The 72,089-nt window shown below is 32.4% G+C and overlaps 6 protein-coding genes across 8 annotated transcripts; 2 read left to right on the top strand and 4 right to left on the bottom strand.

Annotated features, from left to right (window-relative positions):
• Positions 1-4,312: 4,312 nt before the first annotated feature.
• LOC120260876 (low-temperature-induced cysteine proteinase-like) lies at positions 4,313-7,209 on the top strand. The gene is made up of 5 exons (XM_039268450.1): positions 4,313-4,838; positions 5,359-5,591; positions 5,780-5,917; positions 6,073-6,555; positions 6,857-7,209. The coding sequence occupies exons 1-5, from the start codon at positions 4,370-4,372 to the stop codon at positions 6,932-6,934; spliced, it is 1,401 nt and encodes a 466-aa protein (XP_039124384.1). The 5' UTR covers positions 4,313-4,369; the 3' UTR covers positions 6,935-7,209.
• Positions 7,210-7,915: 706 nt separating this feature from the next.
• LOC120260875 (peptide-N4-(N-acetyl-beta-glucosaminyl)asparagine amidase A) lies at positions 7,916-9,981 on the bottom strand. Its single transcript, XM_039268449.1, has one exon. The coding sequence runs from the start codon at positions 9,951-9,953 to the stop codon at positions 8,124-8,126; it is 1,830 nt and encodes a 609-aa protein (XP_039124383.1). The 5' UTR covers positions 9,954-9,981; the 3' UTR covers positions 7,916-8,123.
• Positions 9,982-22,752: 12,771 nt separating this feature from the next.
• On the bottom strand, positions 22,753-25,358 carry LOC120261919. 2 transcript variants are annotated; one of them, XM_039269938.1, is made up of 7 exons: positions 25,276-25,358; positions 24,568-25,055; positions 24,365-24,441; positions 24,158-24,218; positions 23,860-24,058; positions 23,362-23,746; positions 22,753-23,266 (listed from the first exon to the last, which is right to left on the bottom strand). In XM_039269938.1, coding segments are annotated over exons 1-7 (1,494 nt in total). In that variant the 5' UTR covers positions 25,278-25,358; the 3' UTR covers positions 22,753-22,984. The 2 variants fall into 2 exon arrangements, with proteins under 2 accessions (XP_039125872.1, XP_039125873.1); XM_039269939.1 differs by having other exon boundaries at positions 23,362-23,743.
• A 14,799-nt stretch (positions 25,359-40,157) lies between these two features.
• LOC120261984 (plant cysteine oxidase 5-like) lies at positions 40,158-49,605 on the bottom strand. 2 transcript variants are annotated; one of them, XM_039270013.1, is made up of 6 exons: positions 49,514-49,605; positions 47,307-47,579; positions 44,156-44,319; positions 43,824-43,971; positions 40,727-40,930; positions 40,158-40,640 (listed from the first exon to the last, which is right to left on the bottom strand). In XM_039270013.1, the coding sequence occupies exons 2-6, from the start codon at positions 47,404-47,406 to the stop codon at positions 40,510-40,512; spliced, it is 747 nt and encodes a 248-aa protein (XP_039125947.1). In that variant the 5' UTR covers positions 47,407-47,579; positions 49,514-49,605; the 3' UTR covers positions 40,158-40,509. The 2 variants fall into 2 exon arrangements, with proteins under 2 accessions (XP_039125947.1, XP_039125948.1); XM_039270014.1 differs by lacking the exon at positions 49,514-49,605 and adding an exon at positions 48,872-48,891.
• A 1,972-nt stretch (positions 49,606-51,577) lies between these two features.
• Positions 51,578-58,743, top strand: LOC120262411 (protein MALE DISCOVERER 2-like). Its single transcript, XM_039270512.1, has 14 exons — positions 51,578-52,163; positions 52,255-52,611; positions 52,704-52,839; positions 53,492-53,563; positions 53,748-53,891; positions 53,975-54,115; positions 55,133-55,228; positions 55,339-55,400; positions 55,490-55,972; positions 56,649-56,839; positions 56,949-57,081; positions 57,164-57,321; positions 57,386-57,574; positions 58,225-58,743. The coding sequence occupies exons 2-14, from the start codon at positions 52,503-52,505 to the stop codon at positions 58,483-58,485; spliced, it is 2,175 nt and encodes a 724-aa protein (XP_039126446.1). The 5' UTR covers positions 51,578-52,163; positions 52,255-52,502; the 3' UTR covers positions 58,486-58,743.
• Positions 58,744-64,445: 5,702 nt separating this feature from the next.
• Positions 64,446-66,089, bottom strand: LOC120261569 (CBL-interacting serine/threonine-protein kinase 12). The gene has a single exon (XM_039269507.1). It carries the CDS (start codon positions 66,061-66,063, stop codon positions 64,657-64,659), a length of 1,407 nt encoding a protein of 468 aa, XP_039125441.1. The 5' UTR covers positions 66,064-66,089; the 3' UTR covers positions 64,446-64,656.
• Positions 66,090-72,089: the final 6,000 nt, after the last annotated feature.

Below are 72,089 nucleotides of genomic sequence, written 5' to 3'. Positions count from 1 at the left end.
ATAAATTCAAGATTTAATAAAAAATAAATCCCAAACAATTCCAAAACAAGATGGCTCTGGTACCACTTGATGTATCTAATGGGTATAAACCCTAATTCAAACCCTGGATCTTCTTGCTTGGAGATTGCTTAGGAACAAAGAAAGTGGCGGAAGCGTACCTGCACTTGAATCCATTAATTATGACGAAAGTGATTGGGTCTTGTAGTTCTTCTCACTGATCACACGCAGAGAGAGGAGATCGGAACATTAATTCAGAAAACCTAATTCTGAATCTTAGATCGTTGCATGCTCAGTCAGGAACCACACCCTATTTATAAGAAAACTTTATGGGGCTAATTACAAGTCTGCCCATCATAGATTTGACAATTTTGCCCCCAAGAATTCTACACAACATATGATTAATATGTATATCCACACATTTAAAATTAGATAATTAGGACCAAATTCAAACTTGAATCAGATCACAATTTGGGCCCATTTAAAACTTTAATATAATAAAATATACACACTTATAAACATTAGTTGTGTACGTCTACACAACTTATGCACATAGGTCTTTATATCCCTACATAATGTGTGGTCCACAACCCAACACTTTAATGTTAGAATTTTGTAAAATACCCAGAGACATTACGAGTGTTGCTCAATCCATGTTGTAGGGCATGATAATAGTACAAGAAGCAATAATGTATCGTTTTAAAATAGAAGAGGCAAATCTAATGTAGCAGATGGCACAAAAATAACACTACACTTAAAGGCCCCCCTTCTCTTAACAAAGACTCCTTGTCTTTTTAAAAATTTTTGTAAAAGTCACTTCATTCATTGAATTTCTTAATTGATAAAGTAAAATTAATAGTTACTATTTCTTTTATAAATAGTTACTCTTTTGAATCTTTACATTTGAAAAGCATCACTTATTGGCAATTTATTTTAATTTTTTCCTCATGTTTATTTTTTGCCTGTGCCTTAAAATGTTGATCATCTTTTTAATAAAAAAAATACTTATCAAAAAATTATTTAATTCAGAAATCACCATTCTCACTCGTAATAATTCCATTAAAACTTCGTATATTCCAAAACTTGCAATTACTTGTTTAATGTCCCGTCACAATTTAGTAGCCACCCTTGCACAAGAGGTCTATACTTACATTATGTTAATTGTGTGTTATTTTTATATTTTAAATATTAATTATTCTATAGTTGGATCTTTTAGGATTATTTGTAAGTTTAGAATTATTTGAAAATTTCTTATTATTTGTCATTATAATTTTGATTAAACTTGGGAGACAAAACGTATTCTATTATGTTTTGGAGCCAAACTTGACCCAGCTCAGATTGGTCAAAAGTTCGGCTTAATTACACTCATAGACTTTCTATTAAATAGTTATTCTTTATATTATATATTCTAATATTGTGCGCATGCATTATTTTTTTATTTTATTTTATTTTTTTAAAAGATATATAAATCACTAATTTATTAAAAATAAATAAGCACATGCATTATATATTTGATAGGTAATATAATAAATATAAAATATATATAGACTTTTAGAATAATCATATTTAACAAATTCAAATATGAAAGACATGGATGCCTATTGAACAATAAAAATTATTATAAATAAGATTTAAAATTGAGAGTTTTTAATTAAAAAAAATACATAAAAATTAGAAATACTGGTATTTTGGTCATTTTAATGTATTCATGACAACATATGTAAAGAAATATTCTTTTCAAAACATTTACAAATAAATGTTCTTTTCTATGATGTTGTCATTTTAATGTACTGATTTTTTGGTCATTTTAATGTATTATGTAGAAATATGAGGACGTAGAAAAGGATCCATTTGGTGAACAAGATAAGATAAAGACAGACAGAATATGAGAACGTAGTAAAGGATATGAACATGATAAGCTAACATCCTACCCTGTAATTTGCACCAAAAAAGTTATCGAATAACATTTGGTTATTCTATTTTACGTTTGAAGTGGACAAGATAATGGTAAGATGTGATATGAATTATATGTAAATAGACATAAATACCCTTTACATAGAAGAGATTTAGAAGTTCAATAAAAAAAAAAAAACCCTTTAACCGTTTCAAATGTGAGAAACCTTGTGAAATTGATGTCCTATTAGTTGTTGACAAATTTCTTGCCCCAAGCCTTGGTTCGACAATCAAAAGAAAGGGATACAATGAAATCAGAGAGGGAGATAAACCAAGTAAAGACAAAAAAAATAAATTTAATTTTTTATTCTATCCTACTCATTTCTACCCTGACTCCATAACTTATTGGCTCGCCAAACAAAAGATAATGTGAGGATATGATAAGCTATCATATCCTATCGTCCTTATCCTGTCCACACACCCGTTAGAAAAAATATATGTTTTTTGCTATGATGTTGTATCTAACTATGAAATTTGAGTGATAATAAAGATTATAAAATATTTTTGATATTTAATAATATTTTTTATAATCTTAGTAAACCCAAGAGTTAGGATGAAAAGTGAAAAGTAAAACATTTGAATTTAGTCCCATTGATGAAAGTTAAATAATAAAAAAAGGGTAAACTGCCCAGATAGTCCCTAAACTATGGGGTTGTTCCTATTTTGGTCACTGAAGTTCAAAAAATTTCAATTGCGTCCCTAAACTATGTATTTTCTTCCAATCAAGTTCTTCTGGCTAACAACGTTATTAACAAGCTGACGTTGCTGGTCACGTCATTGGCAACTTTCCACGTCAGCTTGCCTAGTTGATTGATGAGGTTACTAATTCTAAAAATATTCTGATAAGTATAAAATCTTTCTAATAATAGCATCTTAAACGCATATTAGCCTAGCATAGCTTAAAATAATTTTTGTTTAATGAAGAGAGTCACAAATGTTGCATTAATCTATCTGGAATTCTATGCAACTCATTCACTGAGAGCTATCTATCATTCAATGCCATCCACCAAGCAATTACTATATTCCCAGTAATATTGAGAACACATAGGAAATATAGACAACTAGATATCTATCATAGAAATTTCTTTCCCTAATAGAAACTGTCGCTGAATTTGACTGCAGGACTCTCACAAAAATAACTAGATTTCTATTCCATCACCTATAGAACCAATAGAAAAAAAGGCAGGTAATGGTCACCTCCAAACTTGATTTCATGAGACAAAAATCAACACTGAAATCACCTTGTTCTTCAGGTTTTCAAAACAACTTGACAGAAATCAAGACCAAAATCAGACACCAAGGTTATTCTTGGGCGGGGAAAGAGAAGAGAATAGGCTTCGGGAAAGGGCGCCTACCTCAATATTATTCTCCTCCATGACACCACTTCAGCGATTGCTCAGTCTCTTGCCCGACTTCATGGATGAATAAAAGGGAAAGTGAGAAGTTTAGGAAAGTAAAAATGTTCACTGTAGAGGTAAAAAGAAATGAAGCCATTTGGAATTAGAAGACAAGCTGACGTGGAAAGTAGCCAATAACGCGGTGAGCCACGTCAGCTTGCCGTTAACGCCATTCACCAGAAGGACTTGATTGAAAGAAAATACATAATTTAGGGACGCAATTGAAATTTTTCTATCAATGGTCAAAATAGGAACAACCCATAGTTTAGGGACTATCTAAGTAGTTTACCTAAAAAAACAAAGAAACAACTTGAGATCTACTGTGGTTTTGTTTCTGAATCAACTATTAAAATTTTGTACCATTATGGTTATGGTTCAATTTTAATTGGTTTAGTTTCAATTAATCAAAATATATATAAAAAATAATATATTTATATTAAATAATTTTATTTAATTAAAAATAAAAGTTCTTGTAAAAGTAGTTTTGATTGGTTCAAACAGTACTCTATCTTTATTTATGATATATAAAATAAATAAATAAATAAATAATAATAATAATAATAATAATAGGGAGGCAATTATAAATTTTGCAATTCATATATATACAAAATACATACAAGATCCACAAACAAACACATGATGAATATAAATAATCTTGTACTTCTATGTATGAAAAGTCATCAGAAAGAACATTTCATTATTTCTAATTCTTATCAGAGAAGTAACATGCCCTAAGAAAAATAACCCACCAAAAACTTTTCTAACCAAACAGTCCATAATGACTGATAGCTACAAGCAAAACATCATACCAACCAAAATCAAGGAAACTTAGCTCATTAACTTCATGATTTTTCCATGTAAACAACAATATATGTGAACATTTTGACAAAAACAAACTTGTTATCCAAACCACCATTCAACAATCCTTATTCACAATCAAACATATATATTACATAAAAATATATATATATATATATAACCATTGCTACTGAACACCATCTTCAGCAAAACTGATACAAGAAATGGGTGGCTTTCATAGGATATATTCTTGCATTCTTCTCCTCCTCTGTCTCTTAAAAACTGCCCCTGTAGGCTCAGTTCCTAGTGAAAAATTCTCCATCATAGAGTACGACAATGTTGCGGAGAATGCATTCGAGCTTTTTGAGATGTGGAGCTCAAAGCATGGCAAGGTTTATCATCATCCATCAGAGAAAGCCATGAGGTTTGAGAATTTTCAGAAGAACCTTGCTTATGTGCTTGAAAGGAATGCACAGAAGGAGCTGATGCCGCTCGGTCACACAGTCGGGCTCAACGTATTTGCTGACTTGAGCAATGAGGAGTTCAGAGTGAAGTATCTGAGCAAAATGAAGCTTGCTGGGAAGAGAAAGATGGCAGGAATGGAGGGGAAGAAGGAAGAATGTGACGCGCCATACTCACTTGATTGGAGGAAGAAAGGGGTAGTCACTGGAGTTAAAGATCAGGGGCAGTGCGGTGAGTTTTTCTTTCTTTTCCTTTTGATTTCTTCTGGTTTTGTTTCTGAACTCCATTGCCGATCATGCTGCCTCCTTCACTGTTTTAGAAGAGAACAATAAAATACAAGTGTTATAGATGAATCTTGAAGCAGTCATGGCTAAAATAAGGGTCTGAATGACGATGAAAAGCTCAAACTAGAGAAATTGGTTTGCAGTAAAAAGATTCATTTCTCCAAAGAAAAATTTCATCATGTAGAGATACTAGTGAATTTTCATAAATGTCTGGAGATACATAGCTCCATGTAATTTTCAACAACAAATGATAGTTTCCTTCAAGGTGGATGTACATACAGGGTGTGAGGGTGAAGATAAATCGATGTTCTGCACCACACAAGTAATTGTTGTGTAGAGATTACTTGGACATTCTAGCAAAATATCATCCGAACTATAGGATGCATTTGGTTGCACACATAGATAAGCAAATGAAACAAAATTCATAGATAAAGATTTTTAAAGTCCTTTTGTCATTACCATTGCAGGGAGCTGTTGGGCGTTCTCTTCAACAGGGGCAATGGAAGGCATAAATGCCATAGCCACAGGGGACCTTCTCAGTCTTTCTGAGCAAGAGCTTGTGGACTGTGACACAACCAATGACGGATGTGATGGCGGTTATATGGATTATGCATTTGAATGGGTCATAAAGAATGGAGGCATTGACACAGAGCATGACTACCCTTACACAGGCCAAGATGGTTCTTGCAACACTGAGAAGGTATGTCCCCAGGGGTGTTAGAGATAATCTGGCACTAGAGTAGAATATGAAGAGTATTTCATGTCAATTATGCTACACAAACTGATTTTAGAAAAAGAAGAGGCACAATTCTCATGCACAACACTAAAGAAGCATCCTCTTATTATTTAACTTATCGAAATCTGATATAAGCTATAAATTTTCTTTAGGAAAACATCAAAGCAGTAACGATTGATGGTTACCAAGATGTTGCTCAGAATGAAAATGCCCTCCTGTGTGCAGTCGCCAAGCAGCCCATCAGCGTGGGGATTGATGCGTCATCGATGGATTTTCAGCTATACACAGGAGTAAGTTGAGTATATTCAGTATCAAAATACTACTGCATGAGTCTGACAACTGCCCTTGTAATAACTTTATCGACAAATGAATGTAAGTAAATAAGAACTCTAATTTCTCACACACAATGATCAAGTAACACATGCACATGTACTGATTGATACAGGGGATTTATGATGGAGAATGCTCAAGTGATCCGGATGATATTGATCATGCAGTTTTGATAGTCGGGTATGGTTCAGAAAAAAATATCGGTTACTGGATTGTCAAGAATTCATGGGGTACTAGCTGGGGCATGCAAGGGTACTTCTACATTAGAAGAAATACTGGACTACCTTATGGTGCATGTGGAATTAATGCGATGGCTTCATACCCGATGAAGGAATCCACCTCTCCATCACCTTTTCCATCTCCGGCAATACCACCACCACCACCACCTCCTCCTCCTCCGAGCCCTATGCCAATCAAATGTGGTGGACTATCATACTGCTCGGCAGGAGAGACTTGCTGTTGCATTTATCAATGGATGGACTTCTGCTTGCTATATGGTTGCTGTGCTTATGAGAATGCAGTCTGCTGTGCTGGGTCTATTTACTGCTGTCCTCAAGATTATCCCATTTGTGACATTGAAGATGGACTTTGCCTCCAGGTTTGAATCTATAACATCTTACTTTAGGAATAAGTTCGAGTACAGAGCATACAGATACTTGATATTTCACACCAAGTGAATAGCTGGATAACAAATCACTAGAATATATTAAGAGTGCATTATATTACTGCATCATGGAAAGCCTTATACAATAGCATTAACATGACTTGAAAGACCAATAATATTGAGAGAAAGAAAAAGTATTAACTGAAAAGGAAAGGGATCATTCATTTTCATCTTCATGTAAGTTCATTTGCAGATGCCAATGATACCTAAGTTCCAACATTGTTATTTCTTGCAGAAAAATAGAGATTTCATAGGCATCAAACCAAAGAAGGTAAAGCTAGCTAAGCACAAGCTACCATGGGAAGCAATTTGAAGCAGCCCAGCATGCCAACCTCATGTGGAAGAGCGATGGACTTGAAGCCTTATGCTGAACATCAAATTTCAGAAAGTCTACAAATAACTTCTTATTACTTTAAAAAATTATGTTATATAATATTTCAGACCAAGCTTTATTACACAATGTCAATCACTTAGAATCAGTATTTATGCAGTTTATATCAATTAAAAGGCTTGAGAGTTTGGCACTTCTCCTGGTAGTCTCTGTAATAGTTTCAAATGTAGTTTACTTCTAGTTTATTCAGAGCTCAATGAGTGAACAGAAATCTGAGAGAAACATAGCATTTTCAGGTATGAAAAGTCTTTGCTTCCTAAGAGTAAGGTATATCAGTGAGCTCTTAATCAACATCCGAAGGGACCTTGTATCTTACCATTTGATTCATTGTGGGGTGCCCTGCTAGACAAAATAAAATACGTATTATTGTGCAATGCATGCATGATCATCATTCTGAAATAGTTTGGAAATTGGAAAGCTACCTGAAACCTTTTGTTTATGGATCACATTCCCACTGGCACAACCCTTGTTGACAATGGCTTCAATATTCGGATATTTTGCGATTTCTAAGCGTGTATTTCAGTTTACATGAAAACATTGATACTTTTTTATGAATAACAATGCATAAAACATGGATTTATCAAAAGGAAAAAAAAAAAAAAGTGTTCTGTGGTACACAAGATGCCCTGTTTGTGGAAAAGGAGGAAAACCTGTAAGCAACAGATATTTTTTTTAAGTCCACCTATTTTGGTTGGTCATGAGCTGAATTAAGGAATAGAAGAAGAAAGAAGGAAAGTACAGGGGTGAAAACAAAATAAAAGAGTTGAACTTACCTTACTATCTTTTCCTTGCCAGTTATTCCTCAATCCAAACATGGTCTATAAGTAAATGAGCGCAGGATTTGAAACACAATCAGCTTCCAATCAATACAATGGAAAAAAATACAGGCTATAGACATGAAAGTATTGAATATAATAAGGATACTGAATGACGAAAATTTTAATCATGAACAACTAAATGGGGAGTCAACAGAAAAACTAGCTTCCATGATGAACTCCACAAGTTTACAATTGAACTCGTACACAAGCCAATTCTAACTAATTAGATAATAATTTCCAGAACCTTCGTTTATTAACTAATAACCATTTGAAGGATACACCAAATTCATCACTTAATCTCCCTTCTCTGCATCACCCAACTCTAAAGACAAGGATGCCCTCCTCGTTGGATATGGCAGAAATTTAGTGAATAAATTCTCCGAGCCAAACAGGGAGCTCGCAGCACAAGAAGCCCCTGATTCATCATTCAGCAAGGTGTAATTATAACTGCTCACATTCCTGAAGTAGCAACCACCAGTACTCTCATACCTATACACTTGCTTACTGCCTCCAACACCACTAGTTACCAAGTTCCCCTTCACACGCATCTCACCCTGAGAATCCTGCAAGTTCCACAATGAGCTAAACACTAACCCATCCCGCTCCCCCAACAACTTCTTCTCATTGAATCCTCGCGATAAATTCGCAAGCAGGGAGTAACTATCATTAACTTGATCAGTAGTTGCCGTGTAAACATAGAGAGGAAAGGCCTGAAAAACTTGCTCTGAATAAAGACCAGAAGATGGGTGCCTGACATAAGTTCCAAAATGGGAACCTGTAGTCTGGTTGATCACCTGCACACTCCCATTGCCATCAAACACCATCAAATTCTCGTACTCAAGTTTCTGAAAGAAATGTGTAGAGATCTTCCCATAAGATGAATTAACCCACCCAGTAGCCGACAACTCCCTCCTCGCATTCCTCCTGAAACTCCCATCAAGTCCCTTGAACTTGTAAACAGAGGACTGCTCCAATGCCGGAGCTTTATACTCAACAACCTCCCCATGAACATGGTCATTCTTCCCATCCAACCAAAGATGCAAATTTGCATCCACAAACCAAACATCAAGAGCATCAGTGACTCGGAACCCAAATTCATGCAGTTTTCCATCTAAAATCTTTCCCAGAAAAGGGGTAACCTCTATATCATAAGATGGAAGATCAAAAGAGCCAATACCAGTGATAGGCCTCCAAAGAAGAGGATTAATCCCACCAGTATAGATCACTGGGAATGGCCACACAGCACCAATAACACTATCATCAAGAAAAACCACAACTTCACGAAATGCTCCATTCCCAGGCATACCAGTGATGTTATTTTCAGTTATATAATCATTAGGCGGATTAGTATACCAGAACTCATCATTAGAATGGAAGGAGACGAAAACCTCAAGCACTGCTCGGTAGGTGTTGGTTGGAATGCGTACCTGCTTAGATTGAGCATCAGTCGAGTTCTGGATGGGAAGCCACAAGCCATCATTCAACGGGAGGCTTCTCGAGATGGGGAGAATGAGATCAGCGGGGGAGTTGAAACCAGGTGTGGCGGAGGAGTGATCGCTGCCGTCGTAGTAGAAGTGGAGGGAGATGTTCACGTGGTAAACGCCGGTGTAGGTGGAATCAACGAGGTTTCCGAGGTAGACGGCGAGAGTGGAGGAACGAGCAAAGATGGAGGAGTACCGCGTGACGTCCTTGCGCACAGTCCATATGATACCATTAAGGCGAGGCTCGGCAGTGCAGCTACGGAGAAGCTCGACGCCGGAGAGCCAAACGCCAAAGATGCGATCGAACTGACGGCCGCGAGAGGTGGCGGTCCACTCGAGGACGATCTTGGAGGGAGGGTTTTGGGGACAGTGGGAGGGGAAGGAGTAAGGAGCGGTGACAGGGGGCTTTCCGTAGGTGAAGGCGAAGTCGTGCTGGAGAAGAAGAGTGGAGCAGGGAGTGGAATCGGGGATGGAGATGGGCTTCGTGACTTCGAAGAAGGTGGACGGGGGGATGGTGGAGGGTTCGATCATGGAGTTTTCGAAGACTCTGTGGATCGATCGGTGGAGGTGGGCGGTGGAGACGGAGACGAAGAAGAGGAGGAGGAGAAGGAGGAGAGGAGGAGAAGACGCCATTGCCGGCATCGGAGAGAGACGACAGAGGTTTGGCTTTGGTTGTGTGGAAATACACTCGTTGGTAGGAGGGGTATTGTTGAAATAATTAAGAAAATTTAATTATAGGATTAGTTTAAACTAATCAGCTGTCAAGCGGATATTCGGATGCTTTGTTTTTACGTTTTACTTTTTAGGGTGGATTTGTTTGGTATTTTGGGATTAGTGCCGTTTACTTTTTGTTTTTAGTCAAAGGGTTTTCTGCTGTTTGACTTGTTTCTTGTGCGTGATTAACATTGGGTTATTTATGTATGTGCGTGAATATAAGTATAAATGGGATAAGAATATGAAAATTTACATGAACTTAAATTATATATTTGGCATCTCCTCTTTTTAAGTTTATAAAAGTTTTTGAAGAGTTTTGAAACAATATTATAATTAAACAACTCATATCATAAAAATTATTTTATATTTTATATTTTAAAAATTTATTAATATTTATTACATAAATAATTATGTGTAATTAATGTTTTTAATTATTAATATTATAAATAATATAAATAAAAATTTAAATATTATTAAAAAAATTAAAATTATTCTTTAAAACGCTGATTTTACATCTACTATGTATAGATTATTTAAACTTATAATAATATTTTTTTTAGAAGAATTGGGTTTATAGATGTAAAAATAATATTCAGACTGTCAAGGGGTGATAAATTTTTGATCATAAAAACAATTTAAAATAAATGTAAATGGTAAATATTTGAATGAGGAATGAATTTTTTATGATTAATTTAGTCTAAGTTTTATTGATATTTTTCAGCTAATGGATCAAGTAGAGTGAGATCAACCATTACTCATAAGTAGGCCCCACAAAATATCACAGTAAACATGTGATGCGTTTAGTAATATTAATTTTTAAAAAATCTAATTATTATTATTACTTTTAAATAATTAAATATTGTTTAAGAAAAAAATTGTGTTGCTGTTGTACGTTTTTTTTCCTTTACTGTTGTTTCTGATTCCCTCAACTGTTCAATAGGCAGGTTAAAATTAAATGTAAATTGGTTGAGTTGTTTATTGATCCACAAAATTCACTGCAAATCATATGGCGTTTATATATATATATATATATATATATATATAGGGGCGAAGCTCAGGGTGGGCGAAGGGGCCATGGCCCCTGATTTTTGTTTTTTGTTTTAACTATATATTGTTTTAATTATATATTATTTATTTATTGTTAATTATAATACAAATAAAAAGCCACACTTATATATTGCTTAAAAATTTGTTTCATTAAAGATTTAATAATTTTAAAAGTTAAAATTTTAAATTTTCTGTTTTCATATTCAAATATATTCTTTAAAATTAATTTTTTTAATAAATTAAAAAAATACATATTTTTTTAAAATAAAATTTGGGTTAAATAATCAAAGGGAAAATATAATTTGTTAATTATAAAAGAAATAAGGGATTTAAATTAAAAAAACACACTTATATATTTTTAAAAAAATTATTTAAAAGTTTAATAAATTTTAAAAGTTTAATAAATTTTTTTTTAAAAAAAAATTTGGTCAAAAAAACCCAAGAATAAGCCAACTTATTGATTAGAAAACAATTCAAGGGTTAAAATGAAAAAAATCAGGATTTTTTATTTAAAAATGCCACGTCAGCAGCCCAGTCAGTATATCACATCACCCATGTGGGTGATGTGATGGTCCTAGGGCCATTTTGACAATTAAAATAGCCTTAGGGCCATTTGGTTTAATTAAAAAAATGGAGGGTCATTTTATTAAATGGCCCAATTATATAATATATCAAGACAAACATAGAACAAACATAAAGTAAAGGAAGTTCTCTTTGTTGTTGTTATCATTTTCATTCTTTTGGTACACACACACACACATATATATATATATAGGGTTTAAATTTGAAACCGAATAAACTTTTGGCAAATGAAACGCCAAGAGTCAGAGGAGTTTGTAAGAAACATAATGGGCATTCATTTTTTAATGTTTCATAACACTCCCCCTTGAATGTCCATTATATAAGAATTGCCTCGTTAAAACCTTACTAGAAAAAAAAACCAGTGGGAAAAATCCTAGTGAAAGAAAAAGAGTACAACTTTCCTAATATACGCTTCATCTACTGCCTCATTAAAACCTTGTCAGGAAAACCCAGTGGGACAAAACCATGACGAAGGAAAAAGAGTACAACGCGTATATGACTCCCCTTGAAGAGAACATTATTGAAGATCCCTGAGGCGACTCATCCTAATCTTGCGAACAAACTTTTCAAAAGTTGATGTGGGTAATGCCTTAATGAATAAATCTGCAGGATTTTCACTGAATTGTATTTTCTGAATATGGATATCACCATTTTTCTCAAGATCATGTGTGAAAAATAACTTCGGTGATATATGTTTTGTTCTGTCGCCTTTAATGTATCCTCTTTTCAATTGAGTTATACAAGCTGCATTGTCTTCATATAATATTGTTGGGCTGTCCTTCTGGGACAACAAACCACAATTTTCTTGAATATGGTATATCACTGATCTTAACCAAACACATTCACGACTTGCTTCATGAATTGCAAGTATTTCTGCATGATTTGAAGAAGTAGCAGCTATAGTTTGTTTCATAGAACGCCATGATATGGTTGTTCCCCCATGTGTAAACACATAACTAGTTTGTGATCGGGCTTTATGCGGATCAGATAAATATCCCGCATCTGCATATCCAACTAATTGTCGTTTTGATTCATGTGTATAAAATAATCCCATATCAATGGTTCCTCGAAGATAACGTAGTATATGTTTAATACCATTCCAATGTCTTCGTGTTGGTGCAGAACTGTATCTTGATAATAAATTTATAGCGAAAGCTATATCTGGCCGAGTACAATTAGCAAGATACATCAAGGCACCAATTGCACTAAGATATGGTACTTCAGTACCAAGTAATTCTTCGTTATCTTCCTGAGGTCTAAAAGGGTCTTTATGAATATCAAGGGATCGAACAACCATAGGGCTTGTTAATGGATATGCTTTATCCATATTAAATCGTTGCAAAACCCTTTCTGTACATGTCGATTGGTGGATAAAAACACCACTCTCTAAGTGCTCGAACTGCAGTCCAAGACAAATTAATTTTGTTCTCCCAAGATTTTTCATTTCAAATTCTTTCTTTAAATAATTAATGGTATTTTGAAGTTCTTCAGGAGTTCCAATTATATTTAAATCATCAACATATACCCCAATTATCACGTATCCCTTTTCAGATTTCTTGATGAACACACATGGGCAAATAGGGTCATTCTTATACCATTCTTTTAACAAATATTCACTGAGTCGATGATACCACATACGCCCAGACTGTTTCAAACCATACAAAGATCTTTGTAACTTAATTGAATACATGTCCTAGGAATTCGAGCTGTATGCTTCAGGAATCTTAAGTCCTTCTGGGACTTGCATATATATATTATTATCTATTTGCCATATAAGTACGCAGTAACAACATCCATTAATTGCATATGTAATTTTTCATGTATTGCAAGACTAATTAGATAGCGAAACGTGATTGTATCTATTACAGGGGAGTACGTTTCTTCATAGTCAATACTAGGTTTTTGCGAAAACCCTTGTGCAACGAGCCTTGCTTTATATCTAACAATTTCATTTTTCTCATTTCGTTTTCGTACAAATACCCATTTGTAACCAACTGGTTTAACATCTGCAGGTGTTTTAATTATGGATCCAAAAACTCCTCGTTTTGTGAGACAGTTTAATTCTGCACCCCCGATCCCGACAGCCGCTCCCTCTATCTCTCTCGTATCTGTGCCCTAGCTTCTTTTCCAAGCCAAAGAGGCTGGCCACCGCTCTCCGCTCTCTCTCTCTCGTACAATAAAATGTGGCCGCCGCTCCCTCTCTCTCTCGTGCGGTGAATCCTGGTCCTTCTCTCACTTGTGCCCTACGTTCTCTTAAATTTTGGGATGAATGCTTGGCTACCCTATTCTCTCTCGTGCCTCTACTCTCGACTGCCGCTACCCTCTCTGGTGCCCTTGTCCTAGAGTCTCGGCTCGGCTTGAAATAGGGTACAGAGGCAATGATAGAGCATGTTGGACATGAAAATTCATTTGATTGAAGAATCTTCAAGTTCTTTAATGGATGTCCATATGAATTTTCAAGTATTTTTCACATCATTATTGATCCAGGATGGCTTAACCGATTATGCCATAGAATAAATTCATTTGAGTTAATCAACTTCTGGTTTACTATAGCATTTGCCTCAATTGTTCGAATATATGTATAATAAAAGCCCGATGAGAATGCGAGCAATTTCTCCAATACTTGCTTATTACCTGAAGTAACAACAGTAATGTATAAATATTCAGTATTTCCCATGTTTGATGTCTCTATGTGATACCCATTGAGACGTATATCTTTAAAACTTAATAAGTTTCGGTGGGACTTTGGAGAATATAATGCATTAGTTATAATAAATTTTGTTTCTCTAGGAAACAATATATTTGCTCTTCCGGAGCCTTCAATCAAATTTATACTGTCCGATATTGTATTGACATTGGTTTTACCCATTATTAAATGGGAAAAATATTTTTTGCTTTTAAATATTGAGTGCGTTGTTGCACTATCAACAAGGCATACATCCTCATCTTTGATGTCCAATCTAACCATGGATTTTGTAGTATCCATATATTCTTCACAAAATAAATAAAAATAAATAAGTATTATAATGGGTAAGAACAAGATCAAACATGCATAGATTAATTAAAACAAAATGCATAAAAAAAACAATTATGGTGTCAATTCAGTTGCCACCATTAAACTGAGAATCTTCAAGAAAATCAACAACATCTAAACGTGACGGCATACCCACAAGAGGGTTATTGATGAAGTCATCATTTTGGTATATAAAATTTTCCTCGACATTTTTCTCTTTTATTGATGCTTGATAGAGATCAACAAGGTGCCTTGGTGTGCGGCAGGCAGGTACGCGACCAGTGCCCTTGTACACCACATCGATAACATATATTTTCTGATTTGTTACTTGATCCTTTTTTTGCCTTTAAATTGTTTTTGTTCATAATTTGTCCACTTCTGGTGGTAAGATGCATCTTTATTATCATCATGATTTTTCTGATATTTATTCCAACCACGTCCTCTTCCATGACCACGGCCACTGCCACGACCACACCCATGGGTTCGACCACATCCTCATTTGGAGTTTTCATATGTCATCGCATTCACTTCAGGGAATGGAGTAGAGCCAGTAGGACGAGATTCATGATTTTTCATTAGTAGTTCATTGTTTTGTTCAACCATAAGCAAACATGAAATCAAATCAGAATATTTTGTAAACCCTTTCTCTCGATATTGCTGCTGCAGGAGCATATTCGAGACATGAAAAGTAGAGAATGTTTTCTCTAGCATATCAGAATCAACAATCCTCTCTCCGCATAATTTCAATTGAGAACTGATTCGAAATATGACTGAATTATATTCACTTACTATTTTGAAATCTTGTAATCGTAAATGCATCCAATCATAACGAGCTTTCGGTAAAATTACCATCTTCTGGTGGTTATACCTTTCCTCCAAATTTTTCCACAATTCAAGTGGATCTTCACAGTTAAATATTCATTTTTTAAATCCTCGTGCAAATGATGTCGGAGGAAAATCATTGCTTTTGCGCGGTTTTGTAAGAATTCTTGATTACCATCTTTGATGGTTTCTCTAAGTCCATTAGCATTCAAATGTATTTCAGTATCAAGCACCCATGACAAATAATTTTTTCCTGAAATGTTAAGGGCAACAAAATCAAGTTTTGCAAGATTTGACATGACAAAAAAAATGTTTGTGTATTTACGTGAAAAAGATTTGCTGAGAAATTGGATTAGTCAGAGCTTGGTTAAAGTTCGTGCTGATAACGTATTATAAAATTATATAATATATCAAGACAAACATAGAACAAACATAAAGTAGAGGAAGTTCTCTTTCTTGTTGTTATTATTTTTATTCTTTTGGTACATATATATATATATATATATCAAATTAATGTATATAATATAAAAAATAATATTTTCAGAAAAAATTTTTGTGAAATTTTATTGTTTGGCTCTTTAATATTTTACAAATTGATTTATATAGTTTTTTTTTGGGACAAAAATCTATTGTTTGATGAGTTGTTTTTTTTTTTACAAAGTAGTATATATAGTCTAAAAATATTATAGTTTTAGACTAACATATTTATAAATTTTATTGTTTAGTCTTTTGATTTTTAATAAATTGATTATATATTAACAATTGTTTAAAAAAATTTGTTGTATGACAACTTGATTTTTGAAAAATTAATATATATGCTATTTAAAAAAGTATAGTTTTAGAAAAATATTTATAAAAATATAATATTTTCTTCATTCAATTTTTACTTGACCTCTAAAAAAAAAAATATCTCCCTTTGAAAAAAATTTTGGTCCCCCTAAAAAAAATTTCTCGTTCCGTCCCTACATATATATATTAATTAATGAAATAATATTTGGCATTTCATTTTATTAAACAAACATACCAAACTTACATGATATATATTAACCATATCTTCAAGATAAAGACCTTAAGCAAAGACAAACTCTGGAGTAAAGCAATGAAGAAAATGATCACCAAACTCTTTTTTTTAATTTAATATAAACCCTAATATATTAATAACTAAAGAAAGAGCTTTCTAAGTATGATTATTATGAGTTTCAAAATATTTTCCTTCTTTATTTTATAAAAGCATCTTTTATTATTCATTTATTATGTGGAAATAACTCTTGTTACCTTGTATAATCTATATTCATAATTTTCATTATTTTCATATAATTAACCGCCAAAATTATTAGAAGCAAAATTACCAAAAAAGCCATTCAACGAGATGGGTTGGAGTGATGAGCCTAAGCCAATAAGTCTGAACCTGTTCAAAAACGAAGGCCCATGTACAACCCAAGCTTTATGGGCTTTCTGAGGCCCAATAAAAGATAAGTTTTTTTTTTTTAATCTTCAATAAAAGATAAGTTGAATGAATTTTATTTATGTACTTCCAAAATGTTTAATATCAACATCATGTTAATTATAATTCAAAGTTTCAAATCACATGATTCTTTTATTAATTTTCTTCAATTGAAAGTAAAATTTGGAAGGTCATCACATTTTACCACATTAATATTTATTGAGTTGTTTTACAAACTTAGAAAATATGGGCATAAAAAAATAGATTTTACTAGATTAATATTTTATAATTATATGTTTTCTGAATATATTGATTGAGCATTTTGAAAGTTCATAGATGACACGACAATGTTTAACATGTCAAAGAATAAGGATCAAAATGACTTTATATATGTTGAATGTTATGTTTGATTAAGCTCTAAACAATTTAGAACAACTTCAGTTGACTTTTAATCGTAGATATTAATTGCAATTGTATATATATATATATATCGAATCATAAAAGGTAGGTGGCCTAAAAAGATAATAAAACTTTATTAATATATAATTTTGTATGCTTTGTTGTAATTTCCGGGCATAAGTAATCTCAAATGATCCAATAGTCTTTAAAGTAACTTGACTAATTGCAACTACATATATGGCTTTCTAATTATTTTAGATTGTAATTTTCTTATAGTATTAGATGGATATAATTCATTCATATATTGCATTTACTTAACAAGAGATGTTCATAAATATTTGTATAAAATATATTATTTAAAGAGTCCTTAAAACAACATGCTATTTAAGTTTTTTTTTTCATGAATCTCGCTATTAATAGAAAGATAGTGTATGTTAAGTGTTGTTTGCTATTTATTTTAAGTTTTATTATCAAGTATTGCATGCTTTTTGCTTTGTAACGTTGCATTCATCCAAAAGAGAAATATAAAACTGATATTCGAAATCACTGATTAGAAGATAAAACTTTGCAATTAAAAATTCATTTTGCAAGCCAAATATGCTTTGTGATTGCTTTTGCTAGGAGATCTAACAATTAAGCCTATTCCATTTAATTAGTTTGTCTACTTAATTTTTTATCTAATAATAGTTTCACTTCAATCAATTCAATTGTAAAAATAATATATTTCTATAAACTTATGGCAAAACTAAATGCATTGTTGAGCACCATTTATCCTACCAAATTTAAATAATATATTGAGAATCGATATATATATATATATATATTTGTGTGTTAGACAAAATAATTAATTTTTCATTCTCAACTTTAAATTCTGAGGCATACCATCTTGGATCTATAATGATAGAAAATACTTTCCTTAAAACAATGTGTTATTCCATGAATATTCTTGGTTTACTAGATTAATCATTAATTATTAATGAGCATATAATTAAGTTGAAGCACTCAACAAAAGAGGTGAGAAGGGTACTATACAATTCTCAAGGATTGCTACATGCGAGGATACGCGAGACCTTGACACACAAATGCCAGACCTGATAGGTGATATGTAGTCCAGGCTTATTGGATACGCTGGGATAGGAGAGCCTTTTGACTACAGGAGTTCTTGTCTTGTCATGCTCTTTTATTTGTTGTTCATCTTTGTATTAATTGTTGTTGCATTATCTGTAGTTTTGCTTTCCTTTCATTCTGTTTGTTAGCTTCTACACCCAGTGGATTTAGTATATGTTTGCTTTTTTATATTTATTTTTCTCCTTTTAATAAATTTGTGGTTCATCCACTTCATAAAAAAAAACCTAATTAAATGGAGTTGTTTAATTTAGTTGTTCCAATGGTTTATTCACTAAAGTAATCAACATACAAAATGATTGATAAGTGTGTGAGCATATATTTGTTTTAATCATATTCACGTTCAATTGGCATGCCAATCGATGTTTGTTTTAGAAAACGGTAGTTAATTTGTTTTTTATCACAAATTAAGGGCAATAACAGAGCAGAAAGAGCATGAGGGAGCTAAATGAAGCAATTATAGAGCCATTCGATAGTGAAGAGGCTTCCTCAACATCAGGATAAGGAGAACAAGTCAATCGAAACACTTTATGGCCACTTAAGTTTGCCATTACGTACAGTCGTAAGTGATAGACATAAAAGCTTCCGGGCAGGCTTACTCCGTAAGCTGGAGCATAAGGGCCAGACAAAAACATTACGGAAGAGGCTTATGCCCGTAAGTTAGGCCATATGGATCAGGCAGAAGAGTGCATGAGCAACGCTTTACGCCCATAAGGAAGGTCACAAGCACTCGCAGAAGAGCTTACTGTCCAGGGCTTACTCTCGTAACTTGGACCATATATAACACCCAAATAGAAGATGATTACGACCATAAGTTGCTCGTAAATCTCGCGACTCTTCATCTCCAGGTCCATATGACCTTACTCTTACGCTCATATATGACCCTTAAGTGAAGTGGCATAAATGGATTCATTGAGGGCTTTGGGGGTATCTTTTGGCGGTTAGGCGAAAGGAAGAGAGAAGAAGACTTCTAGGAAGTTTTCTCCATCAATAGGAGTAGGATTCAAGCCTCATTAATTAAGCATCAAGAACGCGTGCCAAGGAAGCTATCAAGTATTCTCGGCAATGTTTGTGGAAGTTCCATGGTAATTTTTCATTAATCTGAGAAGAGGAAGCTCGAGGAAGTTTTGAATAGTTTCCATTAATTTTCATCACTTTTCTTAGATTGTATAATTGTTCTTGATAAGTGCTTGAATAAATGTATTGACTATTATTATTATTTATAGCACTTTGCATGTAATTGCTGAATATATGATTGGATTTGATGCTTAATTCGCTTCTATTTTATATTCAGACTACAATGAAGACATATAAATCAAAAGGAACAAGTTTGAGATAATTTGAGCCAATTTCGGAAGAAGAACATAGTTTTCAGAGTGAATCACGGTCGGGCTTTCCGGTACTATTACGGGTGAGTACTATAGTAGTACAATATTCACAATATTGTAGTAATTCACTATTACGGCACTGTTACGGGCATAACACCCAACCAGAGAAGATTAAGGGCGCTATTATGGGTACTGTTATACATCCATAAGCATCGGGTCATAAGGACCTTTTACGATCATAAGAAACCCCCAAATTTTTGAGTTATGAAAACCTAGAAACTAGGGCTTTGGGGGGATTTTTTTTCTCTACTAGATCTTTGGCCTCCCTTTGGGCTGCGATTTGGAAGGTTTCTCTTGCACATCTCCTTCAGGGGAAGAAAGCAAAAGGGAGATACTAGATGAAGGTTCAAAGTTTTAAGACAGCCATTCATGGAGAGATCTCAGTGGTGATATCGAGGAATCTTCGAAGAACTTCATCCATCTAAGGAGATTGCGAGCTTTGAGGGAGTTTTATTATTCTATTTATATATTTTATTTCAATTGGATTGTATTGTTGTTCTCCATTAATGAAGAACTAATTTTCATGGTGTTTGGGCATAGAAGAACTCTAGGGTTTATGATTTTATTGACTCTGGTTGTGGATCTTTCATGCTTTTACATTAATTTCTAATTATAATCCTTTATTATTGAATTCAATTACGTGTTCTATTGTCTTGAATACTATTAAGATGAGAGCCCTAGATTCATGTTTGATGTGTTTGTGTGACTAGTCGAGAGATCGACCCACCTAGTATAGGCAAGCCACGATTGAAAGGGATTGTGAGTAAGCCTAGAGATAATATACTTTGGAGTCCAGAGTTCTCCTTCCACAATCCTTCCGAGTGAATTGACAAGTAATTTCACCCTCTTTGCAATTGTAGGGAGTAGTTTTAAAGAGAGATCTCATTTCTACTTTGTATGGGATTAGGGCAATTACTTCAAAAGAAGGATTTTTTACATTTTGAATGCTTGTTTATTATTGTAAGAGTTCATAGAGTGCAATGTGGTCATAGGTTGTCTGTATCAGCACCGTACTGAATTAGTTACTATTTACCTTAAAAAAAGGGTAGTATAATCTAGGAACTCTCTCAGTTCAATTTGGATTGCTAGATTATACATCTATTGTCCTGGACTTAATAACCCTAGATGAAATCTATGCCCAGACACCTTTGTCCCATGCTTGATTCACCCTTTGTCAGTTTCCATCATTAGTTTACTTTAGCATCCTTGCCTTTGTTCGACTTTGTTCACCGACTCTTGCTTTAGGCTAGATAGTAGGACGAACGTTAATATTAGTATTTTCTAGTTCTTCGTGAGATCTACAACCTTGCTTTTAAGCACACTATATTACTTGATCGATATGTGCACTTGCGTTTTATAGGTGACATTAATCCTTATCAGTTATTCATTTCAGACTTAGTTGTGAACTCCAATCTTTGATTGACTTTTATAATACATTATTTTGATTTAGATTCAATTGTGTATTCTTTATTGTCTTAAGTTCCCTCATTGCGAGAGCTGGGAACTTCTTGCGTGATTTGCGTGAGTAACGATTAAGAGATCCACAGTATATAGATATGCCATAATTGAAAGGAGACATAAGTCTACCTAGATAAGTCACTTGAGGGTTGATTTGGCAATTCCTGTGTTTCTTCCAAGTGAGTTTGATATTAGGGTTCTTGTTTGTTAATGCAATTGTAGAAAATGAGAATTAGGAAGAGATTCCAATTTTCCTTTTGTACGGGATTATGGTCAATTGCTTCGGGAGAAGGATTAGATACAACTTGAACCCATGTTAACCTCTATAAAGAGTTCACCGAGTGTATTGCAGTCATAGGGTAGTTTGCATCAGCGCCACATGGATTAATTATTACTCACCTTGATAAAAGGGGTAGTATATATGTATAAAGAACTCTCTCTCGGTCTAATGATTAGTTTGCAATCATTTGCAACAACCTTGCCTAGTGCCTCATTATAGCCATAGGGTACATCTACATCTTGATCCTCTCGTTTCATGCTTGATTTGTCCTCACCTTGTCCTCGCTATTTGTATGATTTTAGTTTTGTTATTTCTTTTAGATTTAACTCATCTATTTAAGATAGATAGTAAGATTAATGTTAGTATTAGTACTTCCTAGTTCCTTGTGAAATCAACAACCTTGCACTCATTGTACACTATATCACTTGATTAGTATATGCACTTGCGATGTATAGTAAGATTAATTTTATGACAGTGTTTTCCAAAAACAATACTAACTCAAAATTTATCAATATATATCTCTAATAAAACAATTATAACAAATTTAAATATTGTAACATTGTTTGCAATTGCATGCTTAGATATACATATAGAGGCACATAGCAAATCCAGCTTAGATATACATATAGAGGCACATAGCAAATCCAATTGATTTCGAATTTTGGTTCATTTAAATTCATTAATAATTTTTATCACAATACTTTTATACATAATAAAATTATGAAAATTAAATTGAACGAGTTTGATATGTTAATTACACCAAATAAAATTAATTGAAAATTCACTTATGGAAAACCATATATTTTCCCAGCAACAACAATTTATGTATTTATATATATATGTGTGTGTGTAAGGATTCTACAACTCAGGAATGCAAAATGAAAGATTAGATTAAGAACATAAAAAATATCAATCACATGGTAGAATATATAAATATAAGGAAAAAAAATCCAATCTTCTTTTAATTAACCTTGAAAACAATTTACTCAATTTACTTTCAATCCCAAAATAAATAAATAAAAACAAAAATGATTGCTAAACTCTGAACTATTAAAGAAGAAAAATGAAAGTAAATACATCACAATTTGCAAGCATTTACTACTCTGATATATATAGACACACATTATGCAAACATTTTGAAGAAAAGAGATGAAAAAGTTGGACTAAATTAATCACTATCTTCATATATAATATATGGTCACAAACTAGCTTGATTTCCAAAGATATATAATTAAACTTCAAGAAAATTCCTGTTCACTAGTTGAACTAATTAAAAATGAATGAACTATGGCCTCAAGGGAACCACAAGGAAGAACTCTTATTTCATGAGGAGCTAGCACATACATATATATCTATCTATGTTTGCTCTAGAAAGGCCTTGAAACAAGTACTTGAAAGATCTCACTCCAATGCCTTGATGGACATGGTCAGATCCAAAGTACTCAGTCCCAGAGCGGCCTTCTTCTTCTTTTGTTCCGATGACATTGTCGGCGGAGAAAGAGAGAGTGAGAGCACACTCTCATCTTCTTCATCTTCTTCTTTTTCAACTCCAACATTAATATCACTATCTTTTTTCTCATTTGCTCTTTCACTTGTCCAGTCACTATTACTCAAACTGAGCTTCAAGTTTGGCGTAGTAGTACTACTACTACTCTTCATCTCAATTGTTGCACGTTCTTGTAACTACAGACAATTAAATAACCCATTTATCATTCAATGCTGAAATTTCAGTGTTAATCTGCAAGAAATAAACATTATAAATATATATATATATATACCTGGAAGTTGTCTTTAATGTTCATAGAATCATGCAAGTAGGAATAGGAGAATGGTTTATGGTTCAATGTGAATGAAGAATCAGGCATGGAGAGTGGAGTTGAACTGCTGCCAATCCAATCTAGTGATGAAATGTTCTTCCTATCCATGTCTTGGTTGGTAGGTGACATGCCAAGAGATCGCCATTTTTCTTCAAGTAGTTGATGAGGTTGTATTGTGTTGTTTCCGGTTATGGCATCCCTCACATCGAAAAGATGAGATGTTAATGGTTTGCCTTCTTTCCTATACATCATGTCATGGATCAAGCCTCTTGCAGGGCCTTGACTGTTCAGTGATCGAATTCTTTCTGCCGCTTGTTGCTGGTTGAATGCCCATTCTTGTTGTCTGCTAAGAGGTGTAGTGAAGATCAGCGTGCAGAAGTCGAAAAGGAAATTAGGGTTTCGGTTCTTTTTAGGGTTTCTGCTTTGTTCTAATGGTATATTTGTATATATGTATTGTACCTGAAGGAGTTCTTTGTATCGAAGTCTTGTTGAGGTTGTCGACGATGAAGAAGGGTACTATATGATTCATGAATGTTTCTTGTTTGGAAGAGATTGCCTCCATTTTCCATTCTGAAAGGTTGGTGAGCTGATGTTCTATGGTAAAACATCTCCGGAATTCGATCTCCTCTTCTCATATGCATTTCCATAGGTGAGAAAACTGCAAAAAATGATCTGCTTTTTAAGTACTGAATCCATATAATGAGTTAATCTTCTATCTTTCAAACTAAAAAAGACAAATTGAAGTCATAGAACTAACCTGCAGATGAGAGAATGGATTTCTCTTGTCGTGAATCATCGAGTTTCTTGCTTCTATACATCTGATCAACAAAATGAAAGGATGAAAAATCAATGAAACTTTGTTTTCAAACAAGTTGAGATAGATGTATGCAAATAATTAAGACAGCAAAATAAAGAACCTTTTCTTTTCTTTTTTCTTTTTTTCTTTATTTTTGTTCTCTCTTACCTGTAAATGACTCTTTACATGAGCAATGCTGAGCCCCCTCACATTCATCATCTGAAGAACCAACTTTGGAGTTGCTCCTACACCATCAATGTCAACCATAAAGAAAGTCATAAAGATCAAGCAATCAAACTTAAAAAAACAAAAACCATCACCAATCCTCAAAACATAGTAAAAAAAGAAGAAAGAATTATCAAAGACTTTACTCTCTTGTCCTCCTAAACGTTCAACAGCATGAACAAAGGAGAGATGGAGATCAGGAGTCCACCGAAGTCTAGGAAGCTTAGACCGAACGTACTGCCTAACCGACGGAGCACGGTCACTGTTACCGTCTCTCTTTCCACCACTGCTATTGTTATTAGTACTACTATTGTTGCTCGAACTTCCTCCGGCTGCCACTTCCGTCGTGCTTCCACCATCTTCATCATTAGCTAACTCTTTATCTTCAACATCTTCATCATCATCATCATCCTCCTCCTCCTCCTCATCACCGTCATCACTTACATCCATGGCTACTTCTTCATTAAGGTCCAACACCGGCTGGGGAGATCTTTTTCTCTTCAACGGAACACAGCTACTACTAACACTCCTTTCACTTTTCTCCTCATCCTCCAATACTTCCAAGACCTCCTTCCCCTTCTCCCCTTCCATGATCTCACCCTTCACATCTTCCTTTTTGTCTGGCATAGTATTCCTATAGGGATGAAAATTAATTAAGAGAGATGTGAGATAATAATGAAGATTGGGAAGTTGCTAGAAGAGAGAAGGAAGAGAGGAGGAAGAGAGAAGACTGTGAGAACAATAATAGTAATATTATTTTGGAGGTAGAAGCAGAGATGGTGGAAAAAATAATAAGAAAATGATATGAAAACAAGAATAAAATATGGAAGAAGACATGAACAAGCATTCCCTACATTGACTGGCTTAGTTTAGTTTAATTCCTCTTCTCCTTTGTGTGGTGGTGGGAGCAAAGAATACTGTGTGTTTTTGGGGAGGGTGGGAAGGAGATAAATATATACCAAAAGGTTGTATAGTTGACACTTGCTCCTTGACATAATCTTTTCCTGGTTTTAGCATACTTATAGCCTATATGGGTTTTTATATTAATCTAGACTTTATTCACTATATCATCTCTATATGGTATATCTTTAAAATATTTTATAAAAAATTTGGTTGTATATAAATATGTATAAAGTATTTAAAAATTTCACACACACACACATATATATATATATAACTTTTCATTAATTACTAGTATTTTCATATTAACAATAATTCATTTGTATGTATAATCTCTAAAGTGAAAAATTATTTGTTTTAAGGAAATGTGTGTGCAATTTTTTATAAATTACTAATAAGTATTTTCACATTAACAAAATATTTTTGTTTGTATAACCTCGCAGGTAAAAAGTTATTTGTTGTTTGCAGAAAGGGTAAAATAAACTTTTAATCTCATTTATGTATATATCTTCGTAAAATTTTAGCAAAAGAATATACTATTATAACTTGTTTATAAGCTCATCGGATATAGAAGAATTTTAACTCAATTGTATGAGTATGGCTCTTAGTAGAAATTTTAGGATGTGACCTGCAATTTAATGATTTAATAAGACTATATCTTGATGACATTTTCCTTGGTTACTATAATTTCTAGAATCATGAAAATAAATGATAACCAAACTTTTGATTAAATGCAAAATTATACTTGTTTATCTATTGTTATATATGGAACTTATTGATGAGAGAATAAAACGAATGATATTCTATAATGAAGTATATCCATAAGTTCATCTTGTAAACAGATGCAAAATCTGAAATATTTTTGTGACAATGTATATATTCATTTTTAATAAAGATTTCTTTAATTATAAATTATTTGAAAATTTTTTCTGATTTATTATTTAATAATTAATTTATTATATGTTTCCAATATAAACTCAAGTGACAACAACAACAACAATAACAATAGCTCGAGGTTGTAGTGAATACAAAGGGGAGTTCATATTACCTGATTCCATAACCAAGTATTTTCTGGTTCTGGCCTATGACAATCTGACATGTGTCATTAATTTTTTTCCTGAAGACACATGTCAAATTTTAATAGGTCAAAATCAAGAAATATTCTGATTTTGGAACCAGGCAATATTAGCTCATACAAAAGATGCCTTGAACTAGCAATAGACTCATCAAAACGCAAGAGTCACAGAGGTCCATTTGGTCTCATGACCAACAATAGGTAAGTTAATTTTTTGATTGATTATAAATTTAGATTTTGAGAGGCAAGTCCATTAGGATCTATTTCTTTAATTTTTATAGGTTCTACTATTTGGGTAGGGTGTCTTGGTTATAAGTTAAAATTTTGAAGTATATTTTACGACCTCAAAATTTCTATAGTGTAAAACTATGTTTTTATATATATATATATATATATAAATTCATAAATTTCAATTAAATTGGTCAAACGATGTGAATTAATATTGTGTTTTTGTTATGTATGTGCTTTGTTATTAGATCTCTCTCTCTCTCTCTCTCTCTCTCTCTCTCTCATATATATATATATATATATGCATATAATCACTTTAAGTAATATAGTTATTAATTTTATTTTGTAAAATTGATTGAAAAAGCCTTTTAGATTGAGAGAGATTATTTTTCTTGGTTGGAAGCAAATGAGGACAAAAGAATTTTTTTTTATTTATTTATAATAGGTGACAATTACCCCCCATTTAAGGGATTGCCAAAGAAACAGATAGATACAAAGATACACCAATTACCATACCTTACAAACTTCCTAGAAAAATCCCCCTGTCCTGTAATCCGGAAGGGTGAAACCACTGTTTATCCCATAAGGGACCCACACCCAGGCCATGAATAGTATAGGAATAGTACTTGGCCCAAGTGTACAATGCATGAATAATACATGAACAGTACTGCTGGGGAGGGATTTAAACCCTTGCCCTCCCTCTTGCACTCAAGTGTCTTACCATTGGGCTATCCAATGGTTGATCTGATCCTTAAATTATATAAATCAAACTTCGTTAGTTATGTTTTAAAAATTAGAACATAAATGTTTAATTTTATACAACTAAATTAACATATTATAAAATTTCAAGCATGAGTGCACTTGCTATATATGATCAAGATATTGATTATATTTAGTGTTGAGGAGAGGTGATTTTTTGGCTATCGTCCTATTGTAGATATATATATATATATATATATATATATATTAATATACCTTTTATATATACAATTGAATGAAATTAATTAGGCGGCTCAAATGTATAGTTTTCTGAATTTTTAATTAGGAAAAACTAATTTTTTTCCGAATACTTATTCATAATGACATTATGTTAATATTATAAATAAAATGTTGAAAGTGTTCCTCTTTGGGTCAAATAAATTATAACCAAAGGCTAATAATTCTTTGTTTTCTTGCTAAATAAAGCTAATTCTAAACCGAATTAAATAAATTTTATGCCTTTTTATTGAAGAGAAACCATTTTTAAGATGTGAAATGATAAATTGAGGGTCATTATTGTTGAGAATGACAAGTTGTTTATATTTTAAAAAACAATTTGAAAACAAACAAATGCATACATTTTAGTCAAAAGAAAGTAGGAACTTCTGTCTAACAAAATTATTAATCTCCCTCCAATGCTTGGGATACATTTGTAATAAAAAATTTATTTCCTTTATGAGTTGAATAAATTAACAAATGAAACAAACTAAATAATTGATATTCTCTTTATCGTTTATGATTTTATTCTTTGGAGGAAAACTCATTCTATGATCTTTCTTTTTCTAACCTGAATATCATGAGTAAAGTGAAGAATCAACCGTGCAACATTAGCTATGCCATCCAAAAGTTCTATCAACCAACTAACTCATAAATGCAAAACATTTTTCACCGGAAATACCGCCTACAGAGTTGTTGGCTATTAAAAATAAATCAAGGAGTTAAATATAAAAAGTAAATAGAATAAATTCAAATTTTTTAGATAGTGAAAAAATTTACATAACAAAGAATAACTCATGTACCACGGTATGCATCCACACATGGCAATATATATCATTACTGGTATAATAGTCGGATAGTAGTGTCATATACTATTTTCTATACCGAAGATTGAGGATTCCACTTTTTCCAAAATATTTAAAAATTTATTATGTATGTGTGTCAGTATGGTGGCTTCTCCACGTTGAAATTAAATATTTCTTCCAGATTTTTTTTACTTGTATCATTCTAGAACTTTTCTTTGGTCCTATTTACTTATCCATTTAGAAAATTTATATAATATTAAATATTGGTTTTTCATATTTAACCTTTATATCTAATGTATTTTTATAATTTTCAATAAATCATATTTAACTATATATATGTTATTAAATCATATTTTAAATAAGAATAATTTTAGAAAGTTAATATAATTTTTTTATAAATTTTAGATTACTAATTAATTTTAACTGATTTTTATAATTCATAAAAATTAATTAAAATAGATAAATAAAAGAATCAGAACAAGCAAAAAAAAAACTAAAAATAAAAATAAGAGCAACGGACCCTAATTAAATGCAAGAGTGTGTGACGAGAGAATTTCAAAAAAAGTGGCAGAAAAAGAGGCTTTCTCATGCATGCATTCACGCAGCTTCTTTAATAATAATAATAATAATAATAATAATAATAATAATATGATATAAGTTCTAGAATAAAATTTGTTTGAAAATATAATTAAGAGATTCAAAAAGTAAGAGAAACTAATTCTAAACAAGAAGACTAATAGTTTAAAGCAGTGGTCATGACACAACCTCTCACCAAGCTTTTCACGTTATACTCGTCATGCCTCTCCTTCTCCCACATCCGTTTCCATTAAATTTTTCACAGCTCACGTTCCCTCCCACGTCTCATGCGCCACCTTTTTATTTCTAGCATGTAGGAAAATTCCTAGCAATATATACAATCAACCTTTATTCTCATCATCATTTATGCCTCTCCCTCTCTCTCTCTCTCTCTCTCTCTCTCTCCATATATAAAAAAAGATGTACTCATTCTAATCTAACTAGTTTGATCATGGAGATATTAAAAGTAAGATTATAGAGTTTAAGAGAGGTTAGTGAGGTACAATTAAAGGCATCTTCCTAGCAATATGTAACTCCATACTTATTACATGCTTGTGTGTAGAAACAGAGACGGAGAGAGAGGAATTTCCTAGATAACATACACTGTCATACTTTCATTTCACTTGTGTGTATGTGTGTGTGCGTGTGTGTATTCGTAGATATAAAAATATTTCTTATTTGTGCATTTTGTCTCGATGTTTCATTTCTAGCTACTTTTATATTTTAATAATATTTAATTTTTTTGTATTCATTGGTGTGTGATATATAGAAGTATATAATTAACAATGTTTCATTCTATGTGATAAATATATAAAATTAAAAAGGATGATGATGTAGTCTTCATTTTGTGAAGTATATATGTATGTCATGACTCATGAGTGATTAATGTATTATTATATAAACATCAAAACCAACATTAAAATATTTTTTTTATCTTTATATACTATTATTGTTATTTGAGAAAATTAATTATACACATTTATATATATATTTTTTGTGGGCTAAACATAGTTTTATTGATAGCAAACAGATTAAAAAAAAGAGATAATTATAAGTTTACATGTATAGATCTTATCAATATTGATTCAATTATTTTACTAAAAGAATTTTTGATATTTTTTACGATGTATATAGTAAATACTCATGGGTGAGTTTATTATTATTATTATTATTATTATTATTATTATTATTATGAAGTCGTTAAGAAAGAGTGAAAGAAGAGTGGAAGAGAATCAAAGTGGAGAAAACCAAGAGATGCTTCCGGAAAATATGTAGTTTGTCCTTACATACATCTTCACATTCATCTTCATGGATAACCGTGCATAGATCTGCATGCATATATATTATAAATATATCTGCTTGTTTATCCTGCCAACCAGTTCTCACACATGCAATATATATATATATATATATATATATGTGCTAATTCATTACCCATGTTCCTACTTTTCAGAACCAACTCAAAATTCCTTCACTCATGTTTCCTTCTTTTTTCTTTTCATAACCTTAAATCCAATTCCTTCACTCAATGACTCATCTTTTTCCCATTTTTGTTTTATATTTGCATTATTAGAGTTTCTCTCTCTAATTATATGTGTACTAATTCATTAGTTAATTTATAATTAAGTGAAGCAACTAAACCATTTGGACTCTAGCTAGCTATCTCTCTCGCTGATTTAGCTAGTCAAATATGGAAGGCACTTGGATGAGTCATTCATATGAAACATGCTCTTTTATTCATTCCTTAATGTTTCAATCAATGAGCACTACCTAATTAATTTAACACCCACATTGACTTAGTTTCCACTTAATCAAGTTGCTAATGACCTTTGAGCATCATAACTCATAACTTATTTAGAGCCAAGTTGCACTTTGTCTACATCCACTTCCTTTTACTTTATACATGACAAGGAAAAAACAGCAAAAATACACAACAAACTTAACATATTATATAAAACTTCCTTTTGGACCTACCTACTTAACAAGTATATATATTTATGAAAGTTTGACAATGCATTTAGTTATATATAAATGTAAACATATATATATATATATATATACTCCATTAGTGATCATTCTTTGAATACCATGGTCTTCCATACTAGTATTAACATAAATATAAAAAGTTTAAGAGTCTTTGTGCACCGTATATATTTAAAGACTAGTATGACATGTGAATAAATATATAGCAAGTCTAATAAGAAATAACAGGGGCATATATGATAATATAGATTTCGTCAACAAACATGAGCCATGAGACTAGTTAGTATTTTATCCATTGAATCTTATTGAGTTCAATTTTGGTCTCATAACTAATCTTATAAATTGAGTCTATATATGGTGATTCAAACATATATATATATATATATATATATATGCAATATATATAACCTATATGAAAGTTAATTATGTATGAAACTGAAAGCCAATATATAATTCTATTCCCCTATTTTGATTATTCTTTCTCATCTTTGATTTTGACCTATTTAATAACATATACATATGACTTTAATATAAATTTTTTTTTACATCATTCCCATCTTGAAAATTCTAATAATAATAATAATAATAATAATAATAATATCAACTATAACAATATTTTTGTAGAACAAGTAATATATCATGTTATTTTGAGATTCTTGAAATATATATAGGACAATTTTGATTAAATTTAATAAATTAAACATATTATACACCATGAATATGAAAACAAGATATGCTAAAAAAATAATTAATTCAGTTGAGCTTTATGCAAAATGGCCGTCCAAACTTAAATGACCAAAGTCTTCCAAATTCAAAACCCTAATTGACCATTATGATGGATTGCATATTCTTCCACGCTATTGAGAAAAAAAAAATCAAAGGTGATCACTATACATTAATTATTTTTAACAAAGGTTGGAATGTGTGACATGCAAGGAGAGACAGGGATATATGTCATCTTTAAATTATATTTAATGTTTTTTTGTATGTATAGATTTGTATTCGAAGAGGTTTTTTATATGTATATTTTGGTGCAAATTGAAAGTTATTTTAGGGTTTCAAGTCTCATGGTGTTGGACTTTGATGAGTGTGACATGTTACCATGCAAGTTAGCTAGGGAGTATAAGCAATTGGCATGAACTACTACAATCATTATCTTCTTGTACTCAGCTCTTGTGCTTCTCCATTTGTCTTTATATCATCAAATCAACTTGTAATTAGCGTGCGTGTGTATGTATGCATGGCAATAATAGAGAATATCTAGTTGGTATGTTAGGAACAAAAGGATGTTTAAGCAACCATATATTTTTCTATTTTGGTGATAGCTTGTAGTCTTTTCTTTGGGTGGGAGGTTTTGGTATGTGTATTTATTTGTTATTATTATTATTATTATTATTATTATTATTATTGATAAAAATGATATGTACATGAAGAGAAATATATTGAGAGAATAAATTTTATCAAAAATTAAGAAATAGGTGCTCAACTAGGAAAAAGACAAGATCCTCATTGATGGTGGATCAAGTCAAATTATTTCCATCAAATTTCTAATAATTCATGTCTTCCGTCATAATAAAGTTGAAGATTGAAAAAATTTTTAAGTAAAACATCAATGTTTTTAAAAAAATTATAAACTTTGATCATTCTAATATAATATATTTAATTCTCCAACCACTCTTTTATTTTTGTTATTTGATTTTGATTATAATTTTATTCTTAAATGAATTGCAATCTAAATATATTATTACTATTGATGAGTGTACAATTATAGTTCATTTAATATCATTTTGTACACTCATTAGGCATATATATATATATATATATTAGAATAATATTATGGAATTCAATGTTAAACATGGTGTATTTTGCATTCTCAGGCTTCGGCAATATTTAAGAATAAGATAGCCAAAACGATGAAGATGGAGCTCTCTCAGCATCAATTAGTGAAGAACAGACTAGATAAACTCACTTAAAGTTCACCTTACGATCGTGCTTATGGTTGTAAGTCTCTTGCAGATAACTTTGTGGGCATATTTATACTCGTAAGGGGGAGTATAAGGACAATTAGAAGACCTTACGGGTAGGACTTATGCATGTAAAGAAAAACGTAAGGACTGTTCCACAAGAGCTTACGAACACAACAAATGCCCGTAAGGGTGATTGCTGGGGCTATCCAGAGAAGTTTACCGTGCAACGTTTATGGCCATAAGCTGGATAGTAACACCAAACAAAAGACCTTATGGATGGGACTTACAGCAATAATTGATCAAGTAAGGCTCACAACCAATCATCCCCAGCTCTTTACGGCCACGTTACGCTCATAAGCAGCCTACAAGTGGCTAGGTATAAATATTTATGACGAGGGTTTTGAGGGGATCTTTTATTCTATTCAACAACGAGGCTTGGGGATAGAAAGGGGAGGATCTCTAGGGCTTTGGAGGCGAATCAAGAGAGAGAATCAGCCCACCTAGCTTGGATCAAAGAGATTAGAGCTGTCAAGGGTTGTCTTGGCGTCGTTGGTGGAAAGTCCTTAGGTGTTCTACGGCAATCACCTCTCGGCGCAATTGAGAAGGGGGTTTTCATGTCTTCTTTGTTTCTTATTACATCTTGTTGTTTGGATGCTTGCTCTCCCTTAATGGAGAGCTAATTTTGTAGATGTGTGGGCGTAGATGAACTCTAGGGCTATTTTATTTTGATATTGGTTGTAGACCTTTATGCTTTAATTGTTTTTTAATTACAATCCATATTATTTGAATCCAATTTCTTGTTTTAATGTCTTGAATACTATCGAAGTGAAAGCCCTAGTTTTCTTGTATGATGTGCTTTGTGACTAGTAGAAATACCCATCTAGCAAAGGCAAGCCGCGATTGGAGGGGATTGCGAGTAAGTCTAGCAATGGGGTACTTTAGAGTTGAGAGTTCTCCTCCCTCAATCCTTCTAATTGAATTAGCAAGTAATTCCATGCTTTTTGCAATCGTAGGGAGTAGATTTTATGAGAAATTGCAATTTTATTCTGTATGGGATTAGGGGCAATGTCTTCGCAAGAAGGATTGTCTACTTATGAATTCTTGTTAATTCACATTGAGATTTCATATAGTGTAATGCGGTAATGGGGTGTCAGTATATATTTTAAGATTTCTCTCGATTCAAATAGGATTGCTATACTTATACAACCTTTGTCTTGGACTTATAAAACCCTAGAGGGACTCTACATCCGAGCATCCCGCTTTCCCTTGATTCTCGACGGATTTCATTTTATTATTCTTGCTTTCTGTTCTCTTTCTTCTTATTTTATATGCACCCAGCACAACTTTTGGTTAAACTAGTTTTTGGAATTAGGATTAGTACTAGTACTCTTGATTTTCCCTGTAGATCGATACCTTGCCTTTGTGCACACTTTACTGCTTGATTGGCTACGCTTGCATCTTCATTCATTCAATCAATCAATCAATCAATCAATTATTATTATTATTATTATTATTATTATTTTAAATTGAATATTTTTAAAAAAAATTTCTCCACATAATATACATAAATTCTCTTACAATAAATGTTTGATCAATGAATAAAATATAAAGTATGAATCTGACCATAAATAAAAAGAACCATATATATATATATATATATGTATTAACTAGTAATTATTGAGTCAAATGAAAACTTATTAAGTTATATTAAGAGATGAAAACAAAAATAAAACAAAAACAAAAAACAAAAACAAAAATAAAAAAACATTAATATGATATTCTAGTTTTCGTTTAAAATAAAACTTTCATATTTCATTTTAAAGATGTTATATATGTGTTATATATTTATAGATGGTATTAAGATTTAAAATAAAATTAAGTAATTAATAGGCTATTACTTATTACTCTTGAATATATATATATATATATATATAGCCAAATTAATTAATTAAAATGGTGTCACTTGTTTGGTGACAATGAAGGAGTAGCAAATGGTGAGCCATCAATTTATTTTCATGAAAAGGTATCTAATATTTGAAAGATTACATACCTCCAAGAAAGAGAGGGTAGTATAATAATCCAGCTCCCACAAAGAAACAAAGAAGACAGAATACTTTGGGAGAAGGAAGAAGTTGGAGATCAATGAAAACAAAAGTAGATAATTATAATTATAAATATAATAGAAAAGAGCAAGATGAGGAATGGTTGGAATTAGAAATGAAGGGAAGCTTTGTCTTGTGACCAATTCCAATTATTCTCTTTCATGTCCCTTTCTCCATCCTTTTCCTAACCATCCAACATTTTACTTTCCATGCTCCTTTTCCAAACTATATATTAATTAACTATATATATTATATATATAATATGACTCTCTCTCTCTCTCTCTCTCTCTCTCTCTCTCTCTCTCTCTCTATATATATATATATATATAAGAACAAGATCACTAGAAACCTCTAAAATGATTATTATTCATTTTCATGTCTTTCAAAAAAAAAATGTTAATTAATTTTTCAAACTAGTTAATTTATGTAGTTTTAATTATTCATCCGTACAATATAATCTGTCAATACATATATAATTCTAAACTATACTAATACAATTATAAATATAAACCTTTTATGTCAATGACGCAAGTAAACATAGTATACATAAAATTTTTTTAGTAAGGAAATAAAACTAAATAGTATCACCTGATTTAAATTTTATTTATAACTTTAAATTTTAAAATTTTCAAGTCATAAACTTAAAAACCTAGCAGTATGATTATCAATTGATTGCTATATATATATATACCCTTAACTTTATCTAGTACCTAAATTAAACCCTAGCCAATACCACCTTTTCTCTCCTTATATATCCATATATACAACCTTAATTTCTCTTTTTTCTTCTTTTATCAATATATATCCTTGAGTTTATCAAGGCACAATTATTAAAACCTAATACCTCTCTCTCTCTAGGGAATTTAGAGAGCATGTCTAGTGCAAGTATGTATGTGTGTGTATATATATATATATAAATTCATGGCATGAGGTCATTGGGAGATGAGTAGGTCAACCAATGTCAGGAATCAAAGTTAGGGTTTAGGTGGTACTATGCCAGCAAATAGATCACACACCATGCGACCTCTTTCCTGGTCTGCTGCTACTGCTACTCAGAAGAAGATGCACTACTTGCTACTGTATAATAATTAAGTACTCTATGAAACAAGAATGATAAGAGCATCAAAATTAAGGGTTTTTGCTATTAGTTTACATATATATATATATATAATCCATCTAAACTTGTCTGATGTGGCACTTCCTCATTGGATGCTTGCATTAATATATAACCTGTCTCTCAATATCACAATTATATATATGAGAAAAATTAATTAATAGGAGTTTTTAGTTATTTCCAAACAAAACTTTTAGCTTGAAATAGTTCAAATTTAATAATTCCACTGGATATATATATATATATAGGAATATATTTTTCAAATGTAAGCCAACTAAACCATGTGAAGAACAAACATAGAAGCACCTTCATGTCTCACATGCAATAGTTTGCCTTGGAATATGATTTAGGATTTATTTGGATCATCACTGACATATATGTCCTAATTGTTCCTTTTCTAATGTTTCATTTGTTTCCTAAGTACATGTGGATGATACCATTATTTCTCATTATATAAACCAAAAAGGGAGGAAAATAATTGCACTGCATAAAATAATTCCATTCTAAATGCATATTTTATATCAGCTCATATATATACCAGAAAAAAATTATACATATAATTAAAAGACTCAAATATGTTCCAAAAACAAATTAATTTTAACTAATAATAAAAGGGTATAATGGAAAAGAATTAATTAAGATAATTAAATTTGCATGAGAAAGGAGGAGATCATGCATGCATTAAATACACTTCCAAGTTCAAACGGGATTGAAGACAAATATTCTGAGCATTAATATTGTTTAAGTACTACGAAAGCTCTTCATTCAAAAATATACTCTCTCTTTCTATATATATATATATATATATGTATGTATATTATATATATTAATTATATATAGATAACTACACTCAAGATCAAGATTAAAATATAATGAAGTATGAGATTGGGTCTCGTGAGCAATGAGCAAGAAGGCACATTGAAAATTCCATGGAATCAAATTCTCCTTCTCTGATGCTATACATATTATATATATATGAACATTATATTAAAAACAATCATCTCTCTCTCTCTCTCTCTCTCTCTCTCTCTCTCTTTCTCTATCTTTTTTTAATAATAAAAATAATAAAAGGATTAATAACGTATAATAATAATAATAATTAATAATAAAAGAATGGTCCCTGTGATATCTCTAGTTTTTGTCTGCAAGTCTGCATGAGAGTTGACATTTGGGGATTGTTTAAAGGGTAGGTTGGGTGAGAGAATCTCAAGAAGGGAATTGGTGAGTTTGTTCTATATATACTTTGAACTTATCTTCTAGGGTTTCTTCATGCATTACTATAATGATAGAATGGCTTCCCCAATTCTTATTGGATTCCTTCTGGGAATTTAGTCTTGTGAGATTGTGATCTCATGGGAATTCCTCATACTTTTCTTGACCGATCTTAATTAGTAACTTAGAGGGAAATGGTTTTTAATATATATATATATATATAGCTAGCTCATAAATGATAATTGCTCTTTTTGGCCAAGATACAATTGGCCACAAGTGTATTTTTCTTTTCTCATTATAAGTTTGATGAGCTTAGTTATTATTTGGTTTCCATGATAAGAATAAGATGGATTTGAATAAAGAAAGCCTCATTTTTAGATAATAATAATAGCCTAGAGATTTTGTAAGCTTATTTTCATTATATAGTTTGAAGAGCTTAATCACAAGTTTGTGTTACATGATATGAATAATATGCTGAGTTCTATTTGCAATGATTTAGTAATGAGATCAAACACGGCACATGAATATTATGTGATATTGCAAGAACATGTCACATGTAGCGATCTATATACGAACTATTATTAATGTCACTAGCTCAACGGTCCACAACTTTATATTAAAAAATTGTTAATGAGCAAATTAAGCAAACATAATTCAAAAATTATATTCTGATTAATTGACAACTATAAAGTATAAACTATGTGAATTCTAAAACATATATAAACACAAATTCATTAAAAAAATATATGCCTAAAAATTTGAAATTACTTGTATATCCCTATAAAATTGAAAGAAACCAATGACATTTGTTTGACCATATATATATACATGTAACAAGTCAGTCTCAGTTCACATAAAAATACATCAAGTCATCAACATAAAACCAAGATAATAGTTGAATTTCTTGATACTTAAAACTCAAAAGGAGTTTGATGTCATTGATATATATATATATATATATGTTTCCACAATTAGTGCTCAACTCATAAATATTGACTTTAACAAGGGTTTCATCTTTATGTATACATATATATTTTTTAATTCTTTATCTCAAATATCACTTTCAAAGATAGGAATACTTAGAGAATAGTCTATATTATATATAATACTCCCAACTAATTTGTATTTTCTCCACATCACAAAAAAACACCCTTCATTATTTACTGAATTCTTTATTTTTAATTTACAAAAATTCTATCTTTATAGGGATATAGATTAAAGATAACTCAGTAAATCAACTAGATCTACACATCCACACACACACACACACACACACACACACATATATATATATATATATATATGTCCGTAACTGTGTATGACTTTTATATTGTTATAATCCATTTGTTTGTACATATGCTCAAAATCGAATTGAATTTTGGAGAAATATGAATATAAGTAACAACAGCGAAAATATGTGAAAATATACATGCAAATATGATTTTTATTGATTACATGTATATTTATATTAATATATATGAATATATACAGCACTTTTTTACAAATTCATTGTCCATATATATATATATATATATATAAACCCACCCCTCCAAATACTGCCATGCATGATATATATATATATATATATATATATAGAAAAAGAAGATAGGCAGACAGATCTAAGTTCCAACCATGTCTTACTCTGATAATCTCCATGAGATGTCTGTCCTTGTTGGTTCTGCTGCTAAACATATAAAAATACATTACTGTATGACAATAATAATAAACAAACAGAAAGAATATATATTGTATGATAGATGATGAATTGATGATGCATTATAAGAAGAGAAAGAGCAGTAGATCTTGTATATATATATATATATATATATAGTTATATTAATATATTGTTTAAATAGTTTTATTGGCTAAAGTGCCGCCGCAAACATAGGCAAGCATTCAGTGAAAGGAAAAACAGAGCTCGGTGTGGTGTGTCTTCACATGCATGTCTTTTGTTTTTCAGGACACTTTCTCTCCAGAGTTGATGTCTGGCAATCCAAATATGCAGCTCGTGCATGCATGCATGCATGGTATTTAAGAAGCTGCCAATGTTTTACGACCAACAATGGAGATCATTTCTTTTTCTTTTTTTTGGTTTTTGGTTTTTATTGAGTTTGTTTTGTTTTGTTTTGTTTATTTTCTGTTGATCTTCTTGTTCTTTGTGGATTAATTAATATACTTCACTTGTTTCTAAAAATTCTTTTCAGGTTTTGTTGATTTTAAGTGGATAGGTTGTAGGTTGTTTGTTTAGAGGTGATTCTTTAAAGATTTTTTTTTTTAATTTTTTTCTTTTTAAGGATGTGTCTATATATACATATTTAATTATTTATAAAAGATATTACTATATATGTTAATTTTTTTTCAAAGAAATTCTAAATTTATATTTACTTAAAATAACTTTTAATGGTTAGAAGCTTAATAAGAACGTTACTAGAGTGGGCATATATGAACTAAGAATGATTTTTCTGATAGTAATATTTATATAAAAACAAACCTGGAAATATTTATAAAATTCTAATTTATACATTCATCACATTGCGCCTTATTAAGGTTTGAGCTATGGAATGGAGCCAAGTATTGCTAGAATAATCTTTTTGGACTTGCTATATAATGTTTCCTAAATCTAATATATGTAAAAATTTATTAAAAAAAATTCCCAGGATAAATGTAAACCCATTTTTACAGAGCTATATACATACACAAAAATTTCCTAAATTTATTAAATTTATTTTTATTTCAAGAAATCATTTGTCTATTTGAGTTTCCATTATGAATTCTGTGAACATAGTGAAAAACAAACATAGCACTAAAGAAGACACAGTTCATGTAACAGTTACAATGAATGAAACCAAAAAACAGAGCCCAACTCTTGATGGTTGTGTTTCAAAGAGGGAAGGAACAACAGGACAGCAGCATATATGGAAACTCAAAGTTCTATAGATGGTTACATTTGAGGCTATTTAGATATTAAGAAGTTTATCGCCGAAATATTTACACCGTAAAATACATGCTGCTCTCTAATAAACATTATTATTTCAACCAGTGTTAGATTCACAATACAGCCAGCAAGCAAACTCTATTTCACAATGATTAGAGCCGATTACCGATCACTGATCACCAATCTGATTAGTATGTTACACCAAAGGAGCGCAATTAAACCCGGATCGGACGACCTTTGTATGAACCTCGTCTGATAACAAAGCTGTCTGGGGGTTGATACTCTTCCAACCAAGCTAATTCTGATGGCTTCACACCAGTTGCCAGAACAGCTTCAACAATGTCGGCTGAAGTGTAGGAGAGATTAGGTTTTCGAATGAAAATTGCAAACCTAATGCATGAAAAGGAATTGTAGATTAAGATTTATTAGTACCAGGCTGATCCTTCTTGGAGGATTTTCGAAAATAAGAACAATGGCGGCCATCTTCTGATGAATAGGGTGGGGATAGAATGTCGAACAGGGCACAAGGTGTTAAGGCCTTGAAGCAGTGGATATTACCACCAGTAGTTGGACCAAGAACTGTTGTCCCACACGGTGCTGACATGTCCCCGTCTCGAACGAGTCTTGCTGGTCTAGCTGTGATATTTTGAAGCAACAAAGTTAGAAGCTTCAACTACAAAACAAGAAAGTCATTTGCCAATGATAGCACTTACGCCATACAAAGCATACGCAACAGAACTACTCTTAAATAACAACAACCGGAAATGATTGAATTCATAAATACAAGTGATGAGTTATAACAATAGAAATAAAACTTTCAGAAAAATAATTTAAGGCATTGACAAAATCAATGTAATCACAAGAACTGAAATTGCCAAAGATTGATTACATATTGACATGACAATAGTAGCAAGCTGAAATTAAAGCATTGAGCTAGAACTTGCGTAAAGGCAGTAGTGGAGGTGCAGTAATAGGGTCGAGCTAAGGTGGATGTTTTTAGCAACAAAGCATGATGCAAAGTTTTGCTCCTTTTTTTTCCCAATTTTTCAATAGAAATATCATAAGGAAAATAATTATTAAACAAGGCAGAGGCAAAAGATACAAGCCAATCTGTGTTATCATTGCCCCTTTTCTGGTCAACCAAATGTCAGCAAAAGAGAATTGCATGGGAAAAACCTATGTTGTTTTCTATCCAATCAAACAGCTGGGAGAACATGTTTTATTTTGAGTCCAGTTAGTTTGTCTGTCCCTTTCATGTAGTTTTCAACAACCTAGACAAAACACATAGACAGATTTCTCAACATGATCGGAAACTAAGAAAACATAGTGTCAATGACAGTAATCCATTATGTCCCATGTTTCACATAGACAATTTTCTCAACATGATCTGAAACTAAGAACCATTGTGTCAACAAATGTAATCCATTATGCCCATCGTGAAGAAGTTTCAAAGCCAGGTCTTGCAAATTTAATGTTTTAATGTGTTCCAGAAGATGTGGGAAGAAATTCACAAGTCAAGAAAAAACAGAGACACTAACTAGATTATTTAATCTGGCTCCAAAGTATTTCAAGGATACGTGTTTAATCCTCTTACATGCATTCAAGTCCAAAAACATTGACATAGAAAAATGAACTTGGGTTACATAATCCACTAAAACCTGAAAAATAACATTTGAGGGCATATTTGATCAACTAGAAGAAGTGAAGAACCACCATTGGATGTCACTTATACAAAGGGCCCCAATGAGTCTAAGCTGGTAAGCAATGGAACAATTCAACAAATAAAATTTGATCCATTACTTTGAAAGTCAAAATAAATATTGTCCAAGGATAATTTAATGTAGAATATCTATCACTGGCTGACAATAAGTTTAGTTTGTTAGTCTTGCAACATATATTGTAAATTCCCATTTGCAAATACCTAAAACCAGCACCAAAATCAAACTTAAATTTGTGTAGGATACTCCAGTCACAGACATGTGGAAAGACAGCTTGAAAGAGAAAAGTCATCTCGATAGGTGAAACCAGGGAGAAGAAAGGTAGCTTTCCTTGTATCAGATACAACAAAGACTGTTGTACTTTCTCTAATGGTTCTCCCAGATTTGCTTTTTTCTCTTAAGCATAATTGAAATTTAGTCATAATCATAAACCAAAAGGTTGGACCAAAAACTGTAGCCTCAAGAAGGCATTTAAATTACAAGGGTGGTCAAGTTTACCTTGCTTACATAAGTAGACCTGAAAAAGGAAAACAATTTTGATCCATTTCTTTGCAAAAAAAATTAGGATCATTTCGTTAGAACCCTTATTCCATTTTCTTTTCCACTAAAACAGACAAATTTTGGAAACATTTAAAGTATAGATTTAAAAATAAAATAATAATAATAATAATAAAAACCCTCACTAACCAGAAAATTTCTAAGATTATGATTAAGGCAATCAAATTGGTGGCATTTGTTAACTGTAATTTGTGGGAGATAATAGCTAACTTTTCATTATATTTCAAATTGAAGCATTTTTAGTTTTGCAAACTTTATCCTAGTAAAAATCACAAGGATAAATTCTACCTCTACCAAAGAGAAAAGTCTTACATTCAGAATTTACATTAAATCTTATATATTACTTATATTAGATAAATTTCAATTTTTTAATTTCAACTAAGCATGAGATGGTGGAATCTACCAATTTACTACCCACTCACCACACTTCAGTTAATTGATGGTGTATGATGAATCCCTCAAATAATATATAAAGGGTTTTCCCTTGTATATCCCTCAAAAAAAGGCCTAATTATCTATCTACTCTCCAAAAATTATAAACCATTCATGATGTTTAGGTTTGCTAGCATGACTAACCATGCTTTTTGTTTAACTCATTCATAGTCATATAATGGCCACATGGTGAAATTTCAAAAATAACCTCTCTCAATCCAAGGCCAGTAGGGTCAAACCTCATACTTTTGAGGGGTAAGGAGATAAATTGAAAATTTTGGAGGTCAAATGGACAATTAATGTCATTTTTAAGGGATGCACAGGCAAAAAAAGCAAAAACACAAAAATTCACCAACATCTACCTTTATTGATTTTAAAAAGATCATTTGACTGTCGACTATAGAAGTATATAAACAAATATTGATGGTTTCTCAATCAAAATAATATATGAAAAATGTGTAGATTGCTTGGTTTGAAACAAATGTGTTTTTCTAATTTCATATATGTAACGTCTATCTAAAATATATTTCTGTTAACACAGAAACAACAATGAAAACTATTTTATATAGAAAAAAAAAATCTTAAAACAAGCATGCCTTTATGTTTTTCTTTATCACCTTATTTCAAGGGTCCGAGCTTGAAAATGTCAGGACTCTTTTCCATGAGAACATCATTTGTCAATTATCAATTAAATGAGAAACAGACATACACTATGATAAGCATAAATCAGAACTTACCAAGAGGGGTAATTAAGTAAACATAAATTAATTATTAACGTTAAAATAGCGGATTTTGTAAGGAGGAGGAGGTGGAAAACAAACCTTCAGAAGGACTGAAGCTTCTGTCTATATCTATCCAGTCATAAGACTTAACATGCACTGTACCATATAGAAGCTTGCTCAATACTGTCATTCCTGGATGATTATGGAGAGGAATAACAGATGATGCTGGCATGCAAAATATTCCAATCTGCAGAAATGTTGAGATAACCTCGAATAGATCCTTAACATTTCTAAGGAAAAGCAAGCTCACCACAAAATCAAATTATTTGGCATCAAAAAACAAGCCAGACAAGATTAATTAACAGAACCAAAAATAAATAAATAAATAAATAAAATAAAATAAAACTGCTGGAACCAATCACAAAACTTACAGAAAAGCTGTCACACTCATGCAAATGCAAGTACTTGATCGGAGGTAAACATTGGTTGCTCCCATTACCCCCTTTTTTCCCATTGATACCATTTGCAGGGCCTTTCCATCCTTTTACTAATTGTGCCTCATGATCAAGACCCACATCTGAAGGCTTTATCTTATCTGCACCACATGGCATTTTCAATGGAATAGTTCATAAGAAACTAAAAATGAAAGTAATTTGAAAAGCTTAAAGTGAAGAAGGATGGAATTTAAGAGGGATCAAAGTGGATATCAAAATTACAGGTTAGGAATATATATTATCCTTCCAGGCAGCACAAAAGAGAAATCAATACCAAAATTTCAATACCACTTTACCCATGCGTTTAGACATATACAATCGACATAATCATAAGATGTGTCTAGATTCAATAAAAAACAAATTTATCAGTACAAAGTCATGATATACCAAAATAATGCAGAAAGCAAAGCAAAGGATTCAACCCATCAGCTTGCACACCCACAAACCTCTAACCCCAACACTCCACCAATGCACATGTTCCATAAGGATAAATATATGAGCCCTTCCTACATTATATGAGAAAACCACTTTTCACCTTACACCCAGGACAGCCACGCTGTCCATGAATACCTTACCGGTCCATTCAAGCATGCAAACATAAAATAACGATGGAAAAAGACCCAAATTGAGGCTCATTCAAACAGATGAACTGCATACGGAGAAACACAAGGAATGAAATTAAAAAAAAAAAAAAACAAGAGAACTAGAGAATAATTGTTAAACTAACATGAGATAAATTAGTTGGCATTTAATTCTGGAATACAAGGTTCATTTAAGTTTAGAATTCAAACACTGACATTGAGAAATGAAGAGCTGACAATTTGCTGCCTAGAAGTTCAACTTGCGTCCCATTGCTCTTATCCGGTGACAACCTTTCTATTTAGAGGCCAGTAGGCATAAACAAAATTTTGACACCACATTAGAAAGGATCTCATATTCCTTGTTGTCTGAAAATAGCTACATGACACTACTTGCAAAAAACAAGTTGGCTCTACGTCATCTAAAGAGATATAAGACTTCCTTTTAAGCATATAGTGGTTGTAGCGGGCTAAATTTAATGTTTTCATAGCATAAATGCTTACTGTGATATATGATTTCAAAGTATACAGATCAAGTAGGATAAGGACTTTCTGAATGTCCAAATCAATGTTGATATCACAAATTCAGAATAAAACTGCTTTGGCACTTAGTTTTAGTTCCGCAATACAATGATACATGTGTGAGCACCTCTGGACATAATCTTTACTGTTAAAGCCACTAATAACCTCAAGTGGATAGGATTGTCCATTTTGGCCTCTTAAGTATCTAAAAAAGAAAAAGAAAAAACTCATTTCAGTCCTTCAGTTGAAGGATTGTTCAAGTCGGTCCTTTCGTCAAACTCCATCATTGCATAACCCTCTTGGTAAGTGCTAGTGTAGACATTGGTTTATGGGTCATGCTAAAAAAAATTGAAAAAATAATTTTAGCGGTGATGGTGAATGCAGGCAGATAGGGACCAAATAATGGCCACATGCAACCCACATTACTGACATGGCATGACACCTAAGCCACCACTAAAAAAATTAGTAATATATGCATGTAATTTCAGCACTATTTGGTTCCAATTCACGCACATTTGGCATCACCACCAAAAAAATTCTTCAAAAATAACCGTATGGCTAATATGACCATATGGCATGACACACTAGTCACCACATAAGCACTTAATTGGACATGGTTGACTGGAGCAATGACAGGACCAAATTTAATTAATTGTGCTCAATTGGAAGACCAAAACGAACACCTTTTAATTTAAGAGGTCAAAATGAGCAATCACATCCACTTGAGGAACCAATAGTGTTTTAACCTTAGTCTTTAATCAGAAAACATGTTTGCATGAAATCATCTAGAAACACATACCAAATAGAATCATCCAACATTACTCTATAATAAGGCTGATTAAAAAAAAACATGGAGATTGTACAAAATCTTTAGGTTGACTTCCTGCTCAAGCTAAGATTGTCCACAAAGCAAACAAATTCTCACTTGAGTCAGAAAAGTTATTCAGGATGAGTGAGCATTAGTAAAAGAACACTGAGTGTCATAAATAAGAATTGTAAATTTAAAAAAAAAAAAAGAAGTTGCAGCATTAGTGATTAGAGGTTTCCCTCTCTCTCAAGTTCGGTTAAGTAATTTTCTCCAAGACAAAGAACATGCAAATGGGCAACACCATGAACAAGACCCCAGCTGGTAGTGAATGGGTTAAATCTGTTCAGTCATTCTCACATGTGGAGAGGTCATTTTCAAACCCGGAAAATAATGTTCTCATTAAACAAAACTCACTGATTCAGCAAGAACAAACTAATGAACATAAGTTATTAAGCATTTTTATCATGATATATGGTGATGTGGGTGGTCACCATGAGAAGGTAGGACACTGCATGTGGCTTGGAAAAGCTCAAGTTCAACAACAAAACAAACCAACACACGCAAAGAAAAGTAGATTGGCACAAACCAAACCCAAGCAGTTTGAGTCTGGCTACTTCATCACCCTTCAACGCAGACATGTATAACATCTTATAAACATATTTGTATACAAATGCACACAACACCATGGATGCTCAAATCCATATGATTTTATCCTCCATCCACACTGTCTCTCCATAAGGCAAGGTTATTTCCAAAGGCTTTTATAATAAGCGATTTTAAGTTGTTAACTAAAGCATTTACAAGCTCAGGTGCATATACACAAAAAGATTAATGCGCTTCCAAAACTAACCTTATATCATGTCTTGTCCATGTCAATTTCAGTCAACTGAGATGTGACCATGGAGGTGTCAACATAGAATCACAATTCACTTGTCACCATTTAAATCTCGAATATCTACATACATATATATATGATGAAATCAAAACTTAGGATAAGGATGCATCTTTTAAGTTTATAACCAAACCACAAAGGGTTCGTCCATTCACAAAACTAAGAAAAAGTAATTTCCTTCACCTAAAAGCACAGCATAAAAAATTTAATGAGGTTTAACAATTCCGTGTTTTTAAATGTGCATGATAGAATATTAAGAAAATTGGTATAAAGAAAATTTTGGCTCACCTAACATAGTACGGACATTTTCAAGAGCTTCTGGTGACGCTGGTCCATTTGCAGAGAATGATGCTTTGCAGGCTTCATAAAGCCTTTGAATTGCCGGCATAGTGCAGGAAATTTTATCTAGTAATTAGAGATTCTGACAAATCAATGCTGGATAGCCTCTTCCAGAGATGAATAGCTTTCAATTTCAAATGATCCGCCAAGAAAAGTGAAATTTCAAAGGTAAAAGAAACCATTCAAAATTGCAGTGCTTCTCATTCTACGTATAGAAGCTCCCTAGCAATAAGAAACACATGGTAAGAAGACTAACTCATGATAAACAGAAGTCATTCAAGATTAGGCTTTATCATCATAAAAAATAGAAACTCAAAATTAAATCCATCGTATACAGGATCATGCATAAAAGCTAAACAGGCAGATGATAACTTCAATCAGGGAGAAAAAATAGGGAGAAGTCTCAATAAGAATCCAATATCTATCATGGCATGTGCTTCGAAATAGAAAAATATAAGCTGAACTCAGCCATTCCAAATTAATAAACATTACATTCTTTCAAATTTGAAAATCTAACATGAATAGATACAACATGGATAGTCTTTGTGCATTGAGCCATTAAGTTTTCTGAAATGAAATCTTCTAAATTAACTAACTTAAATTGAGACTGAAAAAATAGCAGGTTGAAAAAGATAAATACTAATAAGCAATGCACACAAGAAAAGATCAAAGAGAATCCAACCCTGAATATGAAGTTTAATTATTATGTTTCATTTTCCAGAAGAACTGAGTATGCTAATTGATTGCCCAAGCCAGAAAAAAAATCCACTGGGTCCTCAATTCTAGGCTGATCCAGAGAAAGAGAACACACAAACCCAACAAGGATTTGCTAACGCCATAAATCTGAATAATGAAGCGGTAGAGAAAGACCTAGCTGGCATTCTAGAAATTTCAGCAGTTCACACAAATCATCTAACGCAAAAAATAACAACTGAACTAATAGGTAGATGTTCCCCCATGCAGCATGTAACCAACTGAAACCGCCACATTCTGTTAAAATACTAGATATTAGCACATTATCATATCAGCTTCTACAATTTTGCCTGCCTTCAGCAATCAAACTTGTATTGCTCTGATCATGTCATTTACACACAGATAATGAGGCACATAACAAACAAAAGTACAATATAACTTGTATAGGCCAATAGTACGACAGAAACATTATTATTGAGCACAATAAACACTAAATGGGTGTGCGGTAGGAGCTTAATTAACTAGAACAAGGGTACTTGCTACAGTATCTCACTTTCAAAGGAGTAATGAGGCCAGTCACAGCTGGCAGCAAACAACATACTCCTTTTAGTCAAAGCATACCCTATCCTCTGGAATCGGACCAGCATCCTAACTGTTATTTGTCAGCAGAATCAGGTCAAAAAGTTCTAAACACATATCAATGGCTGGTTTTTGATCTATTTATGATTTATTTACGTCCTTTCAGTACTGTGCATTTTTCTGGGATGAATAAAGGTCAGATGTCAGATCCAACCAATAGAATCCTGCCCTCAGAATAATACCCGTTTGATACTACGCGCAAAGAAACTCTGAGTGGTGAAGAAACAATGCTCCATAGCTGCGTACTGTCCTGCATCTTTTTTTTATTTAAATTAGGGTTGCAATCTTTCAGTATGAAATATATCTATTTCCACTTGCCACTGATTTTTCTTTTCCTATAAATCAAATAATTACAAACAGCAAGGGAAAGGTAAATGCAGCAATTCCACCAAGTAATGAGAAAGAAATTTCTTAGCTATTCATCAAAAAATTTAGTATTTCAGACTTCAAAACAATAGAACAGCATCTACAATCTAATGTTCTCATCAACAAAATCTCACTCTTCACCTGATATAAATCATCAAATACCCAACTCCAAATCCCTCACAAACACAACATATGCGTACAATGACCTATTTTCAACAGAAAAAACACCATTCCTACAAGAATCGCATAAGGATGAGAAGAAAAACAAGCAAATAATTTAAAAAAAAACACGAATCAAAGAAGAACAACCATCCAAGCTCAAAATAAACACAAATTCAGCAAATTACAATAAATTTCAATTGGAAAACATACGGATCGCCATCGCATCAAAGCATCGAAATTGGAGATGAGAAAAAGATTCAATCAAAATAACAATTTGCAGGCAAACAACACTATACCTCAAGCTAGGGTTTCCAGGAGTGTGGCTCTCCGGAGCTCCACGCGAGGGAGGAGCGACCCTGGTTCTGTTGACTGGCCGACGAGTTCAGGCCTTTAGATGGAATTTAATTACGAGAATGCCATCGTCATATAATCTCCACCGTCCATCACTAGATTCCCTCGAGATCTGAACTCTGTCTTCATCTCGAGGTTGATACACCTTCTGTGCCTAGGCTGTGGGAACTCGATCTCGAGGTGAGTGAACGGTGAGATCAATGAGTCTGTGCTAATCCTCTGCTGGACCATTCGCGTGGCGTGCAAGTGACTGCTTAGCGCGACAGGTGTTGCATCGTGATTCGTGCAGGTGTAGATGTGATGTGGTCCATGGTAAGAGAACTACAATATGACGTGTAATGTTATGTGGGTAGTGGATGACGTGGAGAGTTTTCATTCGTTTACATTGTGGGCACTGACCACCTTGTGGTGAGATGGTGGGTCCCGGTAGAGATTTTTTCCCTTTTACTTCTTCTGTTCTTATTTAGTTTGAATATAAAATTAAGCCAAAATTGTAATTTTTCCCCATTTTGCTTTAAAAAGTCATTTGAAAATGATGAGCTTGTTTACATTTCACAAAAATAAAAATAAAATAAAATAAAAAGGTGAGGAGACCATCTAACTTTGGCCACATTTGGCTCTTTTCTCCGATTCTTTCTATAATCGTTCATTTTTTTGTTTTTATATTTTTTGTGGATATTTCTTTTTATGCTGCTTTTCTCATATTGTCTTTATTTTATATGTTAAAGTCTTTTGTTGTTTCTTTGTCGTATTTCTTATTTTTATCTTGTTGTTATTTTTTTTAATAAAATATGGTTATTTAAAAAAAATGACTAAAAAATTAGTGTCAAGTAACATTTTGTACCATTGTAGACAAATTATTTAAATTCTCAACTTACAAGTTTGATAAAAAAATTCTTATTGAACATATATTAGTAACTTTTAAAACCCTATTTATAATAATAATAATAATTATTATTATTATTATTATTATTATTAGCAGTAGTAGCAACAGCAGTATTGTATATTGTTATATAGTTGAATATATGCTATATATATATATATTAAAAATTGATCATTAGTAACTTTCAAAACCCTATTTGCAATTATTATTATTAGTAGTAGTATTGTATATTGTTATATAGTTGAATATATGCTTATATATATATATATATATATTAAAAATTGGTCCAAGGTTCCAAACTATAAGTAAAATTAATTTCTAAGAAAAAACTATGTCGTATTTCTAAAATGAGAAGGGTCGGAGAGTAATACTCATAATTCTTAAGAACTAAGAATTATAATTCACAAGCGAAAGACTCTAGAAATGTCCTAAAAGATAAAAAAAAATACGTTTTTATATATTTATTTTATATATATCTTTAATTATTATTAGAACTACAGACAAACCACTTTCAAGAATAAGAAATTTAAAAATGTATAATAATCCAACTCTTCATTATAAAAATGATTACCCCTAATTATGTATTTAATTTGTAGCACAAACGTTATATAGTATTGTCAAGATTGAGAAAATAGTTAACTAAAGTGCATTTGCCTTGCAATTTTTTTTTATTTTAAATAAATTTGTAAATATAGTATTTATTTGTATCGTTTTGAATAAAAAATATTATTTTCATAAAATAATATTATTCTATATTTTTTAAAAAAAAAATCATTCATTTTTTCTTCCTATCAACCACTATGACTAAAATGAAATGACAAATTAAAACCTAAAAGGCTGAAAAAAGAGAAGGGCCAGTGATGAGTATTTGGGAAACTTGAGCTGACCGGATGCTTTTATTCAAGCGATGTTGCTGAGAAAAACTGAAAAGAAATAGAGTTATATTTTATTTTTAAAAATAAAAAAAAAATTATTTATGAATTTAAATTTCCATTTACTATAATTCTATAGTAAAAAAACCATCTTAATAAATTTTCTGGGACTTATATATATACAAATAATTATAATATTTCGGAGATAAAATACACTGTTAAAAGTGTATGCAATTGGCTTAATCATTAAAAAAATAAATAAAAATAAAAACGGGGTATTAATGAAAAAAAAAAACCATATTTTTGGCGCGGATGTATTTGCAAAAACAGCTCCCCGAAAGAAAAGCCGTAGAGAGAAATGCGAAAGAGAGAAGAGAGAGAGAAAGAGAGAGAGGCATGCAAGAACTGCGGACGAGGATGGTTGGGAAGTGAGAACCAAGTCAAAGAGCATTGAGAGGAGGAATGGCGCGCGCTTCGAGCTCCCGATCCCGCAGCGCACGCCGGCCACGAGTCTGCGCGAGTGCTTCCCCTCTCCCGCACTGCGACCGTGGAGGCCTGGCCACCCAAATTCACAAAGACAATCCAAGGATTCACCAACGAAATCAGGAGAAACATAGGAGAAGACGACCGGATAGAGAGGAATTCAACAGAGTTGAAGCGAGATCCGGAGAGAGAGAGAGAGAGAGAAGGGAGGCGGGGAAGCAGAGAGAGAGAGAGAGAGAGAGAGAGGTATAGTGTATGGATCCCGGCTAAAGGGTCGGCACTCTCTTGCTTCCCTCCTCCTTTCGCTTTCGAAACCCCGAATCGAACCCCTTCTTTGCTACTTTTCTTGAGGATTTTGTAAGTATTCTTGCTTGAATTCTAAGTTTTTGGAGAAATTCTTTGGAAATGGGAGTGGAGTTAGAGAATCTCGTTCGTTTCTCTCTTGTAGGAGTTTTAGAACGTGATTTCGCATTGATTCTAGCTGAAAGAATGAGGGACAGAGACCTGAAGATCCTTGGCTTTCGAATTTGACCAAAGAATAGAGTTCTAAGGGAGCTTTGTATATAGTATAGCTTGAAAAAGAGTTCCTTTGGGATGTCGCGGTTCCCTTATCGGTCTCTTTCTTGAGATCGAGGAAAGGGCAGTTCTGGCGTTGATTGATTTGGGCTTCGCTGATCCTGGGATTTGTTTGCGAAAATGGGCCTTGGATGGGGCATCTCTGCTTGCTCAATGCCAAAGAAGGTTTTTTGTGTTGTCTTCTTGCTTCACCTGCAAAGCTTCGGATCCTTCTCACTTAATCCTGAAGGTAGATGCTATCTGTGTACACCTGGTCTTATGTAGATAGAGAGTGTGATTTTTCTCATGCATGTGATTTTTCAATGTTTGTTAATCGTGAAGGAATGGCATTGTTGAAGTTTCGGTCAGGAGTGGATTTTGATCCTTATGGTGTTTTTAATACATGGGATCCAAAGGAGGACGATCCATGCAACTGGTCTGGCATTTACTGTTCTGATGATCGTAGAGTAGAAATTTTGTAAGTTCATAAATCCATTATTTCATCATACTAATTGGTGCATTCTGAACTTTATAGCAAAACAATGATTTTGACAAGTAATGGTGGCTCTAGTGGTAGAGACAACGCTCTCCAACAGAGAGGAATTTGGTTCTAACCCAGCTGCATTTGGGCCTGAAATGCAATTTTTATTGGTTTTAAATTCGTTGATACAAATTTTCTCCAAAGAAACAGATAGGGAATTGGTTCAGGCCATCATTATCATATTTCATAAAGAAGGAAAGCTAAATTCTGTGATTATTGCATTTGATGGAAAATAATTTTAAGCAAATTCTTGCAGCATGCGGTGATCATTTGTAATACCATTTTCATATTTAACAGCATTAATTACTTCCTCTCTATCTTATAAGTGCATTATCATTTCTTCTTTATCAGTGCACACAGAGAATACTTATCATGCTCCCGTAGCTAGCTTCCTAAAGAGTTTCAGATCTCTAGTACATATATTAGTTGTTCCTACCATTTGTACCTGTTGGTTTGAAACCTATCTTCTCATTCTGAGTTCATTATTCCTGAGCCAGCTTGATGGTTTGTTGTGCTTTTGTTCATGTACATCTCAAGTCTATCATTAAGTCAACGTTTGAATACTCTAACAGGCAAACTGCTCTTGTAGGAACCTGAAGGAGCTTTCTCTGGAAGGAGCGCTTTCTCCTGAGCTTGGAGAACTTAGCCATTTGAAGGCTCTGTGAGTATTTTGTCTAATCCACTATTGATATCTTTATTCTGTTTTAGCTAGGTTGTTCCTTCCACGGAAATATACGATCCACAGTTTGTTCAGTTTCTATGTCTGTGATTATTATATTTCTTGCCACTTCATTCTAATAATTGATACTAATATTGGTTTTTCTCATTTGGGTTTGTATCGGCAGTGTGCTTTATAAGAACAAATTTTCTGGAGTGATCCCTAAGGAGATTGGGAGATTAACAATGCTGCAACTCATGGACCTGCGATATAATAACCTTGGTGGGCCAATTCCAAAAGGGGTTGAAGAGATGCTATCACTTAAACAGTTGTGAGTGTGTTTTGCCATGTTTAAAGGTTTGCTTTCAGCTAATCTAAGTTTATCTCATGTGGGAAATTTTTATTTGGCAACAGTCTGTTCTGCGGCAATAAGTTTCAAGGTGTCGCTCCTTCAATTGAGAAGTCTAGCATGTTCTCTGAGCTGAACTTTGAGGAAGAAAGTTTCTCTAATGCGGTCATTGCAATTGGCTATATAAATAGAAAAGTTGGACCCTAGTAAGCATCATTCTTCCAAATCTGTGATGAGTAATTTTACATGATAAAGACCTTATAAATTGTAATCAGAAATTTGGAATAGCAAACTTCCTCTTATCCAACAAAAGTTTTATGGATTTCTTTGTTGAAACATTTTGTCCTTACTATCTGTGTAAATTGCAAGAATTCATATTACATATTAGTTGTTATTCGCTGCAGTAAACAGTTCAAGAATGCCCCAATGTGGTCATAGAGCTTTGCCTTGCAGATAGAAACTGGTGATGGTTAACAGCTAGTGACATTCATTTAGGGCACAATATTGAGTATCCAGTAACTTTCAAACCTCAGCTATGCCATGTCAGTCTGCAGATCTATGCTCTAACCTGGTTGAGACTGTGCCTTGTGGTCCTGCCTGCTTGCTGCATGACATTTGTTGTAGTTAAAATTTAGTTCTTGAATGAGTAGATTCCTTAGAGAAGCATGACAGTGTGGCAAATATTTCTGCATATGATAATTCAATATGAAACCTGAGTCTTCATCTAAATTCTGGGCGGAGAAAATTATTCGCATAATGTTTAAGGAGAAGGCACTCTAGTGATAAGTTTTCTTCTTCCACGTTAGCTGGTCTGCTCACATGGTTTTCTTATATATCACATTTGAACGAAACACAACTGCAGATTCTTTTCTTGTTCCATAGAAAATCAATTCATAGTTTTTTCCTCTTTATATTTTCCTATAAAAACTTCTCAATACATTTGCTGATTTGGTAAAGCTTCAGAAACTGAAGTAATTTTGCAATAAACCTTTTTTTCCTACACTGTTGGGTTTGTCCACCAATGGCACGAGCAGTAATAATGCTTAGTCAGCCTAAACCAAATCTAAGTTTCTCATACAATATTATATCTTGCAGATACTAACTAGATCTTTAACATGCATTGCTTTTTTTTTTTGCAATAGCCTTTCTCAGTCTACACATATCAAACTAGCAAGTTGAATTAATAATGTTTTCCAGCATTTACCAGTACAATCACTTTTCAGCTTCTGGCAGAATGGTTTGGGACACCAGAAGAAGGCCAGCTCTTTCATGTGCCCTTTTTATCAACAACTATTACATTTTCTTGAGATGTTGCCCTTGTATGAGTCTTTCTTGGTCCTCTTCTCTCCTTTGCATATCTCATAATATGGATCAGTTCTCAGTTTTTTTTGTGTTTTGACTGAGTAAATATTCTTATTCTGTTATTCAGACATTTGCTGAAAGGGGGATTTTCAGATTGCCATGGTGAGAAACACCGTGATGATCTGCGAAGTATGAAACATGTCATTGAAATTATTTTTTTTCAAGTCAATAGTTTCTTTCCCGTGTTAAGATAGTAACTTCATCCGGATCTCATGCAGGTTTTGCTGAGCCTTATATCATGCAAAATGTGCATCGCAATGTGAATTCTGTACGCCGCAGGCTACTCCAAGTTACCAGGAATAGTCAAGGATCCAAAACTCCTGCAAAAATGGATGCTAGAAATCTCCCTGCTGCCCCACCAGTCGGTCCACCTCCTCGTGGAACTGTGACAGTTCCTTCTAGTGGAAGTGGCTCATTCCCAGCTATACCACGTGGAAAGGTAAAACCATCTTCAGCATCTCCGTTACCCAGTCCTGCATCAGCACTCCCCACCACATCAGCAGACCCTCAGCCAGTTACAAACAAACCTACATCAAGTGAAAAAATAACAGCTCGGGGATCAGTTATCATAATTATAGCCATCGCCTTGCTTCTTTTCTTTGCTGCAAGCATATATTTTATGTGCCGGAGAAAGGGTGTGGCGACAATTGGCCCATGGAAGACAGGACTAAGTGGTCAATTGCAGAATGCATTTGTAACAGGTACATACTTGCTTCTAACTCTGTTTTTATAAATACAAGTCTGGTGGATGCACACTTTGTCCAGATGATATATGAATATCTACATCCTGACATAACCACTGTATCACAAAAATTTATGTTATTTTCTTTCCGTTCTATTTTTATTATATAGAAGTCAATTAAGAGGAAGGATTGTATGTCATGAAGCACTGTAATGACCAAAAGGTAGTGCACTCTGATCTGACCAACTTTTATCATTCTATATTATTATAAGTAATTGCAGTGCCAAATATACTAGTAAATGGTAACTTGGAATTAATGCATAATGTCAACTTTGGTTCATAGAATTATTCATGATCTGGTTGCTCATTAATTGGAATGTATATATATACACATTGTTGAATTCTAATTTTCTGATTTTGGTCATTTCTATTGATCACAATGGTGGATGGACTCCTATAAATTTCAGAATGCTGATGAATAAAAGGCAGTTGCAATGTTGCAATTATATGCCATCTTTGTCAACTATTTATATTAAATCCGTATATTAAATGCTATCTAAGTGATAATTGGTAATTTTATGGCTACTTATCCCCGATGATGCTATGTATTGACCGATGAACTTCCAAAGTATTTACCTTACTTATGTATTCTGTGCCCACTAAAAGCATTGTTATCCATTTTTGATATTTTTCAGGGGTACCAAAACTACATAGAGCAGAACTGGAAGCTGCATGTGAGGACTTCAGCAACATCATTACTACATTCCCACATTCAATTGTATTTAAGGGAACATTATCAAATGGCCTAGAGATATCAGTCGCCTCAACTGCAATTAAATCAGACAAAGATTGGTCAAGGCAATCAGAAATTTATTTCAGAAGAAAGGTCTGCTTCTTGGTTCCGTGGCTTATTTTGTTCACTGCTTACAACCTTTTGATAATTTAAACATGTAAAACTGAAGTATTGACACACTTCTTTCCTCTTGAATGCATAGGTAGATGCACTATCACGAATAAATCACAAGAATTTTGTTAATCTTATTGGCTACTGTGAGGAAGATGAGCCTTTCATGAGGATGATGGTGTTTGAGTATGCTTCCAGTGGAACATTGTATGAGCATCTTCATGGTAAGGAAAACTACATTTTATAGGTAGGAAACTTAGATTTTACTGGACTGTAAATGCTAATGAACATTGCCAATTTTCACAGGTAAAGACTTTGATCATCTTGACTGGAATGCCAGAACAAGGATTATTATGGGGATTGGATATTGCCTTCAATACATGCATCATGACCTCAACCCACCTGTTGCACACCCTGACCTGCAAACAAGCTGTATTTTTCTGACTGATGATTATGCTGCCAAGGTATGCTCTTTGCTTTGTATACTTTCCTGTATATTTCTTCCTACATTGATATCATGTTTCACAGGTATGTGATACAAGTGTTTGGAAAGAAGTTGCTGTTGTAAAAAAGATAACCGGAGATGATGAAATGGATCCTTCTGAATTGGCCTTTGTTGATCCTGGGAGCAATGTTTATAGCTTTGGCTTACTAATGCTGGAAATTATTTCTGGGAAACTTCCGAACTTTGAAGAACAAGGCTCCCTTCTGAACTTGGTAAGACTTGGTCACAATTCTTAAATTCTTTAGTGATTCTATTATTTTAGTCTGCTTTTTATGCAATCTCATGTTACTCACTAAATAATTAAGGCCATGCATTTCTTTTATCAAATTTTCTCATTTTTGCTCAGATGCCGTATTTGCATTGAATACCCAAAGGATTGGTATTCTATTTGACTCTACTAGTGAGTCTTGTCTCTCAAAATATGTACTTGTTAGGTCTATGGTTAACAACAAATTTAGATGTGCATATGTAGAGCTGCTTCAATAGGTTTGTTGTTCATTATTTGATTACTATTCACCATTGGCCTCTCATGCCTAAGATCTGAAAGGGGCCTTCCAAGTAATCACAACAACAAATACAAATAGCTAGTATTAATTCTTTCCTTATTATATCTAGATGGTTCTTTTCTTATTTGTCAGATTTCTGCTAAAGTCGCTCTTGGATTTGACTTTTAACACATAGACACATGTTTAGGAGACCGGTAAAAATTTTAGAGAACAGAAGTCTCGAGTTATCTTTTGACACTACATGAACTATGTGGATTGTGTGTCCATCTTCATTTATCCATAGATTCTCTTCATACTTTGACTTCCGTATCAATGCAGCATGAAAGTTTGATTTTTCTGATGTACCTGCATGACAGGTTTTAGAGTACTTGAAAGATAAGAGCAATACAAAGAACATAGTTGATCTCTCATTGAAAGACTTCAAGAGCAATGAGTTTGATATAATCTGTGAGGTTATAAAGGATTGCACTGGCCCAGATCCAAAGATGAGACCAACAATAAAAGAAGTCATTGCAAAACTGAGGGAAGTGATCGGAATTTCACCTGAAGCCGCAACACCAAGGCTCTCCCCGCTTTGGTGGGCTGAACTCGAAATTCTCTCAATGGAAGCAAGTTAAAGGGGAGCATGTGACCGAGCTCCTCGTCGTAGAGTTTTGGCCATGATTTCACACTCTTGCATTGATTCACTATATAGCATTTCCCCCTAAATTGATTAACTGTATTCAGAGTTCCTCTTCCCAAAACTCTACCAATTCCCGTCTATTATCTTTTCTACTAATAAACTGGTATCCCAAGCTGTGTTGTGTTGGTTTGTTTTCCAGCTTATGGAATGTGTAATTGAAGGAACAGACATGGCAAATAAGTACTTTGAAAATTGGTTGTTGTTTTGTTTTTGTTGGGGGTAGGAATGAACAATACATTATTGAAATGTAGTGAATCCATCTTTGCATCAAAATAACTGACTGTGAAAAGATCATATGTATTTGTTTTTATGGGCACACAGGTTACAGCTTAAATTGTAGTTCAATTGAGTCAATGATGTGGATTTGTTGATGATGTAATAATTCCTTGATTCATTATTTTTATTGAAATTTTAAGCTATTGAAATAATGTATATGGTAAGGGTTTCAATGAACTTTGGGTTGGTTTTATCATATAGAATATAGAGATTATAATTTATAGGAAAAGCAGGCAAAAGGTATTCATGGTGGTGTTATTGGCTTGGATTTTATTTTCCACCAAATTAGCGTCTAATTTGTTTTTTTTTTCATAAAAACATTTTGAGTGAATTACCAGGGCCCACTTTTTATTTTCTGATATTATAAGAGCCAGCTCTAATTTGTCCTAATATTATTTTCTTCCCAACATTCTAAACCGTTCGGAGGTGTTCTTCAATGTTTCTAAATTCTCTCAGGTGACATAAATATAATTCGGTATATGGTGCAAAACCTATAATAAATTTATCCCATTTTTTTTCTATGTGAAAATTGAGGCCAACTTGATCAAATGTATGTAATGTTGACATCGCAGCTATGTCTAGTCACCATCTTATTAAAAAAATATTTCAAAAAAATTATAACCAAATTTCTCCTCGTATTATTTAAAAAATCCAAAATTGTAAAAAAAAAAATTGGAAATTATACATTTATTTTCAATACATTATTTATTTTCCTTAGTAATTATTCCCCATAATAATATACATATTAAAAGATCACATTACACAAAATTTGTAAAGTATCATTTTTTTAAATAATTAGACAAATTCTTCGTCTTTGCATCGGAGTTTTTAAAATTTTGAGCGATATTTTATGGCAAGATCGTATATAAAAAATAATATAATAAAACAATTTTGGTAATAAAAATTGTTGCATATCTTGAATTTCGAATATTTTATGAACATTTAGGAGTTGTTTGTTTGCCCGGATTTGAAAATACTTGTATTTGAAAATCCTTGGATTTGAGAATTCCTTTGTTTGTTTCAATGAATTTGAATATCCTTTGTATTTTCAAATCCAAAAGTCATGGGACTATAGAATTCGGCCAAAATAACCGAATTTCAAAAATCTCATCCAGTGAATCCCATCCAGTAATTAATATACTAATTATATTAATTACTTATAATATTAATTATACTATAATTATATTTTATAAAATATTTTATAAAATATAATTATAGTATAATTAATATTAGTAACATAATATATAATTGATATATTATATTAATAATTTATTTATTGAATAATTAATATATTATAATAAATTAAATATATATTAATTATATTAATTACACTATAATTATATTTTATAAAATATTCAATAAAATGCAATTATAGTGTAATTAATATTATTAATATAATATATATAATTCATATATTATATTATATTAATTTTTTTAATAAATAATTAATATATTATATTTTATTATAATAAATTAAATATATATTAATTATATTAATTACTCATAATATTAATTATACCATAATTATATTTTATAAAATATTAAATAAAATATAATTATAGTGTAATTAATATTAGTAATATAGTATATAATTAATATATTATATTATATTAATTATTTTAATAAAAAAATAATATATTATATTTTATTATAATAAATTAAGTATATATTAATTATATTAATTACTCATAAAATTAATTACACCATAATTTTATTTTATAAAATATTAAATAAAATATGATTATAGTGTAATTAATATTAGTAATATAATATATAATGAATATATTATATTATATTAATTATTTAATAAAATTTAAATATACAAATCCCTCCAACCAAACACAAAATTTTGTGATTTAACATTACAAATATATCCAACCAAACATTGAATTTGACTCTCCTAAATTTTCAAACAGAAGGATTTGTAAATATAAATCCACTACATTTTCAACTACATCCAACCAAAAACTTAAATAAAAAAAAAATTTAAATTTGTGAGCGGTTATTTGTATCTTCCAATAATCTCAATCCATATTTTCCAGATTTCTTATATTAGAATTATACTCATACACTTTATTTTCATATTTATATTCTTAATTCATCTAGAATATAATTTCCACAACAATAGAATATAATTTCCACAAAAATAAAGGCTCTTGTATTGGCCAATGCACAATGTGCACACGCGCGCGCACAGATCATAAGATCATGAAATTTTTTTTTTCTGTTTTTTTTTATATAAAAAAGCGACAAGCACCGGAACCCAGGGATAAACACGTGGGAGAGCAGCGCTCATCACCAAACCGTGCCCTCACCTTGTGCGAGATGGGGATCGAACTCGGGGAACTACGCTCGACACTCGAAACAAATACCCTACACAAGGAAACCGATGCTAATAGACCAAATGGTCTTTGGCATAAGATCATGAAATTTTAGCTTAAATGTTTCTTTAAAAGTTGAAAATATAAATTTATATTAATTTTGCTCATTAATATTTATGTTTTTGCCACATTTAAAAAAACTTAAAATCTCTGCCATGTTTTTGGTAACAACTATTCGGTATCACCAACTTCAAAAACCTAAAAAAGGAAAATAATTTCAATGATATCATTTGAAATTTAAATCATAAAAAACCAACCGGCCAAATTCACAACTTAAAGCTTGACTATGACAATAGTAGGGCTGTTAAAAAAAACCGGTTAAGCCGTAAACCGGACCGGACCGGTTTTTTTTTAACCGCCGGTCCGGTTCCAACCGGTTTCATTATTAACCGGTCCGATCCAGTTTTGAAACTGGTTCCAGACCGGTCTGGTCCGGTTCCAGTTTTTGAAACCGCAGTCCAAACCGGACCGGACCGGTTTGTCCTGTTTAGTTATTTTTACCTTAAACTCTCTCTCTCTATATATATATATATATATGTAAATTTTCTATTGCTAATGAAGCTGATCGTTTGTTTTTAACTCTATATATTAGATGGCCACTCTATTAATTTAATTTTAATTCATAAAAACCGGGACCGAACCGGACTGGACCAAATTGGTCCAAAACGGTCCAAACCGGTCCGAAACAGTTTGGACCGATTCGGGTTTCTCTATTATTTGGTCCGTCCCAACAATAAAAAAACCGTTTAACCGGTCCGGTCCGGTTTTGGACCGTGCACAGCCCTAGACAATAGATCCGTTAGTTGATTATTATTATTATTATTATTATTTGAAATAAGCGTTAGTTAATTCTTGCTACCCACTTCATACCAATAAATAAATAAATAAATGAATAATAAAATAAAACCGAACTATTAATTTTAAATTTAAAATAAAATTATTGGAACAAAACAAGAATTGTCCAATAGATTTCCCACTATACCAGTTGTTATACATCAAATTCTCTGATTGGGGATCATTTTCCAAAATAAATAATAATTAAATGCACTTAATGTACCAACTATGTGTCCTACCTATTTGCCCAAAAGTATAACTGTTATCCAAACACAAGAGAAAGCTTCACCCACAACCAACCCCTTTTCCTTGATTTTGAAAGCTCTTGAAAAAGATCATCCACTCAAAATTTAGGAAAGCTACATAACCTTTCCACTTGTCAAACACCATAAAACAACTCCAATCCATCATGGAAAATGATTTACAGATCCATAATAATTATACAAAGTTTTCTGTTACTTCAAGCTATGGAAAAAATGATATTTACTACAGAGTTAATAATACATGAGAAAGAAAGTATGCAAGCTAATAAAAATCAATATATATAGTATTTAAACAAGTAAAACATCTATATTAAAACTCACAAAGAAATGGTACATTTAATACAGTGTACAGTGAAGGAAACTAACCTTAGAATGGAAGAGAGGATGTTCTGCAAGCAAGGAAGTTTGAATGCAACCAATGTCTTGATGATACAAAGTAAACAAATCTGAATTTCAAATATCACAAGACTAATGAATTATGAACTTCAAACTCAAATGATGTGATAATTTGTTCTGCAATAGATGTAGCTTACTTTAACACATCTAATCAAAAGCTTGAACCGTCCGTTTGTTCAGAAAAGAGAAGATTTCATTCGAGTAAGATCATGAATATTTTTAAACGTCCATCACATCCAAAATAACTTTGTTTTCCATGTGTAATTTGCAAATAGGAAAATGATGCCAGGGTCCATTCAAGCATAAGTAATGTTCTATGCAACAAAAAAGAAGGCCCTGATAACAACATAAAAAGAGGTGAAGATTAAATTTGTATACAAGCAAGCATGCATATGAGAATCTATCCATCAATCTCATAAGAATCCTACAAAAATCGATCAATCGAATTAATTCTCCAAGAAATATGAGATATTTAGAGGATACAGGTAAATAGCAGTATTCATTAATGCAAAGGAGGAAAAAAAAAAAGAGAATATTGGAGGCAATTGAAAAAGGATTCCTCTACACAAGAAGGGTGCATGAGACTTTCAAACAATTCCACATGAGAGGACTTTTTAAACATGTTCCAAAGCTTGAGCTCAGTATAGATTTATTGACAGTTTTTTTACCATGGTTTTTTATTTAAACAAAAAATGATCAAGAATGTGGAAGAAACTTGCATGGACTTGGCATTTATATTGCAAGATAAGGCATGATCTTTTGATCTCCTGCACCTCAATCATGTTAACTACAAAAAAAATTATTTATCATGCAAGCTAAAAATTAGGGCATTATAACTTTACATATACTGCAGATTAACAGCAGCCACGTTCACATGCCACCGATCAAAGACATTGGAATAAGACCAAGGAAACTTTGAGGTTCTGGACCATACAAACTTACAATTATGTCTTAATCAGGACAATATAAGAGGCATGATTTCAAGAATTAAGGTTTCCAAATGCACATCCTTCGTTCCTAAGTGAACCAAACTTTTCTTACTTGTGTCATAGGCCCCAAAATAATAATAATAATAATAATAATAAGTAAATTCTCACATACAGCTTGCAGATGTGCAGAACAAGGCTTAAATATCAGCCTACATCCTACACACTGCATTTATAAACAGGGTAGTGCAAAGCATAAGTTAATAAAATACTCCAATGACATGATGAGAGCAACACATAATGAACACAGACATTCTACATGAACAACAGGATCATCCTGCATAATATCTTTTCCACAAACATTGCATACACAACTATGAGAGGCAAGCATTATCTATAAGCATCTTTTAACAAATACATGAAGCAGAACTTGCTTTCTCAAAATTCCTTAAAAGTTAATTTCAAGATTAAACAAATGACAATAATCAAGGTCTCCTAAAAGGAGATGAAGACATATAGAGATACCAGATAAATTCCACCAACAATATCCAAATGCAATCAGAGACTCTTGATACCTTCAGAGTTCAGATTGGATATCACAACTGTTGTCAGGCAGATAAAAAAGCACATAGAAATCCTATCACTGAGAGGTTACTAATATTTAAGGTTTTCAGATATATATATATATATATATATATATGTAAAGAAAATCCAAGAGTAAAGATATAGCCAGTAGTTGTGAAGAAATGGATGAAGTATTTCATAAGGAAAGATGCCACAGATTCACAGCCGGATGAATGCCAAGATGAACTTCAGGCCTAAACATAAAAAGAACTACCTTCCAAACCATTAAGGGGCTTGGGCAGTTTAATTCTGAAATTTATTCAAAATTATATTGTCTGGAAATTCATGTACAAGCATTCTTACAACAACAAAAAACATATATTGGTTATAAACAGTGGAAAAAGGAAATCATGTGTGTTCAAAAGACAAGTATAAGAAAAAGAGGAAGAGAATTACCCCCTTCTTCCTACTCAGTGTCAGATTCAACAATTGCATGCCGTGGCGTGTAAGTGAGGTTCTGCAACCCAGGCTTCAGCTCCCGCTTGCAGAACTCATCATACTCGCTTTTATCCCCACCCTTCTTCTTCACCTCTACCATGACAAGCTCTGGAGTTATCTCAAATATCTCTGCTGCAATGGACAATGGGCCCTTCTCTCCCTCCCTGGTCCCTTCCAGACTCACACTGCAATCCTTCTTCCTCACTGTAAAACTCACAACTTTTGCAATGTCCTCCAATTTTGATATGATCTTTGAAACTGGTTCGCCGGAGAGAAACCTTGTCTCTTCTCCTCTCTCCTCAAACAAACCGGAAAGATCGAATCCAGGAGAGAAGGATATAATATCGAAAGCATTCAAACTCGCAGGTCTCGGTAGACCCAATCCACGCTTCTGGGAGGTCGACGATGAAGATGTATCTGCCTCTGATTCAGACTCAGATTCTGATTTCTCATCTGGCGGCAGTGGGGTATCAATGTCATCGAAGCTGTAGAACCGGTCATTCTCGATGTAGTAACGGACGTGCCGGAATCCCTTCTTGAACCAGCGGTTCTCCATGATCTCCGGGATGGTGATTCTCGTCTGTGGATTCGTATCAAGGAGCCGGGAAAGAAAGCGAGAGAGCTCTGGTGAGAACCAACGTGGACACCGGAACTCACCTTTATAGATTTTCCTGTACATAGCCATGAGATTATGGTCGTGGAACGGAAGGTATCCGGCCATAAGCACGAAGAGAACGACGCCACAGGACCAGATGTCGGCCTTCGCAGCGTCATACCCACGACGCGCGAGCACCTCCGGCGCGACATAGGCCGGAGTTCCGCAAAACGTGTGGAAGAGCCCGTCCTGCCGGATTTGGTCGGAGACGGCAGAGAGTCCGAAGTCCGAGACCTTGAGATTACCATCCTCATCGAGCAACAGATTCTCCGGTTTGAGATCCCGATGGAAGACACCGCGGGCATGGCAAAAGCCTACAGCGGAGATCAATTGCTGGAAATACTTCCTCGCCACGTCCTCACGAAGCCGACCCTTGGCTACATGCGCAAAGAGCTCGCCGCCGCGGACGAACTCCATGACAAAGTAGATCTTAGCCTTGGTGGCCATGACCTCATGGAGCTGGACGATGTTAGGGTGCCGAACGCGACGGAGGATGGCGATCTCACGCTTGATGTGAGCCATGAGACCACTCTTTAGAATCTTCTCCTTATCGAGAACCTTAATGGCGACGCTCTCGCCGGTGCGGGCGTTGCGGGCAAGGTAGACCTTGGCGAAGGTGCCATGCCCAAGAAGCCTGCCGACATCGTAGCGGCCGAGCAGCAGAGCCTTCCGATCCTCGGACTGGCGCTGCGGCGGAGGCACGGTGGTGGTTTCGGCCATGGCTAGGGTTTGCTTGATGGCCAGTGTGGAGCTCCGTGCAAGGCTATATATACACAGATATAGAGAGAGAGAGAAAGAGAGAGAAAGAGGTTGGAAAATGGGAAAGATGACGGAAAGATGACGGAAGAGTGACGGTTCCGTTAGCCAGATAAGCGCAAAGGGACGGTGACGTCGCGTTAAACGTTTGACGGCAGCCTTGTTGTGTCACGAGAGTGTTCTATTAAGAAAGCTCGGAGAAACGCGCTTCTCTCGCCCGTGCTTGACTTTGACTTTGACTTTTTTCCATCTAAGAGATTTTTACATTTGTCGCCCTGATATTTTCTTTATTTTTTATCAAGGTTCATTATGCAAAAAAAATTGTCTGAATTTTTTTTCATGCACACCCTTGTAAATTTTGAAATTATGTTTTGTTTTAACTTTTTAAAACTAAATTGTGTGGTTTAAAATAAAATGGAGATGTTTCATGAAAATAAATTGCAGGAATATGCGTGGAATAAGTTTATAGATGAATAAATAAATAAAATAAAATAAATTTATTATGTGATATTTATGAGTAATGTCACCAAAAATGGATGAAGTGTGTTAACTGATGGCTTAAACCCAGCCTCATTTTCCTCGTGTTGATTAAAAAGTCATGGTGGTCCTCGGATGTTTAGATTTGGTTTTGCTTAAAAACCCCAAGTATTTGTTAGATTTATACTTTTAATTCTTGACACAAAATGCCCATGCATATCTAAATTTCATGTGCTTTAACTTTTCTTAGTCGTATTAGATTTTTTTTTTTTTTGAATAAATTTTTGTCGTATTAGATAGCAGGATATTTTAGAAATTATTGGGTGAAAATATTATTTGCTATGTAAAAATATAATTAGGAAAAAAAATATGTGTATGGTGAATTGAATGAAAAATAAAGTATTGTTTTCTAGGTTTGTCTTTTATACAATTATGAAATTATTTGCATATGTTAATGAGTAAACCAAGCTATTTCTTTTGATTTATTTATTTAACAAATGAACTTGTTGAGCTTCAAAATTGTATTGCTGAGACAAAGCTTGTCAAATAAATTACTGTAATTTTAATATTATATTTTTTTTATGAGAATCACAAACATAAAAATACAGAAATAACTAACAATATAGATATTTAGGCTGAATACATATGCCGAATTGGTAATCAGAGATGTAGATGTCAAGTTAGCATTCATGTTAATATATACGTCATTCTTTCTTTCTATTTATTTTCTTATAAAGAAAACTTATTTTTTTTTATCATTAAACTCTAGTGTAAATTGTAAACTGAAAAACTCTCCCTAAATCTTAAACTGGGTTTGCGGTTACTGTTTAAATTTAAGGTTTACGATTTAAGATTTAAAGTTTAGGATTTTTGAATTTTTGGTAAAAGATTTTATAATATTTGGGTTTAGAGTTTTATATAAATCTCTAAACTTTAAAAATTATAAAACATTAAGGGTTTAAATTATAAAAACAAATTAAATATTTTTTTAAAAAAAGAGAGAGATATAGAATAGCATGTATGCTGACATGGTACCCAACTTGGCATTCACGTCATTAGTAATTTCATATTATCAATTCTAAATAGCATTACTCTCTTTTAAAAAAAGCAATGCTATATATATTAAAGAACTAGATTTACTGTATAGTTTCAGAATGACGTGATACTAACTTGGCATCATTTTTTTTTTACAAAAGCTTTAAATTCAAACTTTAAATATTCCTACATTTTTAAAATTATAAAAAATTATAAAACTATATCTAAAATCCTAAAATTTTAAACCAAAATACTATAGAATTATATACCCAAAATTCTAAAAACTTAAACCCTAAATATTAAACACTAATAAATCCTAAAATCCTAAACCCTAAATCCTAAGATTTAAGATTTAGATGATAAAAAAAAAATATTTTTATTTTTAAAAAAGAAGGAAGAGAAAGAATGACATGAATGATGACGTGGATATCAAGTTGGCATTCATATTATTTAAAAAAAAAAACCTATACAGTAAATATAGTATCTAAATATAACATTGCTCTTTTAAAAATTTTAAAAATTTAAAAAATTAAAAAACTTATTAAACATTAAAAAAAATAAAAATAATCATGCTTTTTAAGCTACATATTTTGAAAGTATAAATATTGAAATAAACAAAAAAAAAAATACATGCAGCAGCATCATGACTAATTTAAAAATACATAAACAAAAAAAAATTATTGAGCAAAAGTTTTATGGTGCATAAAATAATTCCAAATAATAAAGGGTTTTAACTGCAAAAGTTGACACTGTTATACAAATTAAAAAAAACATGTGCGGTGAATTGAAGATATTAATCCAGCGAGAGTGTGGGAGAAAGAAACAAGAAAGCTTGTGATGGCAATTGACAAAGCCAACCACACCATTGAACGGTGAAGGTTTGGGTCCCATGCTTGCCTCTTGTTCTTCACTGTCCACAACTGGACTAGGGTTTATATTATCAACATAAATATTCAATTATTATTTTTAATTATTCATGGTCAACCTTGATCTTAATTTTTTCATAGCAAATTACCTGTCAGTTTTGGAATTTTTGCAATTTTCTCAATCAGTATTTTGATTTTTCATAATTGTTTTAGTCTGTCATTTTATTTTATTTTTTTAATTTTTATCATTTTAATAATTTATTATAATTTTAAAAATAATCTAATCTTACTAGTAATAGAATTCACTCTCCCCATCTAGAGTGCATGCTTTAGCATAGACCCATCTAGTCTTTTTTATTAGTTTGTTAATGAGGGCGAACAAAGACATAAAAGTCAACGATTAGATAGCCCAATGATATGACACTAAAATATAAAGATGAGGTCATGGGTTCAAATTCCTCCACCGACAGTACTATTTACCATATTATTCATACACTATTCACCCGGGATTCTTATACTATTATCATACTGTATATACACATACATCCGGATTCCATTATTGTTCAGTAATGTTTATATTCATATAAAAAGGGTGTTTGTCGTCTATTATTAAAAAAAAACAAAGGCATAAGCAATTTTATAATTTTATATAAATTTAAAAATAAAATAATTAAAATTTTGTTTTAGAGATGAATAGGAAGAATTAGGAATCTTATGTTGTTTTTTTAAAAAGTGTACTTTTAATATCTGTAAAAATAAAATTATTTATTGTTAAATCTTATATATATATATATATATATATATATGTGTGTGTGTGTGTCTGGGAATTGTGATGGATAATGTTGCATTTAATAATATATCAAGGGGCACGTATTATGTTTTAAGCTGTTGTTAAAAGAATAATTATATATTTAACTTGAAAAATAAATAAATAAGTAATAAATGACAGTTAATGCGTTACTCATGTATGAAATACAATTTTAAAAAGGAGAATTGGTTATAAACCCCTCAAAAATTCTATAATTGCATATTTACTTTCTGAAAAAATATAATTATATACATACCCTGAAAAATATAGGTAATTATAGGTATGCCCTTATTGTTAGATTCCGGTAATCAAACTTGATTAACTATGGTTATAACTTAGATTAAGATATACAAAATGTCTAAAATAACCCTTATATAACTTAAAAAAAACTTTTCAAGAGTATATATGCAATGGTATAATGGTAATGTTATATATTTGTTGTTTGTTAATAGATGGGTTTTCAACTAATTTGAATCTCAAGGGTATATACGCAATTATGTATATTATTCAAGGGTATGTATGCAATTAACTTTTATTCAGGGGCAAATATGCAATTTTAAAATTTTTTAGGGTACACCTGCAAAAGCCCCATTTTAAAACTTTTGAGAATGTTTGGCGGATAATAATAAATAATAATTCTCAAATAATTAAAAAATATATGATCAAAATGAATAAGGGCGTCATGCATTTAAACAGTGCTTAATTAATTATTTTATTTATTTGTTTATTTGTTTGTTATTGGGATGGGTTTGGTTGTCATTTGTCAACTAGGATAACCTTCCAGCAAATAACGGTAGGTGGTTTAACGCATCACGTGATGTCAGAGAGGTTTCCACGTGACTGGATCATGCTTGCTTGCCGACCCAGCATGGCGGTGGGATCTCCACGTGGCGTGGTTTTATTGGGTCAATAGTGGGCTGACTTCATGCCTATCTTGATGGCCCATCAACTTTTATTAAAGATGAAGGATGAAAGGAATATCCGAATATATATATATATATATATTTGAGTTTTAATTATTTTTTTTTATTTGTGTAAGAAAATGTTCTTTGTTAAATATTTAGATTATATTTTAATATTTAACATTTAAAATGAATATTAGCTTAATAGAAGAAAAAGGAACCGCCAACGACCATTTGGTTTATTGGCATTGGGTCCCTTGCGTAAGGTGTTCGCCTCGAGTGTCGAGCGTGGCTCCCCGAGTTCGATCCCCATCTCGCTCGAGGTGAGGCGCGGTTCGCTGGTGAGCGTTGCTCCCCACGTGTTCGTCCCCGGGTTCCTGCACTATCGCCTTTCTCTCAAAAAGGAACCTTAAAATTAACACAGTTTGTATTATTTTTTTTAAATTTACCATTCCATGAGTTATACTCATCCAAATGTGTTATAATGGTAATTAATATTACATAAATCATAAAAAAAATATAAACCAAATTAAAAAAATGGTACAACGAAATTGAACTAAGTTATTATGCCACTGAGTAATATTTCATAACTAAATATTTTCTCATAACTTATTGGAGTTTAGGATAAGTTTAAACATTGATAGCACTTCATAAATTTCATGAAAAAATTACTCTTATTTAAGAGTTCAGACCGTGAGTTCTAATTAAATGAATAATTATTAGATATAATTAATAATATAATTGAATCAAATTAGGGAGTTGAAATTTAAGTTCAATATTATCATTTTTTTAATGAGATCACAAACATAAAAATGTAGAGATAACCAATACCATAATTTAAATATTTAGTATGATAAATTTAATTATTTAAACTTAAGTATAGTTTTGGCCAACATGTTTTATCTCAATGTTAATTTTTGTTTTGGTTTATATTTTTAAAATATTTAATATAATAAACACTTAGCATCAAACATATAATTTTTTATCCAAATGTTAAGAATTAATATAAAATTTAGTACAAAGGTGATTGGTGATCACCTTCGAGGATAAGGATTTTCTCACCCTCGCCACTTTTTAAAATAATTTGGTTAAATGAGATAATTGCATCTTTAACCATGCCCAGCCTCAAAATAAAAAAAAAACATGATATCTAACATCAAATTGATTAAGCATCTTATCAACACCATTTAATTGCCACTTAAAATGGACAAACCACACACGGTTTTTATCTCCTAAGATCACATTATACAAAACTAAATATCCTTTGTCTTATAAAAGCTATCTCATCATATTGTGTTGGCACATTTGCTTTCATCCGTAATGGACTAGGCGATGCTCTAGGTTTTGTCCAACCTTTATATTCCTTATAACTTTTGCGTTGTATGTTTATCAATAATGTTATCCTATTTTCTCAAAAAATATATATTTATCCATTTTATTGAAAAAAATTATTTTGGTAACTAATATCATACATTTAAGTATTATCACTTTTTTTTATCAACATCACAAACATAAATATGTAGAGATAACCAATTAGGATGGACAAACACTGATATTGATTAAGCATCTTGCAACCCTTCTTCAAGTACCACTTAGGATGGACAAACCACATAGTTTTTATCTCCAAAGCGTTGCCTAATCCAAATCTATCTCTTCGTCTAGATTTTGTCCAACCACTATATTCTTTGCTTTTATATTGTATGTTTATTTATAATGTTATCATGTTTTCTCAATGAAAACATACTTATCTATTTTATTTTAACAAAATAGTTTTGGTAACTAATGCCATACATTTAAATATTATCATTTTTTTCATCAGCATCACAAACGTACATATCTAGAGATACACAATTTGGATGGACAGACGCCAATATCTATTAAGCATCTTGTCAACCCTCCTTC

This window comes from Dioscorea cayenensis, chromosome 5, assembly GCF_009730915.1.
Source record: "Dioscorea cayenensis subsp. rotundata cultivar TDr96_F1 chromosome 5, TDr96_F1_v2_PseudoChromosome.rev07_lg8_w22 25.fasta, whole genome shotgun sequence".
Classification (NCBI taxonomy): domain Eukaryota; kingdom Viridiplantae; phylum Streptophyta; class Magnoliopsida; order Dioscoreales; family Dioscoreaceae; genus Dioscorea; species Dioscorea cayenensis.
Note: the sequence above shows the minus strand (reverse complement) of the source record. Positions and strands in the feature narration are given on the sequence as shown.

Excerpts from the sequence above, each read along its gene's own strand:
- LOC120260876 (XM_039268450.1), top strand. The coding sequence starts at position 4,370 with ATGGGTGGCTTTCATAGGATATATTCTTGCATTCTTCTCCTCCTCTGT. Across the intron at positions 5,918-6,072 it reads ATTTTCAGCTATACACAGGA|GGGATTTATGATGGAGAATG; the intron begins GTAAGTTGAGTA and ends TGATTGATACAG. Across the intron at positions 6,556-6,856 it reads AAGATGGACTTTGCCTCCAG|AAAAATAGAGATTTCATAGG; the intron begins GTTTGAATCTAT and ends TATTTCTTGCAG.
- LOC120260875 (XM_039268449.1), bottom strand. The coding sequence starts at position 9,953 with ATGCCGGCAATGGCGTCTTCTCCTCCTCTCCTCCTTCTCCTCCTCCTC.
- LOC120261919 (XM_039269938.1), bottom strand. Across the intron at positions 23,747-23,859 it reads GATACAAAGAACTCCTTCAG|CAGACAACAAGAATGGGCAT; the intron begins GTACAATACATA and ends TACACCTCTTAG. Across the intron at positions 23,267-23,361 it reads ACATTAAAGACAACTTCCAG|TTACAAGAACGTGCAACAAT; the intron begins GTATATATATAT and ends AATTGTCTGTAG.
- LOC120261984 (XM_039270013.1), bottom strand. The coding sequence starts at position 47,406 with ATGCCGGCAATTCAAAGGCTTTATGAAGCCTGCAAAGCATCATTCTCT. Across the intron at positions 44,320-47,306 it reads AAATGTCCGTACTATGTTAG|ATAAGATAAAGCCTTCAGAT; the intron begins GTGAGCCAAAAT and ends CATGTGGTGCAG. Across the intron at positions 40,641-40,726 it reads CTCCAAGAAGGATCAGCCTG|CCGACATTGTTGAAGCTGTT; the intron begins GTACTAATAAAT and ends CCTACACTTCAG.
- LOC120262411 (XM_039270512.1), top strand. The coding sequence starts at position 52,503 with ATGGGCCTTGGATGGGGCATCTCTGCTTGCTCAATGCCAAAGAAGGTT. Across the intron at positions 55,401-55,489 it reads ACACCGTGATGATCTGCGAA|GTTTTGCTGAGCCTTATATC; the intron begins GTATGAAACATG and ends GATCTCATGCAG. Across the intron at positions 57,575-58,224 it reads AAGGCTCCCTTCTGAACTTG|GTTTTAGAGTACTTGAAAGA; the intron begins GTAAGACTTGGT and ends CCTGCATGACAG.
- LOC120261569 (XM_039269507.1), bottom strand. The coding sequence starts at position 66,063 with ATGGCCGAAACCACCACCGTGCCTCCGCCGCAGCGCCAGTCCGAGGAT.